Source organism: Rutidosis leptorrhynchoides, chromosome 10 (assembly GCF_046630445.1).
Source record: "Rutidosis leptorrhynchoides isolate AG116_Rl617_1_P2 chromosome 10, CSIRO_AGI_Rlap_v1, whole genome shotgun sequence".
NCBI lineage: Eukaryota > Viridiplantae > Streptophyta > Magnoliopsida > Asterales > Asteraceae > Rutidosis > Rutidosis leptorrhynchoides.
Window position 1 is genome coordinate 245,681,986 of NC_092342.1, and position 72,089 is coordinate 245,754,074.

Below are 72,089 nucleotides of genomic sequence, written 5' to 3' on the forward strand. Positions count from 1 at the left end.
CAGCAGAAGAAACAAGATACTTCTGGTTCAAATAACCGTAATCAGCATCTCTGTCCGTGATGTTATAAGGCTCATGATGGTTATTGCACGGTTACTTGTAAGAGGTGTTCCAAGCAGGGACACATTGCTAAAGATTGTACGGTGGTTATGCCGAGTACTGCTACTCCTGCTGCAAGTGGTGGTAATAAAGCTGGTAATAATGGTGGTAATGGTAATGGGAAGCCAAGAAATGGTGGAAATCCGAGAGTTTGTTATGAATGTGGTAAGCCGGGGCATTTCCGTGATGCCTTCCCTAACAAGAAGACTACTGAGAATGCACGTGGAAGAGCATTCAATATTAATGCCAGTGATGCTGAGGAAGATCTAAAACTTGTTACGGGTACGTTCTCGGTCAACGATTTATCAATTTATGTACTATTTGATTCAGGGGCTGATTTGAGTTTTGTGTCGAGTAAATTGAGTCCAAAAATAAAAACACCGGTAACTCCTCTAGACAGAACTTATGTTGTAGAGATAGCTAATGGTAAAGTGCTTACTGCTAAGACTGTGTATCGTAAATGTACCAATAATCTGGCCGGTAGAGATTTTGAGATAGATTTGATACCGATTGACCTAGGCAGTTTTGACGTTGTTATTGGTATGAATTGGTTGTCTGCGAATCGTACTGAGATCGTGTGTTATGAGAAAGCTGTTCATATTACTAATGTGGTTGGAGAGCCGCTGATGGTTTTTGGGGGAAAAAAAATGCAGACAGTGAAATCTTATTAGCTGTCTGAAAGTTTATAAACATCTTCGCAAAGGCTGTCATGCTATTCTAGTCCATGTTGTTGATTCTGATAGAGAAGAGAAGAGCATTGGTGATGTGCATATTGTTAGAGAATTTCCTGAGGTATTTCCCAAAGAATTACCTGGCCTTCCGCCGCAACGCGCGGTAGCATTTCAAATCGATCTTGTTCCCGGTGCTGCTCCTGTAGCACGTGCTCCTTACCGACTTGCGCCTTCCGAACTTCAAGAATTGTCGAGTCAACTCCGTGAGTTGTTAGACAAGGGTTTTATTCCTCCTAGTTCGTCCCCTTGGGGAGCTCCTGTTCTGTTTGTTAAGAAGAAAGATGGTTCGTTTCATTTGTGTATTGATTATCGTGAATTGAACAAGCTTACAGTTAAAAACCATTACCCTCTTCCTAGAATTGATGATCTGTTCGATCAGCTTCAAGGTTCGTCTGTTTACTCTAAGATCGATCTTCGTTCCGGTTATCATCAACTGCGTGTTAAAGAATCTGATTTTCCGAAAACCGCTTTTCGCACCCGTTATGGTCACTACGAATTCCTTGTTATGCCGTTCGGATTGACAAATTCACCTGCTGTGTTCATGGACCTCATGAACCGTGTGTGTAGACCCTATCTGGACAAATTCGTCATTGTTTTCATCGACGACATCCTTATTTATTCCAAGAGTGATGAAGAACACGAAGAACATTTGAAGTTGGTGCTTGATTTGTTGAGGAAAGAAGAACTGTACGCTAAGTTCTCTAAGTGCGCTTTCTGGTTGAGAGAAGTTCAAATCCTTGGACATATTGTTAGTAAACAGAGAATACAGGTTGATCCTGCCAAGATTGAGGCAATCAAGAAGTGGAAATTCCGATGACTCCTACTCAGATCCGTCAGTTTCTAGGGTTGGCAGGTTACTATAGAAGGTTCATTCAAGATTTCTCTCGTATAGCGAAACCTCTGACTACTTTAACGCACAAGGGGAAGAAGTATGAGTGGAAGGATGAACAAGAACTGCTTTTCAAACCCTGAAGAAGAAGTTGACTACCGCTCCGATATTGTCACTACCTGAGGGTAATGCTAATTTTGTTGTTTATTGTGATGCTTCGCGTCAGGGTTTTGGCTGTATTTTGATGCAGCGGAAGAAAGTTATTGTGTACGCATCACGTCAGTTGAAGATTTATGAGCAGAATTATACAACCCATGATTTAGAGTCGGGAGTTGTTGTGTTTGCGCTTAAGATTTGGAGACATTATCTTTACGGGGTCAAAAGTACAGTGTACACTGATCACAAAAGTCTTCAATATATCCTTATCAAAAACAGCTGAATATGAGGCAACGAAGATGGGTTGAGACGTTGAACGATTATGATTGTGAACTTTTATATCATCCGGGAAAGGCCAATGTTATGGCCGATGCGTTAAGTCGTAAAGAGAGGGCTGAACCTCACATGTTTAGAGTCTTGAATATGACGATTGGAACAAACCTCGCAAGGCAGATTCTTGAGGCACAACAAGAAGCCTTGAAGGAGGAGAATTTTGTGAACGAGAAAGTCAGAGGCATGGCTAGGAAGTTTGAGGTACGAATCGATAGTACTAGGTACTTTGCGGGACGTTTTGGGTTTCGAAATTTGGTGATCTGCGACAACTTGTTTTGGATGAGACTCATAAGTCTAGGTACTCTATTCATCCTGGTTCAAGAAAGATGTATCATGATCTTAAGGAGCTGTATTGGTGGCCCAATTTGAAAACTGATGTGGCTACTTATGTGGCTAAGTGTTTGACATGTGCTAAGGTTAAAGCTGAGTATCAGAAACCGTCTAGACTTTTGGTGCAACCTGAGATTCCCGAGTGGAAGTGGGAAGGTATTACAATGGATTTTATTACGAAGTTACCGAGAGTTGTGGGTGGTTATGATACCATTTGGGTGATTGTTGACCGACTCACAAAGTCAGCTCACTTTTTGCCGATTAAGGAAATAGATTTGATGAAGAAGCTTACTCGTTTGTACTTGAAGGAAATTATTTCAAGACATGGTGTTCCTGTATCTATTATTTCAGACCGAGACAGTAGATTTATATCGAGGTTTTGGCAATCCTTACAGGAAGCTTTGGGAACTAAGTTAGATATGAGCACCGCTTATCATCCGCAGATGGATGGTCAGAGTGAAAGGACCATTCAAATGTTGGAAGACATGTTACGAGCGTGCGTCATTGATTTTGGTAATGGGTGGGATAGATATTTGCCACTAGCTGAATTTTCTTATAATAACAGTTATCACGCAAGTATTAAAGCCGCACCGTTTGAAGCTCTGTATGGTAGAAAGTGTAGGTCTCCTATCTGTTGGAATGAGGTTGGTGATGCTCAACTCACAGGCCCAGAAATTATTCATGAGTCTACCGAGAAGATCGTACAGATTAAAGAAAGGTTGAGAACCGCCAGAAGTTGGCAAAAGAGTTATGCCGATAAGAGAAGGAAAGATATAGAATTTTAGGTCGGTAACCGTGTTATGTTGAAAGTATCACCTTGGAAGGGTGTAGTACGATTTGGAAAAAGGGGAAAGTTGAATCCTCATTTTGTTGGACCTTTTTAGATTACAGAAAGAGTTGGACCCGTGGCTTATCGTTTGAAATTGCCACAAGAACTCAGTGTTGTTCATGACGTTTTTCATTTGTCGAATTTGAAGAAGTGTTTGGCCGAGGTCGATGAAACCATTCCTCTGGAGGAGCTTCATGTTGATAAACAACTTCATTTTATTGAGGAACCTGCTGAAATTATGGATCGAGAGGTTAAGACTCTCAAGCAGAGTAGAATTCCTATCGTTCGAGTTAGATGGAACGCCAGACGCAGTCCCGAGTTCACTTGGAAGCATGAAGATCAGATGAAGCAGAAGTACCCGCATTTGTTCCCAGATGTCGAGTCAACCCCTGCACCTGCTTATATTTCGGGACGAAATTTCCGTAACGGGAAAGTACTGTCACGACCCTACTTTTTTCGTTATCTTTTACCGTTTATTATTTAACGTCCGTTAATTGTTTTTCGTGCCACGTCATTACTGTGACCTATATTATTATCTTAGTAATAGTATATTAATTATTATGTGTTATGTGAATATTTGTATTCATATTTTAAGATATACGTTTCTACGTGTCGTGGATTTCCATCCGGCGAATCTATTCGGTTTTCAAACCAACGGTCAAACTTTTGGGATTTTTAAATCCAAATTATTTTAAATATGATATTTTAATGTCATATGATTATATATATTGTTTATATATATTTTTCGTCGCGTTTTTGTTATCTCTCCGAATATTTAATCGCGTAGTCGCGTTTTTGCGTTTCAGGCTTCGATCGAGCGTTCGGGCCACAAGGATTTTATAAAATTACAAAATTGGGCCATGGGGCCCACCCCCATGCACCCATTCGGCCAAATCTCTTTGTAGGGGGGTGCTTGTGCAATTTTTGCAAAACTAGTTACCATACTCCTAAATCCCATTTCACTTCTCATTTAACATAATTATTTTTGGCTCTCTTCACCCTTTCTCTCTTTTTCGGCCAACCACCACAACAATCATCATCATCATCATCATTTGTTCATCATCAACTGCTTGGATCCTCTAATCGTTTACACAACCGGATTGCTCTCTTCATCCTCTACGCGCACATATCTTTTATTTCTCGAGTAGGGTATAAACTCTAACCCTAAATTTTTGATTTTTCTTTTATTTTTATGTATTTATATGTTATTTTGATAGTATGATGATTGTATGTTATTGTATTGTTGATTGTATGCGTAGATTCACTCGATAATTCATGTTTTTGGTTTGATTGTTTTGGGACAGCAGATTGTTTGATCATTTCTGTAAATATAACAGATGTAAATGTTAAATTAAAGTGTCTAGATGTGTTCCTCTCATCAAGATATTAATTTTAGACTCCAGATTCATGTTATTTCGATTCCCGGAGCTCTAGATATGATTAAAATGGTGTTTTATTGAAATCAAATTGTAAAAATGAATTGTTCCAGGTTTGGTCCGACTTTGTGACAATTTTTAGAGTCTCTAGGGTGTACTAGTGTGTTAGGATTGATTATTGGATGAACATTCATGTTCGGGTCATCGAAATCCGAGCCACGGATCACCCGTTATGACTAAAACATGTTTTTGAACGAATTAAAGCTCCAAGTTGAGTAATGGCTGATGGTCACGACTTGGTGGCTGTTCTTGGGGTGTTCTTAAGTACACTAATGTGTTGAGTGGGTTGGTTAGGCGAAGATATATATAAGACTCGCCGAAAACTGATTCCCGGAGCTCAAGTTATGACCCGATGAACTTTTAATTAAAACTTATGGTTATAAAATGAAACTTATGATATGAATAATGATTTTCATTATTAATAAATTACTTATGATATAAAAAATAATTATTCTAATTTAATACTTATGATATACATATTTATTATATCATTTATTAATTAATTATGACTTAATTAAACATTTAATTAAACTTATGATTTATAATACTTTTATTATTAATGAAAAATACTTACGGTAAGTATTAAACTTATGTTATGAGATTATTTTAATAAGACTTATAGTAAAGATTAATTAATTATTTAATTATTATAAGGCTTAGTTATTATTTAATTATAATTTAATTATTAAATACTTTTAATTTAATGATTATAATTAGAAACTTATGATATGATTAATAATTCATTATTAATTAATAATACTTATGATATGGTTAAAATTTATTATTAATTAATAATACTTATATTATGATTAATATTTATTAATTAATTAAATACTTATAATATATTAATTATACCATTTAAACTTATGTTAACCTTAATAATTCATTTTAATTTAATTAAACTTATGATATGGCCTAATTATACATATTTGACTTTAATTAACATTATAACTTATATTATTAATATAACTTATACTTTAAAATTCAATTTTGACTATGTTTGACCAAGGTTGACTTTTGAGTTGACTTTTGTTGACTTTGTAATTAAGAAAACTTTCCTAACTTATAAACTTTCCAAAAATAGAAACTTTCTAAATATGGAAACTTTCCAAAAATAGAAACTTTCCAAAAATAGAAACTTTCCAAAAATGAAAACCTGCTAAAAATAGAAACTTTCTAAAAATAGAAAGTACGTGTCCTTACGCTGTCCTGATCAAACCGAAGCATACTGAGTGTTGTTCTATGTTTACTTGCAACATGTACGATAGCTATCATACTAAGACTTGACCTAAGTTAGTTATTTATATCGACCTGCTTTATTTATAGGTCAGCGTTGTGGTCATTCTTGATCACTTTACTTTGTTTGATGTTCGCATTTTGTGTGGTTACTTCATTTTCTTTAAGGTGAGTTATAGTCTCGTTTTTCATACTTTTTAAATTATTTTTGGGATGTGATTACATGCATTTTGTTTTACGTTTAGACACAAGTGGCAATTAAAGTTAAATTATTCATTATGAGTTGAACAAAAATATTCCATAGTCTGGTAACTGTAATCACTGGTTTCTACTGGTGAACGCGAATCCTTTGGATAGATCTATCGGGTTTGACAACCCCATTTCGAGCTAGTCGGGCTAGCAATTTATAATTGGAATGTGTTAGTACTTCGTATTTATTTGAAGATACACTTGTTCGGTGTATATATTGTGTTTAGCAAGGGTAAATAAAGGGTTAAGTGGTTACCAGGTGGCTCATTGATAATGGAATAATGTTTTATGTTTTCTAACATTTTAAATCTTGTGGTCTAAAGTTTATACGTTTATTTAAACCTATAATTCACTCAACATTTTTGTTGACAGTTTTCTCGCATGTTTTCACAGGTACTTGATTTGTTTGATGCTTCCGCTGTGTTAGAAGAGTTTGCATGCATTTGGGCAGATTTTGTTAACGATTTATGAAACATTAAACTTGCATTCTCTTTTTGAATTATTAAACTTGTGGGTGTTTGCTTGACAACGTTTTATATCAACTTTGGATATTAATATGTTGGGTTTGTTAAACTACATATTTTAGTAAATTTTCTTTTTGGGAAACTTTTGAAATAAAAGAATGCAATGTTGTTTATTAAATTCATTTAAAGTTCGATCAAGCTGTGGGACCAAGTGACAGAGCCGTTAAGTGTATTGACGGGGCCATCACAGATAGGGACGAGCGACGTAATTTACAATAAACTACAGGGACCAGCGCCGTTGATATTTAAAACGACAGGGACGAACCATGTAATTTTTAAGAGATAGGAACGAGCGACGTAATTTACAATAAACCACAGAACCATTAGTGTAATTTACTCTATAATTTTTATCATATAATGTATAACACAAATAAATATATTTATGGTTAAAGTTGACTAAGAAAGACTTTGAAAGTCAAATGTGAACACTTATAGTGAAACGGAGAGAGTAGCATTTAATGCTTAATGAGTGTAATTGGGACACAAACATGAATTTAGTGACTAATAATGCAAGTAATAATTAGGATGAACTATTTAAGTAATAAAGATATAAAAATACACCTCTCTTTTTCTTTTTTGCTTTTCACCGATTGTCCTTTCCGGCTACTTTTTCATTTCAACTTTTCTTCAAGCTACGAACTTGTTCTTCTTTAATTGTAAGTTTTTTAATTTATTCACTAATATCCATCATCAACGCCTTCTGTGAACCTCAATAACAACCTCCGTTCTCTCTCTTTGCTTTCTCTCACTGAGACCCTAGCTTCATCCTGATTTTTCGGCGCCGCTCTAGTTCCGGCAACCCTTCGTTTGTTTTCCACTCCAGGTTTGTAGCCTCCTGGTGCGGGCGCCTGTGACCTCCAGCATCTCGCCGGAAGTCCGGCGATTTCTTTTTTCGTCGGTTTACTGCTTTTCTCTTCGTTTTCTCTTCGATCCATATATTAGCTCCTCCGTTCGGGTCCCCCAAGTTTTCCGGTGAATTTTCTCCTGTCTCATTCGTGTCACAGGCGACGAGTGCTTTGCACTCTGTATAGCGGTGGATGGTAGGAGTGGGTTTCCGGTTGGATTGGGTGGTTTATCTAGTGTGGTGGTGCAGCCGATTTTGTATGTTCCCGACGAGCTTTTCCGGCGTGGGCTATGGCTGATTTCAGGCGGCGAACGCCTTGTGCGTTCTGGGGTCCTCCGTTGTCTTCGCTGGTACTCTTTTTTTGATATGGTTCTCGGGGTTTTTGCTGCTGCTTGTATATGGTGGTCTTTTTCTGTTTAATCCTAATTTATTTCTCAAAAATGGCATTTTTTTTCTTCATGTTTCCTCACCACCTTGAGTTTGTGTCGTTGGTGGACTCGCCGGAGCTCCGGTGACATGGCCGATTTTTAGCCTGTGGTTCTTTTTGGTCTTTGGCTGGTTCTTTGCTTAGGCTGATTGAATGTTTGGGCTTGGTTTTTTTGGTGGGCTTTGGGGGTTTATTTGGTGTATGGACTCTTGGTCCGTGTCTCCTTTGCAGCGAAGTTTGTTCCGTTCTCGCTCGTTCCATCTTCCTCGTCACCGGATTCGGTTCGGAACGGTTCAGTGTAGTTGCCGCCTTAGCGACTTTAGGGTTGTTAAGCGCCAAACGATTGGAGATTTGGAGTAGTATTCTCGGTTCTTTCCCTGCCGTCCGTTAGGTAGGGTTTTGATAGGTTAGGATCTCTGGGTTGACTTCTTTTCGGGTTTGCTTGGATGTGCTGACCATCGGGGTTATGATCTAGGTTTGTAGTTGATGCGGTCTCGAGGCGGGTGTTCTTGGGTTGCCCGATGAGCGATTTGGTTGCAGATTTTTGTGTGGGGGTTGATGCAGTTTGGTGTGGGACTTGTGGATTGAGGTTCGCAGTTGCAGACTTCGGTACAGGTGAGGACTTTTTTTAGCATTCGGTGGTCTAGGTGGCGGTTACTTCACGGAAGCAGTAGCTTCCTATTATTGGTTGTTTCGGATTTTCCCGCGTTTTCGTTGTATCATTGTAATAGGGTTAGTTCATTCAAGGTCATGTGAACATTTGTTGTTCACTTAAACAGATGTATATATGTCAATGTAATACATATGTAACGTCCTAGATCATTGGATCTATCTTTTTATTTATAATATTATTATGTTATTTTGCCAAAAAAAAAAAAAAAAAAAAAAAAAAAAAAAAAAAAAAAACCTACCCAATCACCACACATGTGTGCGTCTCTCTCCAACTAAACCCTCCTACAACCCCTCACGAACAAGTCACTATACATCAATTCATAACAAAAGCCCTTTTAAATAAATTAGTATATATTACAGAAGAATTCATTGAATCCAAATAAAAGAACATATGTTTGCTATCAATCAATGAAATCAAATATTACTATGTTGTTGCCGTAGAAGTTTGTGAGTTGCAATCTGTATTTGCCTGAGAAGAAGAGGTCGAAGAGATTGCGAGTTCTGATTTGAGGTCTAACTCCCTACACCATTAAAATTAGGTTAAAGTTTTGAAGGTCAGATTCTGAAGTTTACGATTGATTAATCGTGTGTTTGGATTACTATGTGGTATCTGAGAATGTTAAAACTCTCATTACTTAATTTATTTATTAACTGCTGCTACAGTATATACTATTTAAAATTAATCATAAATAGTTAATAAATTCAAACACTTGCAATCCTTTTTGTTACTCTATTTCATTTGGTGAACTGACACATAACAGAAAAATGGAATCTACAATCTCTAATTTTAGTCACTTTAAAATCCCACTTGAAGAAGTTTTAAAAGCCACCAATAACTTTGATGAGATAAATTGCATCGGCAAGGGTGAGTTGGGGAAGGTGTATAAAGGGAAGCTATGGCGGTTAGGGAAATGGGTGAAGATTGCCGCACGAAGATTAGACGACACTAAACATAATCACGGCAAGCGTAATCACCATATCGGGTTATTAAGAGAGATTTCTGCGCTTTCTAGTCTCAAGCATGAAAATATAGTCTCTATTATCGGGTTTTGTGATGAAAATGGTGAGAAGGTGATCATAAACAAGCTCGAGGCCAAGAGAAGCCTCGAGATGTATCTAAGCAAGCCAACCCTGACATGGGTTCAACGAGTGAAGATATGTGTTGGTGTTGCGCGTGCGTTAAGTTATATCCATTTTGAGGAAGGGCGCAATTACTCTGTGATACATTGTAACATCAACAGTTCTACAATATTATTAGATGATAAGTTTGAGCCCAAATTATCTGGCTTTGAATTTTCCGTCAATCATACAGTACATCGGATGGATCAGGTTTACCTTAGGGAAGCTATTGGAACAGAAGGGTATATAGACCCGGCAATATTAAAGACGGGAGGTGTGACCCACAAGTCAGATATTTACTCGTTTGGTGTTGTTTTATGGGAAATACTATTCATGAGGAAAGCATATATTCCGAATGTATTTGATAGGTTTCTAGCTCCACTAGCCCGATTTCATTATGAAACCGGAACATTAATGGATGCGATGGAACCTAGCTTTTATAATCAAATAGGCATAATGTCAATGAGAACTTTAATAGCGTATTCTTGCTCAAATGACGATCGAGCACAACGCCCTGATATGAACTCTATTGTCATTGAACTTGAGAAAGCGTTGGAGCTTCAACAGCAGTACGAAAGTCTTTATGTAAGACCCTCCTCTTCTTTCATTTCTTTTACTATCATCATTTTTCCTGTTAATCGACATTTTGCCATTATTTTAGTTGATTCATGTTAAGGAATGGTCAAAATTTGAGGTTGGAATTGAAGTGTTCAAAAGCGGTGGGTCGGCTAATCAGATCACGGGGTGGGTTAGGTTTCATACTTGTAAAATTTAGGAGATTATTTTGAACAACTTTAACCAACTTTATCATTTTGTTTTTATATGCCATCCATATTTGAAGATAATTTTGTAGACCTCTTAAATTCGTAAATTGTTTGTTTTGAAGGGTACTTTAGTGGTTGTTTAACTCTATAACACCATAAATCATAAAAATATACAGGGTTTTCTATAGTTAAATTCAGTAGTGTCTTGTACTATTAGAAAGGTATTGTGTAAAGAAAGAAATTCAAACTAGTTTTGTGCAAAGAAAGAAATTCAAACTAGTTTTGTTACGGACAACACCCTCCCTATGTGGATTCCCCTACGAACAATCGGCAGTGGTGTGGACTTACACCAATAGATAAAGTGGTACTCGAAGCACAATAGTAGAGCTTTGTCATCCATTTCAAACAACTTTTAGTTTAATATGGGCTGTTTCAAAAATGGTCATAAACTTTCAGATATTTGTTTATTAAATTACTCTGTATTATACATATTATATATATATAGAATAGAGAAGTGATATGTACACAACCATTTTTTACACATACAGAATATAGAATATAATTATAATATAGAAATATACCGTTTGTTAAAAAAATACGAAGTCCAATCAAGGTTGTGGTTCAAAAATGGATCATTCGACGAAACAAGCGATTGAAGAGACTAATTTGGTCTCATATATATTTCATGAAATGGTTTGTGGGCACACGAAAACCATGATCAAAATGTGTCATCCCAAAAGGACATGGTATTTTAGGACTTGTTTCTGTAATTATTTTGATTTTGATTCTAGATTATGAGTTATGAGATAATTTCTTTTCTAAGTAGTGGCCTTTTCTTTTTCTCGCCTTGTTGCAGAGACCCAACTTGGAACAGTTGACTTGTCAACACAGTCACTTGAAGATTAGACTCGAGGATATAAGTTTGGCCACTGATAAATTTTCTGAAACATACCTCTATCAAGAAACTATGTTCTATAAGGTATATAGAGCAGAACTTGAACTTGAACACCGGGATAAAAAGAATAAAACTGAAGGTCACAAGATACGCACCATTGTCTTTATAAAACGGCTTAAGCTTAGAGAAGACAAAAGGGGAGAAGAAGTATTCTCAACAGAAATTGAAATACTTACAACTTGTAAGCATCAGAACATAGTCACTCTACTTGGATATTGTGACGAATATCCCGAAAAGATCATTGTCTTTGAGGCTGCGGCCCACGGATATCTTGTACAATATTTGGGAAACTACAAAGACAAATCTATTCTTACGTGGGAAAAACGTCTGAAAATATGCCTTGAGGTTGCATATGGATTAAAGTATTTACACCATGAGATGGATGAACAAAAGACGGTGATAAGCGGTTATTTCTCTACATTCTCAATTTTTTTATATGAAAATTTGAGGGCAAAGATTGGAGACTTTGGGCACTTGATGTTCCTTCATCCGAACCAAGATTCTCATAATTATGATTTACTTCACGGCATTCGATTATACGTTGATCCAGAATATCTTGAGAGTGGTAAGTTAACAAGAGAATCGGATGTATATACTTTTGGAATAATTTTGTTTGAAATTTTATGTGGAAGAATGGCCTACGATGAAATGTACATGAAAGAGAGTGAAGATGGGCTAGTATATGTGGCACGCAAGTGCTTTCGTAACGGAACACTAATGGAAATTATAGATCCTATAATTAAAGAATCGAGTGAGGACAACAATTTAGTTATAAATAATGGACCCAACAAAGATTCCTTAGACACATTTACAGCAATTGCATATCGGTGTCTTGCTGCAACTCAAGGTCGACGTCCAATATGGGAAGATGCTGAAATTCAAGACCGACGTCCAACAATGATGGTTGTTGTCGAAGAGCTTGAGAAAGCATTATCTTTTCAAGTAATGATAAAAACTTATAATTTGATAACTAACTATGCATTCAGAAAAACAACCTTGAACATTATCATTTAGTTTAGTTCTGTAATACTCCCATAAAAATGCATGACTGAAATCCAATATATAAGGACATTCACAGGTGACTCATATGAGTTTTACAAACGTTTTGAAAAAATGTTTAATTAGTGTTCATATTTGATACTCAACAAGGGAAAATTTAATTGTAAGACGCGGTGGAAATATCATTGTCCAATATATACGTTATCATTGTAGGTATGTTAAACCGATATTTCCCTATAAATTTTCATAAGTACAAGTATTTGTGCATGTAATACAACTACTTAGATGCATGTACAAGGTGGAAGTATCATTGGCTGCGAATATAAAATCTTGTTAAAGAAAGACAACCCGTTTCAAATATTGAAGCAAACAAGCTTGCAAAATGAAAAGATTTTTTGTCATTAATTTTTAATTTTTTAGTGTTGTTGCTTAATGAAGGAGCAGGTACAACTCCAAGAATATTCCGACCAAGTTGTTGATGGATTAGAATTGACAAATGATAATTCGGTAACACTCTTTTTCTACTTTTTTTCCGCTTTCTATTTAGTACTCCGTATATGCCAATTAATACAGTAACTTTTTTCCTCCTTTTATAAATGTTGTTAAAGGAAAATAATGCACTTGAAAGTCCTACCTGGAACTACATGAAGGTAATATCTTTGTTACTTTTTCTGTGACAGATGAAAGATCATTTAATTTTGTTAGGTCTAGAATTTATTTATGTAATTTGTAAATGTAAAATTACTAGTATTTTACCCCTTCTTAGGAAATTACTATTTAACCCTTTATACCCTTAAATGTAAAAGGGTGTGTATATGACTATAAATACACACCCTTCACCACTTTTAGAAGATTACACATTCTAACAAACTTATAACCTCTTTCAACACCCTCACCTTGAAAGACACACAATCTAATTCCTCTCAACACTCATTTGTAACCAATTCCTAATTCCATGAATGAAAGTTTGACAAGATGAATTGTTCATATCTACTTGTTATTGCTTATCATCATCATCATTACACACACAAATTATACACATAAATATGGTACATACATACACGTATCATATATCATTCATATAACAAGTATTGTTATATCGATTTCACTTGCAATTAAAACAAATTCTTCGAAATCCTTTACACTATAGATTAGCTTAGTTAATTGGCTTCTAATTGTTTGCACTGGGGGTATAATAGCTCAATAGAAATCAACAAAGTAGTATACAGTTTCTTTTTTCATTTTATGGTTGTCCTACGAAATAGCAAATTGTAAGCTCAACAAAATAGTATACTGTTTTTTTTTTTTTTTTTTTTTTTTTCAATTTTATTATTGTCCTTATCCTTTTAGCTAGCAAATTCTAAGCTAAGTTTATTTACCCCCTTATCACAATGTTGCAGGGAAATCTCTTAGAGCATCTTCACATTCGACTCAGTGATATAAGGTTGGCCACTAATAACTTTTCTAAGCCATGTGGCGATATATATGACGGAACCTGTTTATTTTACAAAGCAAAACTCGAGCATTTTGATCAAGAAAAGTTTGCCTCCATAAAAGAGAAGAATAGAAGTGAACTACCCAAGAAACGCTCTAGTGTACTTATAAAACGCCTCCGTGAAGAAAACAAAGAAAGAAAAGAATTATTATTAAATGAAATGGAGAAGCTTACAACTTGCACGCATCCCAACATAGTCACTCTACTTGGATTTTGTCTTGAAGATTTCGAGGTGATCCTCGTTTTCGAGGAACCTTATGAATTCCTTGGTTACTCTTTGTACAACAAAGACAATTCTATTCGTACATGGTCAAAACGTTTGAGAATATGCCTAGATGTTGCAAATGCATTGAAGTACCTACATCACGAGAAGATGATATTACTTGGTAATATTTTGAGTGTTGACATTTTTTTAGATGAGAATTTTAGGGCAAAGATTTCTAATTTCGGTTACTCTTTATTCCTTGGACGGACTCCAAAATTCTATTTCAATAAACAGCTATTATTATCGGTGCACTATTATTACCTGGATCCAATATTTTGCGTGGTGGGCGAGTTTAAAAGGGAAACAGATGTGTATAGTTTAGGGGTACTTTTGTTTGTGATTGCATGCGGGAGGTTCGCCACCGATGAAATTTACAAGAGTTACAACGGATTGGTATATGCGGCCCGAAGATGCTTCCAAAACGGAACACTAATGGAAATGATAGATCCTAGGATAATGGAAGAAACTTGTGAAAACAACTTTACCCTATATGGGGGACCCAACGCTAAATCTCTTGATGCATTTTTGAAAATTGCATTTGCGTGTGTTGAAATTCCTCAAGACAAACGTCCAACAATCAAAGTTGTTGTAGAGGAGCTAGAGAAAGCCTTATCATATCAAGTAAGATAAAGTTTTAAAAGTTCCTTTTCACTTCATAAAAGATCCTTATAAAGTATAATAAATGCATGATTTTAATATTATTCGGTGTGTCATGTTTGACAGGAAAACCATAAAGACCCTATGGGGATTTCACTTGGAGACATAAAATTAGCCACTGAAAATTTCCATACGAAACATTGTGTCGGCCAAGGGGGTTTTGGGAAAGTTTATAAAGGAAAACTTTTGCAAAGTGATCATACAATTGTTGCAAAACTATTGGATGTAAGAGGTGGTCAGGGGAAAAACAATTTCAGAATGAGCTTCAAATTCTTTCCAACTATAAGCACAATAACATCATCGGTTTTGTAGGCTACTGTGCCGACAACGATGCAAAAATAATTGTTTATGAGTATGCGTCAAGAGGAAGTCTTGATAGGTACTTAAATGACAGTTGTCTTACTTGGACGACGCGACTTAACATATGCATTGATGTTGCAACAGCATTGGATTTCCTTCATCGGGGAGTCGGAAAACAAGCAACGGTGATACATAGGGACATCAAAACCGCCAACATTTTACTAGACGATGACTGGCATGCAAAACTTGCTGATTTTGGGCTTTCTTTGATAAGTGCAATAGATAAGGAAACTGATTATGCCATTGATAATGTGTGCGGCACAAAAGGCTACGTGGATCCGGTTTACTTGAAATCGGGTTTCTTAACCAAAGAGTCTGATATCTATTCGTTTGGTGTTGTTTTATTTGAGATCTTAGGTGGAAGATCAGAATTTTTGATTTACAAACAAGAAGGTGTGTCTCTACCAAGTTTCGTCAAACAAGGCTTCGATAAAGGAAAACTCGATGAAATGGTGTTTGAGAAAATAAAAACACTAGTCGTGCCGGAAGCATTGATTGTATTTTACACGATTGCCTACAGTTGTTTACATGAAAATAGAGAAGCACGACCAACAGCAGAAGTAGTCGTAGAACAACTTAAGAAGGCAATGGAATTACAAGTAAGTTATTATATGTGTATACGTAACCATAAAATAAGAGCTCTGATTTTTCTTTTAATTTTTTACTTGAAAATTATGTTCTTTAACTTTATAAGATATTAAGTTGATGATAAGCTATGATTTATAATATCAGTTTACATTAATTTTTATCGTTTATCAAATTACAAAAGATACATCAATAGGTTTTATACGTTCCACCTCTTGAACCATTAATCAAGTGATATATTTGATTTACATGCAGATGTCGAGAGGTGATGAAACTTTTATCAAAACAACATATACTTCTGGTTAGCATCACGCTTTTGATGAAATAACTAAAGTAATTAGGTATTGGTAGTTGAGAGTAAGACCTCAACATATACAGATAAACAATGACTTGTTCATCCAATATCATCTTCGGAAGAAATACGCCGTGAAAATTGATGCCTCAAAAAATTATGTGATGCCCCGTACAAAACCATCGTGTACGAATCATCAACAACAGGATCATTACAAGGTTAAGTACTATATGCTGTAATTAAAGAAGTTGCATTCACGATAAAAAGGTGATGTCATAACCGACATCAAATGTTTTACATTTCAAAAGCATGCTTCACTAAGTAGAAGCGAATAATAAGTGTATGTGACCACAATGGTCGTTACAAGTCATAGTTCAAAAGTACTAAAGTTTGAATGCAAGGTAAAGTAGTTCATGCGATGACAACTCTAAGCAGCGGGTGTCTACAGCACGACTAATACACAGCGGAAGCTAACCTCAAGCACCTGAGAAAAACATGCTTAAAAACGTCAACACAAAGGTTGGTGAGCTATAGTTTAAGTATAACAATATGTAAGGTAGGCCACGAGATTTCAGTGCTACAACGAGCGTTTCAAAATAGTATGATAAAGTATATGTTAACCGTGGGCACTTGGTAACTAACTTAACGTTTATACCCCCTGAAAGTACACTTGGCAAGTGCGTATGTCTACGAAGTATTAAACACTCGTTAAATGCTAGCGCTACTAGCCCGAGTGGGGATGTCAAACCCTATGGATCCATATCTAAGATTCGCGTTCACGGTTCAAAAACCGATGATTAAACGTTACCGAGCTAAAGGGAATGTTTATGCCGTTGTATAACCCACACATATATAAGTTTAAGTACTCGTGCCTAGTATGTAAAACATAAAATCCGCATGTATTCTCAGTTCCCAAAATAACTTAAAGTAAAAAGGGAATGCTATAACTCACAATGATATGTAGCGGTAAAGTCGGTTCGGAAAAGGTGTGCAAGTAATCGGTCCGAAGGTCCTCAACCTAAGGCAAATAATACTAAGTCAGTAAATTGTCTTAATAGGTTTAAAAGTATGTATTTAAGGTCTTAAGGGTCATCATCATTCATCATTAAACAAAAGGCGTAAGGTAGGTTTCGTTTATGAAAGTAGTTTAAAACAAAGTCTGACTTCAGTCAGTCACCACGGCCTCTACCCTTACTGAATTAAGGTGAGACCAATGGCCATGGCTCTGTCTATGAGTCCCTTAAGTGTGGTAAAAATTCCAGAAGCAAACTCGTCTTCGTTTGACCGTGGCGACGGTCTAAGTGCGAGTAGGTCAGAAATTTCTGCACAACGTTAAAGGACATAGTGACGATCGGAGGGCCATAAATCCTAAACCGTAACTCGGATTAAGACGAGTCCTATATGAAAAGTTATCTACTCGAAAAGTTCTATCTAAAAATCAAGGTTAGAACAGCCCAGGTCTACTGGTCTGTTACAGAAACATCAGATCAGTAGCTTTTGGACAGAAACAGTAAGTTTAAAAGGGTTCCGGTGGTCTTGGTGCTTGATGTTCATCATGGTTCTCATCCTTGATGCATATAGCTTCAAGTGTACAACTCATTGATGTATCTACATCATCTTAACCAAGTATTGACCATCATAACCCTAGTGCAAGTCTAAGACATGAAGCACAACTCACTTAAGAGTTGCATGCAGTTTGATGAACCAAAGTTACATCAAAGTCTTAGGTTTGACACTTACATGGACTTTAAAGCTAATAACAAGTTACATACTTGAAAGTAAACTAACTAATCAAGATCATAAGTAGTAGAACATAGTTCTTAGTTTGATCTTGAAGATTCAAGACTCAAAAGTCTAGATCCAAAGTTATATTTAAAGAAAACTTATTTGTGTGTTCTTGAACATTCAAGGTTAACTTAATTTGTTCAAGAGATATGAGATCAAGACTAACTTGTAGTACTTGACCATATAAACTAACTACATGAAATTAAAGTGCATAAAATGAAGAAGTAACTAAGTAAACATGTAATTTGTTCATGGTTGTTCATACTTTAAAGATTCAAACCAAAGTTTGATCTTTAGAAAGTAAACTTTAAAGTTTACTTCATGAACTTCAAGTATGAATTTAATCAACACATGAACTTGCAATCTTTTAAGAAAGTATATGTAGAATCATAACTAGTAAGTTATGTTCTTGAGTGTTCTTGAGTGTTCTTGATAAATACAAGAAATAAGAAGAATCAAACTAGAAAGTTTATTCTTGGAAACTAGTAAAGAATAACTAACAATTACATGTAACAAACTAACAACAAGTAATCAAACTACAAATTACAAAAGATGATGATGATTTGTGAATATGAAATTCGGTTTTAGCCAAAAGAAAAGGGGAGAAAAAGATGTTCTTGGTACTTACAAGTAAAGGAAATATGAGAGAAAAATATGAGAGGAAAGTAAGATGTAAGTTTGAAATGAAATATGTGTGTGAGATTACAAGTAAGTGATGTAGTAAAAAAAATAAAACTCTCCTCTACACCCCCATATGGCCGACGGCCTGCTGCAGAATAAAGGGGGAGAGATGAGTTGCCTACAAGTTCCTTGAGTGCAAAGTCTTAAAAGTTGGATAAAGAGGTTGCATGCATGGGGATTATGTGTAAACTAGATTCCAAATGAACAAAACTAGCTAGTTACCATTACAAGTAATACTTACAAGGAAGAGTGGGCTAACTAAGTCCACTAATAATGTAGGGTGGGCTTGGAAGTCCAATAACATGAGTCCATTACACTAACAAAGCCCAAGTTCAAATAAATCACAAGTTAAACCAATTAAAGCCCAAGTAACTAACTAATAGCCTTAGTTAATTAAAATGATTAATAAATTTAATCATGAATGTAAATAATATCTAAAAATATTATTCGTGAAAGTTCCGGGTGTCACAAAGACGTTTCGGGCACTTAAAAGTCAAGTACGGGCAATCATAGCAACATGTAAATGTAATAACATACATTCGTTTAATCACACGTATTAATAATAGTAATTATTAATAAATAAATGTTGGAAATTCCAGGGTTGTTACATTACCCACCTGTTAAAGAAAATTTCGTCCCGAAATTTAAGCTGAGGTAGATGGAGGAGTCGGGAAAAGGTGAGGATACTTCCGCATCATTTGATCCTCTCGTTCCCAAGTAAACTCAGGTCCTCGTTTGGCATTCCATCATACTCGGACGATCGGAATCTTATTGCGTTTCAAAGTTTTGATCTCACGATCCATAATTTCAACAGGTTCCTCCACAAAGTGGAGTTTGTCATCAATTGTAAGTTCTTCCAGTGGTATGATAAGTTCAGGTGCAGCAAGACACTTCTTCAAGTTTGACACGTGGAAGGTAGGATGAACTGAGCTCAATTGTGCTGGTAAATCCAAACGATATGCAACGGGTCCAACACGTTCCAGGATTTCAAAAAGACCAATGTATCGTGGGTTTAACTTTCCATGTTTTCCAAAACGAATCACACCCTTCCAAGGTGCAACCTTCAACATTACACGATCACCAACGTTGAATTCAAAGTCTTTACGTTTAAGATCGGCATAACTCTTTTGGCGATCACGGGCGGTCTTAAGTCTAGCTTGAATCTGAGTAATCTTTTCCGTCGTTTCGTGGACTACCTCGGGTCCGGTGATTTGCTTTTCGCCTACTTCGGCCCAACAAATAGGAGATCGGCACTTACGGCCATACAATGCTTCAAAAGGTGCAGCATTAATGCTCGAGTGATAACTGTTGTTGTACGAGAATTCGGCGAGTGGCAAATGCCTTTCCCAGGCCTTTCCAAAATCAATGACACATGCACGCATCATGTCCTCCAAGGTCTGAATCGTGCGTTCACTTTGCCCGTCAGTCTGAGGGTGATAAGCAGTACTCATGTCGAGACGAGTTCCCATGGCTTCTTGCAAAGAACGCCAAAATCTAGAAGCAAAACGGGGATCGCGATCTGAGATGATCGATAAAGGTACACCATGATGAGATACAACCTCTTTGATGTATAACTGAGCAAGTCTCTCCATTGTATCAGTTTCCTTCATCGCTAGAAAGTGTGCAGATTTGGTAAGGCGGTCAACAATAACCCAAATAGTATCGTATCCGCCCACCGTCTTTGGTAGCTTGGTGATGAAATCCATTGTTATCCGTTCCTACTTCCATTGTGGGATTTCTGGTTGTTGAAGTAAACCAGAAGGTCTCTGATGCTCGGCTTTAACCTTCGAGCAAGTCAAACACTTACCAACATAAGTCGCAACGTCCTTCTTAAGATTCGGCCACCAATACTGTTCTTTAAGGTCGTGGTACGTTTTGCCTGCTCCAGGGTGAATCGAATATCTCGATTTGTGTGCTTCATCAAGTATGAGGTTCCGTAGATCTCCATAGAGTGGTACCCAAATTCTACCGGCATAACATCGGAGTCCAGACTCCCTAACCTCGAATCGAGAGACAAGTATGTTCAAATGTTCTTGAGATATATTCTCCTCCTTGAGAGCCTCAACTTGGGCTACTCTGATCTGGCTGTTGAGGTTCGAATGGATGGTGATGTTCAGAGCCCTAACACGAAGAGGTGCCGTCCTCTCCTTTCGGCTTAAAGCGTCAGCTACAACATTGGCCTTGCCAGGGTGATAACGGAGTTCACAATCGTAGTCGTTGAGCGTCTCGATCCATCGACGCTGTCTCATATTCAGTTGCTTCTGATCAAAGATGTGCTGGAGACTCGTGTGATCGGTGAAGATAGTGCTCTTAGTTCCATACAAATAATGTCTCCATAATTTAAGCGCAAAGACAACGGCTCCAAGTTCAAGATCATGTGTAGTGTAGTTCCGCTCGTGAATCTTCAATTGGCGGGAGGCATAGGCAATAACCTTTGATCGTTGCATCAGTACACAACCAAAACCACTCTTCGATGCATCACAATAAACAACAAAGTCGTCACTGCCTTCAGGAAGTGATAGGATAGGTGCGGTGGTTAACTTCTTCTTCAAAGTTTGAAATGCTGATTCGTGTGCGGGTCCCCAAATGAACTTCTTGCCCTTGTGAGTCAGTGCGGTCAAAGGACGCGCAATCAGAGAAAATCCTTCGATGAATCTTCGGTAATAACCGGCGAGACCTAGGAATTGGCGAATATGCGTCGGAGTAGTGGGGGTCTCCCACTTGCTGATGGCTTCAATCTTGGCGGGATCAACTTTGATACCCTGGTCGCTTACAACATGACCCAAAAATTGTACTTCCTTCAACCAAAATTCACACTTGGAGAATTTGGCGTAAAGTTGCTCTTGTCTTAAGAGTTCAAGCACTAATCGGAGGTGTTGCTCATGTTCTTCTTCGCTCTTAGAGTAGATGAGGATATCATCTATGAAGACGATAACAAACTTGTCCAAGTAAGGCTTGCAGACACGATTCATGAGGTCCATGAACACGGCAGGTGCATTTGTCAAACCGAATGGCATCACGAGAAACTCATAATGACCATAACGGGTCCTGAATGCAGTTTTCATCACGTCACTTTCCTTCACCCTCAGCTGGTGATATCCGGATCGCAAATCGATCTTTGAATAAAAGCTCGATCCTTGTAGTTGATCAAAAAGATCGTCAATTCGTGAAAGAGGATACCGATTCTTGATAGTCAATTTGTTGAGTTCACGGTAGTCGATACACATACGGAAGGATCCATCCTTCTTCTTCACAAACAACACAGGTGTGCCCCAAGGCGAGAAACTTGGTTGGATAAACCCACGGTCTAACAATTCTTGTAGTTGACTCTGTAATTCTTGCATCTCGGAAGGTGCGAGTCTATAAGGTGCGCGAACTACAGGTGCAACTCCTGGCACTAAATCAATCTGAAACTCTACTTCTCTCTGCGGTGGCAATCCAGGAAATTCCTCTGGGAAGACATCGGAAAATTCGTTCACAATTCGAACGTCGTTCACGCTCTTCACCTCAGTTTCTACCGCTTTCACATGTGCTAGGACAGCAAAACGTCCCTTCTTCATAATCTTTTGCGCTTTCACGCAACTAATGAGGTTCAACTTCGAGGTACATCTCTCTTCATAGATAACCAGTGGTTCGCCATCTCCTTGTGGTATGCGAAGTGCTTTATCTCCACAGATAATATCGGCCTTTATCTTGCTCAACCAATCCATACCGACGATCACGTCAAAACTTCCCAGTTTGATAGATATCAAATCAATTTCGAAATCTGCACCAGCTATGTTGATAATAGCTCCTCGACTAATGTGGTCAACCTTTTCAAGTTTACCGTTGGCGACCTCGACAAGCATACTTTCTTTTAACGGAACTAATGACCAATTAATCTTATCGCAAAAGTGTCTACATACATAACTTCTATCCGCACCAGTATCAAACAAGACAGAAGCTAAAAGATTGTTAATTTTGAATATACCTGTCACCAAGTCGGGGTTATCGCGTGCATCCCTTGCATTAACATTAAAAGCTCTACCACGGGGTGGCCCGCCATCTTTTTGCTTGTTGGGGCATGCGTTTCTGAAATGGCCCGTCTGTCCACATTCGTAGCACTTCTTAGGTCCATTGGTGTTCGGATTCCCATTCAAAGTGGTGACCTTGCAGTCTTTCCCGATATACCCAGCCCGTTGGCACCTCTCGCAGACAACATTGCAATACCCAGTGTGGTGTTTGTAACACCTCTTGCATTGTGGTAAGGTTCCTTTGTAGTTTTGGTTGGAGTTGGTGTTATTGTTGGGGTTGGGGTTTCCACCGTTGTTGTGCCTCTTGGCGGGGGTTTGATCGTAGTTTCTCCCCCTGTTGTTGTTGTTGTTGTTGTTGTTGTTGTGGTTGTTGTGGTTGTTGTCCCATTTCCTCTTTTCGCTACTACCAGCCTCAAACTTAGCCTTCTCCGGCTCATCAATAAGAATCTGATTCATGAGAGTATGCGCCATGCGCATTGCTTCGGGAACATTTGGTGGTTTGGATGAGGTGACATTTCCTTTGATGGAATTAGGGAGTCCCGAGAAGTATTTCTCCATGCGCTTGAATTCGGGGGTGACCATGGTCGGACACATTAATGCTAACTCCAAAAACCTACGATTGTAACTGTTAAGATCGTTTCCCACGGCTTTCAACTGCATAAATTCGATCTCCATCTTTTGTATTTCGGTCCTTGGACAGTATTCCTCAATCATAGCACACTTAAACTCTTCCCAAGGCGTAGCATACGCCTCATCAATCCCTTTTGCTTGAGCTAACGTGTTCCACCACGTTAGCGCGCCGTCAGATAGCGTGCAAGATGCAAACTTGGTATTATTGTCCTCCGAACAGTTGCTAACTCGGAATACTGATTCAAGTTTCTCGAACCATCTGGTGAGACCAACTGGTCCCTCGGTGCCGCTGAAGTTATGCGGTTTGCAGCTCTGGAATTCCTTGTATGTACACCCATTTTAACGGGTGGAATAACCGGTGGTGGTGGCGGTGGAGCTTCGAGATTTCTTTCTGCTAGGGCTGCAGCGACCCGTTCGTTGATCATGTCCTCAATCTGGGCAGCGGTAGGTGTGGATCTTCCATTAGCCATGATATTCTAAACAAAAATTTTGACCCAAGTCAAAATCCAGCATGCAAGTAGTAATAATACAGTATATAGTGACCAACATGGAATCAAAACATCACATGTTATTAAATAATGCATCTAGGTACAAATACCACAGAATTATCGTACAGCAATGTAGATAGAACATCGTGCAAGAATTAAATAACGCAAAGTTCCATTCATTAATAATAATAAGTTTCATACATCTGAATAAGTTCGTACAATACATATGAAATACATGAAACTATATCTAGATTACATCATGAAATCTAAATACAAGATCCTACGGTGAAGGCGGGTGAACTGCTCCTCGAGCCAACTGCTCCTCAAGCTCAGTGACTCGAGCTCGGAGAGTCTCAATCTCCCTCATCAGTTCCTCGTTAGAGGGAGCTGGTGGGGCAGGCGGTGCAGGTGGGGCGGGTGGTGCGGGTGGTGCTGATGTAGACGGTACGTCCCTAGATGTAAGTGGTCCGTATCTAAATCTAGGTGGTACGGTTCCAGGAATAGTCAATACGTAACGGGGAACCTTACGTATCTGTGGGTCGGCAGGGTATGGCACAACTCGTTTACGAGCAGTAACCCTACGACGATGGCCAAAAGCGTCAGTAAAAGCACGACCTCCATTCACCCCTGGAATGACGGTGCCGTCGAAACGGTACCGCTTCCTCGGCGGGGTGGAGGGTGCCTGAATAGGTCTATCAGCAGGATCCTCATCATCGCTGGAATCGTCTGATGATGAAGAATCGGTGGATGATGAGTCATCCGAATCGTGTGGTGGTGACACTGGTGGCTGAGCTGGTAATCCGAAGCGTCCGAAGGCGGCCAACATCTGTCTGTGTCTGCCTGGCGGAATCACGACTAAACATCCATCGGGAGTGCATCGGCAAGGCGTGCGCATGTGGTTACGAAACGGCCCTTCCCCGAACTCCGCGGGGATCTCAATACCACCAATGCGGGGCTGTGACCTCGAGGGTCCGGGAGCAAACACTGGGGCAGGTGCACTAGTACCAGTTCCGGAAGTAGAAACGCCGGGATCACTAGTGGGTGTCGGGACCGGTGTATCGGCAGTAGCAGCAGCAGGTGTAGCAGTAGGTAGGGCGACGGGGTCTGAGTCTGTACTGCCCGAAATGCCAGCAGGTGGAACATCCGACATCTGAACAAGGAAAAATAAATTTTCCATGTCAGTATGTCATAAAGCAAGCAAATAATAGGCCAACAGTTTAAATCATGTATAACGGTAACTAGCATGGCAATAACAGTAATTCGTATGAAAGTAGCATGCAATCGAAAGCAAGTAGCATCATGCAGTAGTGAAATCATGTAGTAGCATACGGCATATAGCGGAAAAAGTAAGCAGTAACATGCAGTAAATTCAGCGGAAACAAGTAAACTAGCAAGTTGTAGATTAGTCCTATTAGTGAATCCTACTCGGGTCGGTCTTAGACTCACTAATGCAACCTAATTCCCTACAACCATTGCTCTGATACCAAATGTGATGCCCCGTACAAAACCATCGTGTACGAATCATCAACAACAGGATCATTACAAGGTTAAGTACTATATGCTGTAATTAAAGAAGTTGCATTCACGATAAAAAGGTGATGTCATAACCGACATCAAATGTTTTACATTTCAAAAGCATGCTTCACTAAGTAGAAGCGAATAATAAGTGTATGTGACCACAATGGTCGTTACAAGTCATAGTTCAAAAGTACTAAAGTTTGAATGCAAGGTAAAGTAGTTCATGCGATGAAAACTCTAAGCAGCGGGTGTCTACAGCACGACTAGTACACAGCGGAAGCTAACCTCAAGCACCTGAGAAAAACATGCTTAAAAATGTCAAAACAAAGGTTGGTGAGCTATAGTTTAAGTATAACAGTATGTAAGGTAGGCCACGAGATTTCAGTGCTACAACGAGCGTTTCAAAATAGTATGATAAAGTATATGTTAACCGTGGGCACTTGGTAACTAACTTAACGTTTATACCCCCTGAAAGTACACTTGGCAAGTGCGTATGTCTATGAAGTATTAAACACTCGTTAAATGCTAGCGCTACTAGCCCGAGTGGGGATGTCAAATCCTATGGATCCATATCTAAGATTCGCGTTCACGGTTCAAAAACCGATGATTAAACGTTACCGAGCTAAAGGGAATGTTTATGCCGTTGTATAACCACACATATATAAGTTTAAGTACTCGTGCCTAGTATGTAAAACATAAAATCCGCATGTATTCTCAGTTCCCAAAATAAGTTAAAGTAAAAAGGGAATGCTATAACTCACAATGATATGTAGCGGTAAAGTCGGTTCGGAAAAGGTGTGCAAGTAATCGGTCCGAAGGTCCTCAACCTAAGGCAAATAATACTAAGTCAGTAAATCGTCTTAATAGGTTTAAAAGTATGTATTTAAGGTCTTAAGGGTCATCATCATTCATCATTAAACAAAAGGCGTAAGGTAGGTTTCGTTTATGAAAGTAGTTTAAAACAAAGTCTGACTTCAGTCAGTCACCACGGCCTCTACCCTTACTGAATTAAGGTGAGAACAGTGGACATGGCTCCGTATATGAGTCCCTTAAGTGTGGTAAAAATTCCAGAAGCAAACTCGTCTTCCTTTGACCGTGGCGACGGTCTAAGTGCGAGTAGGTCAGAAATTTCTGCACAACGTTAAAGGACATAGTGACGATCGGAGGGCCATAAATCCTAAACCGTAACTCGGATTAAGACGAGTCCTATATGAAAAGTTATCTACTAGAAAAGTTCTATCTAAAAATCAAGGTTAGAACAGCCCAGGTCTACTGGTCTGTTACAGAAACATCAGATCAGTAGCTTTTGGACAGAAACAGTAAGTTTAAAAGGGTTCCGGTGGTCTTGGTGCTTGATGTTCATCATGGTTCTCATCCTTGATGCATATAGCTTCAAGTGTACAACTCATTGATGTATCTATATCATCTTAACCAAGTCTTGACCATCATAACCCTAGTGCAAGTCTAAGACATGAAGCACAACTCACTTAAGAGTTGCATGTAGTTTGATGAACCAAAGTTACATCAAAGTCTTAGGTTTGACACTTACATGGACTTTAAAGCTAATAACAAGTTACAAACTTGAAAGTAAACTAACTAATCAAGATCATAAGTAGTAGAACATAGTTCTTAGTTTGATCTTGAAGATCCAAGACTCAAAAGTCTAGATCCAAAGTTATATTTAAAGAAAACTTATTTGTGTGTTCTTGAACTTTCAAGGTTAACTTAATTTGTTCAAGAGATATGAGATCAAGACTAACTTGTAGTACTTGACCATATAAACTAACTACATGAAATTAAAGTGCATAAAATGAAGAAGTAACTAAGTAAACATGTAATTTGTTCATGGTTGTTCATACTTTAAAGATTCAAACCAAAGTTTGATCTTTAGAAAGTAAACTTTAAAGTTTACTTCATGAACTTCAAGTATGAATTTAATCAACACATGAACTTGCAATCTTTTAAGAAAGTATATGTAGAATCATAACTAGTAAGTTATGTTCTTGAGTGTTCTTGAGTGTTCTTGATAAATACAAGAAATAAGAAGAATCAAACTAGAAAGTTTATTCTTGGAAACTAGTAAAGAATAACTAACAATTACATGTAACAAACTAACAACAAGTAATCAAACTACAAATTACAAAAGATGATGATGATTTGTGAATATGAAATTCGGTTTTAGCCAAAAGAAAAGGGGAGAAAAAGATGTTCTTGGTACTTACAAGTAAAGGAAAGATGAGAGAAAAATATGAGAGGAAAGTAAGATGTAAGTTTGAAATGAAGTATGTGTGTGAGATCACAAGTAAGTGATGTAGTAAAAAAAAAAAAACTCTCCTCTACACCCCCATATGGCCGACGGCCTGCTGCAGAATAAAGGGGGAGAGATGAGTTGCCTACAAGTTCCTTGAGTGCAAAGTCTTAAAAGTTGGATAAAGAGGTTGCATGCATGGGGATTATGTGTAAACTAGATTCCAAATGAACAAAACTAGCTAGTTACCATTACAAGTAATACTTACAAGGAAGAGTGGGCTAACTAAGTCCACTAATAATGTAGGGTGGACTTGGAAGCCCAATAACATGAGTCCATTACACTAACAAAGCCCAAGTTCAAATAAATCACAAGTTAAACCAATTAAAGCTCAAGTAACTAACTAATAGCCTTAGTTAATTAAAATGATTAATAAATTTAATCATGAATGTAAATAATATCTAAAAATATTATTCGTGAAAGTTCCGGGTGTCACAAAGACGTTTCGGGCACTTAAAAGTCAAGTACGGGCAATCATAGCAACATGTAAATGTAATAACATACATTCGTTTAATCACACGTATTAATAATAGTAATTATTAATAAATAAATGTTGGAAATTCCAGGGTCGTTACAAATTAAGCATCCCACAAACATTTGGCAGCGGCTTCCTGATCTCTTGGTATGAATCTTGTTCATGAACATAATTACCGAATAGCGAATTATATCTTGTGTTTTGCAACATGTACTTGATTGATATTGTGTTAATAGTTATACTATGAATATGCACTATTGTATGTATAGACAGCTAAGTGTAGCGGTACTTACTGATTGTTGTTGTGTGATCTGTCATTAAACCTCAAGATATTCATACGGATGTTGATAATGCTAAAAACGAACATATATTTCATAGCATTATTCCTCAAGAAAGACAAGCTTTTAGTTGCAATTGTTCTATTTACAAGTGATATTCGTTTAAATAATAAAAGGTGAAGACAAAAGACAGATTCGACGAATTGAAGACGCAAACGACCAAAAAGCTCAAAAGTATAAAATACAATCAAAGAGGTTCCAATTATTGATGAGAAACGTCTCAAAATTACAAGAGTACAAGATTCAAAACGCAAAGTACACTATATAAAATAGTACGCAAGGACGTTCGAAAATCCGGAACCAGGACATGAGTCAACTCTCAACGCGCGACGTAACGGACTAAAAATTACAAGTTAACTATGTATATAAATATAATATAATATATAATTAATTATATAAATTATATATATATTATATTTATATATTAAAACCGTCGGCAGACTAGGATCCAAACTTGTGTGAGCTGGATTTACGAACTCCGCGACTCGCGGAGTTTGTAGTGCAAAAATGCCGCAACTCGCGGAGCTGTCCTGGACAAAAATGCCTATAAAAGCTCGCGCATTCTGAACGTTTTAAATATCATATATCAATCTCTCTATCATCAACGTATATATATATATATATATTTATATTATAATTTTAATTTTAATTTTAATTTCCAATAATAAGGGTATGTTAGCGAATGTTGTAAGGGTGTAAGTCGAAATTCTGTCCATGTAACGCTACGCTATTTTTAATCATTGTAAGTTATGTTCAACCTTTTTACATTAATGTCTCGTAGCTAAGTTATTATTATGCTTATTTAAAACGAAGTAATCATGATGTTGGGCTAAAAATATTAAAATTGAGTAATTGGGTTTTGTACCATAATTGAGGTTTGGACAAAAGAACGACACTTGTGGAAATTAGACTATGGGCTATTAATGGGCTTTATATTTGTTTAACTAAATGATAGTTTGTTAATTTTAATATAAAGATTTACAATTGGACGTCCCTATAAATAACCATATACACTCAATCAGACACGATGGGCGGGATATTTATATGTACGAATAATCGTTCATTTAATCGGACACGGGAATGGATTAATAGCCACTAGAATTATTAAAACAGTGGTGAAATTATGTACAAGGACACTTGGCATAATTGATAACAAAGTATTAAAACCTTGGGTTACACGGAGTCGATAACCTGGTGTAATTATTAAACAAAGTATTAAAACCTCGTTACAATTTAAGTCCCCAATTAGTTGGAATATTTGACTTCGGATATAAGGATAATTTGACGAGGATACTCGCACTTTATATTTATGACTGATGGACTGTTATGGACAAAATCCAGATGGACATATTAAATAATCCAGGACAAAGGACAATTAACCCATGGGCATAAAACTAAAATCAACACGTCAAACATAATGATTACGGAAGTTTAAATAAGCATAATTCTTTTATTTCATATTTAATTTCCTTTATTTTATATTTAATTGCACTTCTAATTATCGCACTTTTATTTATTGTTATTTAATTGCACTTTTAATTATCGTACTTTTTAATTATCGCAATTTTATTTTATCGCACTTTTATTTATCGCAATTTCATTATCGTTATTTACTTTACGCTTTAAATTAAGTCTTGTATTTATTTTTAATATTTTACATTAGGTTTTAACTGCGACTAAAGTTTTAAAAATCGACAAACCGGTCATTAAACGGTAAAAACTCCCCTTTATAATAATAATATTACTTATATATATATTTGTATTTTTATAAAGTAAAACTAATATAGCGTTAAGCTTTGTTTAAAAGATTCCCTGTGGACGAACCGGACTTACTAAAAACTACACTACTGTACGATTAGGTACACTGCCTATAAGTGTTGTAGCAAGGTTTAAGTATATCCATTCTATAAATAAATAAATATCTTGTGTAAAATTGTATCGTATTTAATAGTTTTTCCTAGTAAAATATAAGCTATTTCATATACGCCTCGCATAACATCAAGTATTTTTGGCGCCGCTGCCGGGGAACGCCGAAGCGAAACGCCACACACATAAAAAAAAATTCTTATTAAGTTTTAATTAGTTTTTGTAAAATATATACTTTTTAAATATAAAAAAAATATATATAAAAAATCAAAAACCGAAAAAAAAAATATTTATACATTTATTTTTAAGATTTTTATTTATAAAATTATAAGTATCTTTATTTTTATTTTAGTTTTTAAAATATAAGTTTTATTAAATTTATATAAATATATTAATTAAATAAAAAAAAATATAATTACGTTGAACCTGTCGAAACTTGACCTGTTTATTTTGAACTTGCAATCTCCGCGACTTGCGGAGATATTGAACCGGGCCAACCGCGACTCGCGGAGCCGCCCTGGCAGGCCAAACCAGAAACCTAATTTCGCATTTAATACGGAGTAATTAATTATTATTATTATTTAAACCCTAATTAGTTTTATTATTATTATAATTTAGTTTAAGTTTTTAATATTAATTAGTTTAAGTTATAATTTAATTAGTATAATTAATTATAATTAGTTTTAATATATATAAAAATTAAGGCTTTTATAAAATAAATATAAAAATAATATTTTTATAAAAATTGTAATTTTTACAACTTTTAGTTTATTTTTATATTTTGTTCCTTTTAATTGTTTTAGCGTAATATTTGTATTTTTTGCTCTTTTTTTTTAGTTCTAAGTCATAGTTTTTGCCTTAGTTATTTTTATTTATAGATTTTTAGGCTTTGCCGTAAAATCCCTTAAGTGCTTTCTCTTTAGACTAAGATTTAGGTGCTTTAGAATTTTGCGACGTCATTTTTATATTGTAGTGCCTTTTTAAGATATTGCCATTTAGGATATAGTTTTTCTTGTAAGCTTTAATATTTTTAGACGCAACTTTTAATTCTTAGTTTTTAGTTCTTTTTTAAGTTTCAACGCGCTACTTTCTTATTTTTATTTTTCGACGCCTTTTACCTATGTATCAATTATCACTCCAATTAGTAATCTCAATTTGCAATTTTAATTTTAAGTTAGTAATAATAATAAGGTTGGGTTAGTCGAGTGTTTTAAAGTTTTATAGTCACTCTTTTTCTTTCTTATTTTTCGACGCCTTTTATTTTTCAACCCTTTTCTTTTTCGACCTTTTTCGACGCGCTCTTTCTTTTTCTTTCTTATTTCTCGCCATTCTAGTTTTTAGGACATAGAATTTTTTTCTACTTCTTATCTAAATTTCTTAAAATTACGAAAATTTATTTTAAGTGGTTAAATTGATAGACATCAAAATTTTCTGGTTCGTAGTAATAGTTGGATTTGTACGTGGACCGGGATATTGGAGCCAAACAGTACTCAATTATATTGAGACCAAACGAATCCTGCCCCTCTGCTGCATCTTTTGGCTATTCAAAACGTGGGCAAAATCAGAAAAGTCTATTAATTGGATAACTTATATAATTTTTCTTTTCTTTTAAAAACTAATAGGATATTCAGTGAATGCACCGAGCAAGACGTTCACCACCTTTTGTACGTTCACCACCTGTAACCAGATCAAGACATCTAGCTAATATTGTCGCCGTTGATTTTTCTTTAGAATCGTCATCCAGTCGACCAAGTACTCCAATTCAAATTTCCGATAATCCATTTTTTGAACTCGATCTCACAATTGAGAATCCGGAGAATATTCAGGGACGATTCATAGATCCTGAACCACTAATTTTTCCTCCGGAACCACCAATCATTCAAACAGAGATTGTTGAGGAACGAACCATTAAATCAGAATCCTCTAGTGATTTCGATTCAACAAATTCAATTATGGAAAATCTGAAACCTTTAAGTATGGAAGACCGAATGAGAGCTAAACGCACTGGCCAAGGTCACGCAATTACTCATCCTGACATTAATACGCCAGATTATGAAATCAAAGGACAAATTCTACACATGGTGACTAATCAATGCCAATTTAGTGGTGCGCCGAAGGAAGATCCAAATAAACATCTTCGTACCTTTAATAGGATCTGCACTTTATTTAAAATAAGAGAAGTTGAGGATGAACAGATATATCTCATGTTATTTCCCTGAACTTTAAAGGGAGAAGCCAAAGATTGGTTGGAATCGTTACCTGAAGGGGCGATCGATACATGGGACGTTTTAGTTGAAAAATTTCTTAAACAATTCTTTTCGGCATCTAAAGCCGTAAGACTTCAAGGAGAAATTGTTACATTCACACAGAAACCAAATGAAACTCTATATGAGGCATGGACAAGATTTGGAAAGTTATTAAGAGGATGTCCGCAACATGGTTTAGACACCTGTCAAATAGTACAAATATTCTACCAAGGATGCGACATCACTACAAGGAAAGACATCGATATAGCAGCTGGTGGTTCTATTATGAAGAAAACCGAAACTGATGCTTACAAAATTATTGATAACACTGCTTCCCACTCACATGAGTGGCACCAAGAAAAATATATCGTTAGATCATCTAAAGCAGCTAGAGCCGATTCTAGCCATGACTTAGATTCCATTTCCGTAAAGATAGATGATGTCGAGAGACGAATGGAAAAAATGACTAAGGATATACACTCAATACGAATTAGTTGTGAGCAGTGTGGAGGACCACATTTAACAAAAGATTGTCTTAGTATTGAATTAACAATGGAACAAAGAGAGAATGTTTCATACATAAACCAAAGGCCTGGAAATAATTATCAAAATAATTATCAACCGCCAAGACCAATTTACAATCAAAACCAGAATTATAACCGAAATGTTCCATACAACAATCAACAAGGTCCTAGCAATCAACAAGTATCCAATAATACTTACAATCAGCAAAGACCTAATTTTCAAAACAAACCACCACAACCCGATGATAAAAAGCCGAATTTAGAAGATATGATGACGAAGCTAGTTGAAACTCAAACGCAGTTTTTCACATCTCAGAAACAAACCAATGAACAAAATGCTCAAGCATTTAGAAATCAACAAGCTTCTATTCAAAATTTGGAACAAGAAGTAAGTAACCTAGCAAGGTTAATAGGTGAAAGAAAACCGGGAAGTTTACCTAGTGATACAAATGCTAACCTCCGGAATGAAACAGCTAAAGCCATTACCACAAGAAGTGGTACAACACTTAAACCACCTGAAATACCTGTAATTTCTGATGAAGCTATTCCTACTCCACAAGAACCACAATCTGAACAAGATAAGGAAACAGAACCGGTAGTTGAAAAGGTTAATGAAGATAACACAGTTAAGGCTAAACCTTATGTTAAACCATACCAACCACCACTTCCTTACCCGAGTAAGATGAAAAAAGAGAAACTTGAAGCCGAGCAATCCAAATTTTTGGATATGTTTAAACAAATAAATGTCAATCTTCCTTTCATTGATGTAATTTCAGAAATGCCTAGATATGCTAAATTTCTGAAAGATCTAATCTCAAATAGAAAGAAAATGGAAGAACTCTCTGCTGTTACTATGAATGCTAATTGTTCAGCAGTGCTGTTGAATAAGATACCAGAAAAATTATCTGATCCAGGAAGTTTCACAATTCCATGTTTTCTGGGTAGTCTTAGTTCAATAGAAGCATTGACAAACTTAGGTGCTAGTATAAATCTAATGCCGTATTCACTATACACTAAGCTAGACCTTGGAGAATTGAAACCAACAAGAATAAGCATACAACTAGCCGATCGATCAATAAAATATCCTAGAGGGATAATGGAGAACATGCTAGTTAAAGGTGGTACTTTAGTATTTCCAGTAGATTTTGTTGTTCTGGACATGGAAGAAGATTCTCAAGTTCCTCTCATATTATGAAGACCATTCTTAAACACGGCTAAAGCAATGATAGACCTGTTCGGTAAGAAACTGACCCTAAGTATAGAGGACGAGAGTGTTACCTTTGCAGTTGATAGAGCAATGCAACAACCGCAATCTGCAGATGATACATGCTATTATATTCAAACTGTAGAATCACATGCAGAATTGTTAGAAGAATTTCCAGAATTACAAGGAACAGGAGAATGTTCTTTAGGAGAAGGAACTGAACCAATTGATGAAACTGAAATGTTAGCTACACTAATAGCTAATGGATATGAACCAACAACAGAAGAAATTCAAATGCTAAAAGAAGAAGACAGATATCGATATAAATCATCGATAGAAGAACTTCCGACATTAGAGTTAAAGCCACTTCCAAATCATTTGGAATACGCTTATTTACATGGGGAATCTGAATTACCTGTAATAATATCGTCTTCTTTTACTGAAAATGAGAAATCACAACTCATTTCTGTGTTAAAAGCTCATAAACCAGCTATTGCATGGAAAATTCATGATATTAAAGGAATAAGTCCTTCGTATTGCACACATAAAATCCTTACGGAAGAAGGTCATAAAACGTATGTGCAACGCCAACGAAGACTAAATCCTAATATGCAAGATGTTGTTAAGAAAGAAATTATTAAACTGCTAGATGCAGGTTTAATTTATCCAATTTCTGATAGTCCATGGGTAAATCCAGTTCAATGCGTGCCTAAGAAGGGTGTCATGACTGTCATCACAAATGAGAAAAATGAGCTTATTCCTACTAGGACTGTAACAGGATGGCGTGTATGTATTGATTATAGAAAATTAAATGACGCCACCAGAAAAGATCACTTTCCCTTACCTTTCATTGATCAAATGTTGGAAAGATTAGCCGGAAATAGTTACTATTGTTTTCTTGATGGTTTTTCCGGATATTTTCAAATTCCAATAGCACCCGAAGACCAAGAGAAAACCACGTTCACGTTCCCTTATGGTACTTTTGCTTACAAACGCATGCCATTTGGACTTTGCAACGCCCTTGCAACCTTTCAAAGGTGCATGATGGCAATTTTTCACGACATGATAGAAGAATGCATGGAAGTTTTCATGGATGACTTTTCAGTCTTCGGTGATACATTTGAATCATGTTTAGTTAATCTGGAACGAATGCTTATTAGATGCGAACAATCAAATCTATTACTTAATTGGGAGAAATGTCATTTCATGGTTAAAGAAGGCATCGTTCTTGGACATAAAATTTCAAAGGAATGAATTGAAGTGGATAGAGCTAAAGTAGATGTAATTGCTAAACTTCCACATTCCACCAATGTTAGAGGAGTTAGGAGTTTTCTAGGGCATGCCAGTTTTTACCGACGTTTTATAAAAGATTTTTCTAAAATTGCCACTCCTATGAATAAACTCCTAGAAAAGGATGCTCCATTCATCTTTTCAGATGAATGCATCAAATCTTTTAATATTCTTAAAGAAAAACTCACTAATGCGCCGATCATGATAACATCAAATTGGAATCTACCGTTTGAACTAATGTGCGATGCAAGTGAATTTGCAATGGGAGCCGTTTTAGGACAAATGATTGAAAAACGATTTCAACCTATATATTATGCTAGTAAGACATTACAAGGAGCACAAACAAATTACACAACTACTAAAAAAGAACTCCTTGCTATTGTCTTTGCTTTTGACAAATTTCGTTCATATCTCGTCCTAGCTAAAACGGTGGTCTATACCGACCATTCTGCTCTTAGATACCTACTTTCGAAACAAGATGCCAAACCAAGATTAATCCGTTGGATCTTACTCTTACAAGAATGTGATATTGAAATCCGAGATAAAAAAGGAGCAGAAAATCTCGCCGCTGATCATCTTTCTCGTCTTGAAAATCCTGAATTAGAAGTTCTAAATGAATCGGCCATACAAGACAACTTTCCTGATGAATATCTATTGAAGATAGATTATTATGAAATACCATGGTTTGCAGACTATGCAAACTACTTAGTATGTGGATTCCTTGAAAAAGGATTATCGTACCAAAAACGAAAGAAATTCTTTAGTGATATAAAACACTATTTCTGGGAAGATCCACATTTGTTTAAAAGTTGTCCCGATGGAATAATACGCCGATGTGTATTCGGAGATGAAGCTAGTAAAATCTTAAACCATTGTCACACAGGACCAACAGGAGGGCATTATGGGCCTCAACTAACAGCAAGAAAAGTTTATGATGCTGGATTCTATTGGCCTACAATTTACAAAGACGCACACCTTCTTTGCAAATCCTGTTATGCATGTCAAAGGGCCGGAAAAATAAGTCAACGTGATGAAATGCCACAAAAATGTCATTCAAGTATGTGAAGTATTTGACATTTGGGGTATTGACTTTATGGGTCCATTTCCAAAATCTCATAATAATCTCTACATTCTCGTAGCCATTGATTATGTATCAAAATGGGCGGAAGCACAAGCTCTCCCAACTAACGATGCACGAGTTGTAGTCAACTTTTTAAAACGTCTTTTTGCAAGGTTTGGAACACCGAAAGCTTTAATAAGTGATCGGGGTACTCATTTCTGTAATAATCAACTTGAGAAAGTTCTCAAAAGATATGGAGTAACTCATAAAATCTCCACCGCTTATCATCCACAAACAAGTGGACAAGTTGAAAATACCAACCGAGCTTTAAAACGTATTCTAGAAAAAACCGTAGGATCAAATCCGAAGGAATGGTCCATTAAATTGGAGGATGCACTCTGGGCTTTTAGAACAGCCTACAAAACTCCAATTGGAACCACACCTTTTAGACTCGTTTACGAAAAAGCATGTCATCTTCCAGTAGAAATTGAACACAAAGCATTTTGGGCTTTGAAGACATGTAATCTTGATTTACATGAAGCTGGACGTCTACGATTAAGTCAATTAAACGAATTAGAAGAATTAAGACATGAAGCATACGAAAATTCGTTAATCTATAAGGAAAGAACGAAGAAATGGCATGATAAAAGAATCAGAAGTTCAAAAGAATTTTAAGAAGGAGATATAGTTCTTCTTTTTAATTCACGATTCAAGCTATTTCCTGAAAAATTGAAATCAAGATGGTCTGGACCATTCATAGTCAAAAGAGTTTTCCCATACGGAACAGTAGAATTAATAAATTCAAATGAGATTGAATTTAAAGTTAATGGTCACAGAGTTAAACATTACATAGATAGTCCAATAGAAGTTGACAACGAAGTTAATCACAATTTCGATACCACAGCTAACTAAGTGTGGGGAGAATCAAGTCTTTAAAGGATAATATGTATTTCTGTTAGAGTTAGATTTTCTGTTTTCGTGTAGTTCTCGAAAATGGAACCCGAATGGTCTTTCCCTAGCAGACCCTAAAGAACTAGTCTTCTCCCCCCATTTTGAATTTTTATTTTTTTTAAGTTTTACGAAATGAAGACTTCCTGTGAACTGAACCATGGTCTAATGCTACACGCTTTGATCACTAAACGAAATAATGACACACTTTCGAGTGAACTAGTATCATTAATCAAAAGTAAATTGGACGGAGTAAGAAAAGAATCCAGATGCGAAGATAATAAGTTACAATTTGGTAAAGGAAAATAAAAATCCGCAGCGAAAAGAAGAGCACGACACCTTGAAAGATGTCACAAATGCGGAAAATGGTCACACGAAGGTAAATGTTCAAATAATCAAACCTATTCAAACACCGAATTTGTTACTTTATGCAGAGATGGACAGTTCATATGTTTAGAAGAAAAAACATTAAATGCTTTAGGTTACGCCTATGTAGCCATGGAAAATCAATTAGTCCGACTATCTTATGAGTGGGCTAGAGCATATCACTAAGAATACTATCTCACAGGTAAGTTTGTACAGTTTTTATTTTTATTTTTATTTTTAACCTTTTGATAATAAACGCTAATTTGTTCGCTATAAACTATTAAATTGGTATTCAATAAAATTAGGTCTTGCGACCGAAATTATTGATATCATATAAAAATTTATTACATCACTGCGAAATTTAACGTTTATTCTTAAGGTATAAATATCTTTAATCAATCAACCCAAAATATTTCAAAAATTCGTCATGAGTTAAATTAGGTCATGGAACCGAAATTACTTTACCGAAAAGAGGGGCGTATATTTTTGATAATATTTGATTGATTAAAGTGGGATAAAAGACCAAAAAGATTTTTAATTTTATTTTTACTTTGTTTTTAAAATTAAAATTAAAATAATATTGTAAACTTGTTAAAATTAATATATATTTAAAATTGTAAATATTTAAAAAATTAATATTTTTAATATAAGTTTGTATGTATAAAAACAAAAATATAATATATGTTTAGTGTGATTTTTTTAATTTTTAAAATATGAATTTTTAATTTTATGCATTTTAAATTTAAGTTTGGTGTGAATTTAAAAACAAAAATTTACTTTATCTCATTAAGTTAAAAATACGATTTTTAAAATTCGTCGTAAGTTGAAGACTAGGTCGTTGAACCGAAATTGCTTTACCCGAGGGCGGGACGAGAATTTTTATTATCATTATTTTTAATCTTATTGATTTAAAGTATGCCAAAAAAATTAAAAAAAAAACCCAACAATCTTTGCTTTTAAAACCACGCTTCAAAAAGACAAATTTTAAAATTTTGTCGAGGGATGGACTAGGACATCATTCCGAAACGCCCTCAGCCTAAAAAGAAACAAAATTTTTAAAATTTAATTAATTATAGATTTTAATTAGTATAAGATTTTTATAATTTTGACGACAAGATGCAAAATATATGTGAAATAACAACAAGACGGAATGAACAAATGATGTGCACCATTTATCATTCAACACAAATAACAATATGTTTGGAAACTTTGGTAAAATTTAATCATTTTTCTACGCTAATCACCCTCAATAATTTAAATTGTTACTGATTTCTTGCAAATGAGGGCATTGCAAGATCTTAAGTGTGGGAAGGGGTTAAATTCTTTCGGATTTAAAAAAAAAATTTATTTAAACACTTGGTTACCATTAAAAATACTAGTAACGCAGTAGTTGTATTAGAATCTAGTGCTCTCTGATAATAAAGAACAGCCCTAGTCTTATATACTGACTACCCAATTCTAGTAAAATTTTTCAAAATTTTCAATTAAATAAACTCAAAATCATGTTTATACATATTTATGAACTATAAAACTAGGTGTTAACACCGAAATTATTGTTACCTTGGAAAGGACATAAATTGAGAAATAAACCAAAATGTTAGAATTCATTTAAAATGGAATAGAGGAGAACAAAAAGGAAAAATAAAAGCCAAGTGTGGGAAAATTCACCAAGTTATCTTAAACATATGTCACATATTTCTGTAACAAATAATTGAAGATACTTTTGTTTTGGACTAATCTAATCAGTTTTACCCGATTTACTGTAATATATTTGAAAGAAAGATGGATCTACACGATGAATCAATTCCATCATTAAAAGGAAGTAAAGTCTTCCGAAAAAGAAACGCGCTTCTTGATTTAGGTCATGAAGTTGTCGTCCAGACCAGCTGTAGGTTGACGAAAAATCTAGAAAAGTCATCACTAAAATCAGCAGGAAATCCACGGACCTCAGCATCAAACAGGGTCGCCAAGTGGTCAGACTTATCCTAACCATGAGAGGACCTGTCTCGTAAAATGGGGAGGGCGCCGTGCAAATTAGCTTGATAAGACTAATAAATCAGACCCCCAGAAAGGATAATCTCCTTAAAGATTAAAAATCAGCTTTTAAGCCTGATATTACTCAATCCTTGAGATTGACCTTAAAGATTGAGAATTACAAACTCATGGAATTCGATGATATCTAAACTCGAGCTTGAACGAGAAAATATTTTGATTAAAATTACAAACCGATTTGTTTTCTGAAAACCTATTTTCAATGCGTTCATTACCATTGAACGTAAAAACCTAAGAATTCACCTGGAATTCATTAGGTCACCTGAACCAATTCGGGTGTCAACCGTAAGAACGGTGGTTGCATAGCATGGTCAAAGACAGGACCTTGTGCCAGACCAAAAAATTATAAGGGTGAGATTTACTATTGCTCCTACAAAGGATAGTAATTGCGTCCGACATGTTATAGACCATAATTAAAAGAATGTCAGGGGACATTGCCTTAACAGTTGCTTGTTCAACGCTTTCCTTTACAACCGGACGGTAGTTTACCGAAAGGTAATATACGGAGCAAGTATACTGGACGTGTTGCTTTCCCAATACAATGTTAGCAAGTGGGTGACACAAAACCACAAGTTTTGAGCTAAAAATTTCAAATATGAAACACACCAAACCCACAAAAAGAATTTGCAAACACCAGTGAAGGGTTATTCCGGAAAACTTATCTAGGGTAAAAGCAAGATTTAATTTTCAAAAGATCAAATGTTTTCATAAAGATCCAATTTCCTTAATGGATCTAAATTTTCATAAGTCATGTGAGACTGTAAACCACATCATTACTACCATTGTTCATACCGCCGTATTGAAATTACTAATATACAAAGTGTGAAGAATAAAGAAGTGATTCAAGTATTTTTATTTCAAGACTATATTGCTTGAGGACAAGCAACGCTCAAGTGTGGGAATATTTGATAATGCTAAAAACGAACATATATTTCATAGCATTATTCCTCAAGAAAGACAAGCTTTTAGTTGCAATTGTTCTATTTACAAGTGATATTCGTTTAAATAATAAAAGGTGAAGACAAAAGACAGATTCGACGAATTGAAGACGCAAACGACCAAAAAGCTCAAAAGTACAAAATACAATCAAAGAGGTTCCAATTATTGATGAGAAACGTCTCAAAATTACAAGAGTACAAGATTCAAAATGCAAAGTACACGATATAAAATAGTACTCAAGGACGTTCGAAAATCCGGAACCAGGACATGAGTCAACTCTCAACGCGCGACGTAACAGACTAAAAATTACAAGTTAACTATGTATATAAATATAATATAATATATAATTAATTATATAAATTATATATATATTATATTTATATATTAAAACCGTCGGCAGACTAGGATCCAAACTTGTGTGAGCTGGATTTACGAACTCCGCGACTCGCGGAGTTTGTAGTGCAAAAATGCCGCAACTCACGGAGCTGTCCTGGACAAAAATGCCTATAAAAGCTCGCGCATTCTGAACGTTTTAAATATCATATATTAATCTCTCTATCATCAACGTATATATATATATATATATATATATATATATATATATATATATATATATATATATATATATATATATATATATTTATATTATAATTTTAATTTTAATTTCCAATAATAAGGGTATGTTAGCGAATGTTGTAAGGGTGTAAGTCGAAAGTCTGTCCGTGTAACGCTACGCTATTTTTAATCATTGTAAGTTATGTTCAACCTTTTTACATTAATGTCTCGTAGCTAAGTTATTATTATGCTTATTTAAAACGAAGTAATCATGATGTTGGGCTAAAAATATTAAAATTGGGTAATTGGGTTTTGTACCATAATTGGGATTTGGACAAAAGAACGACACTTGTAGAAATTAGACTATGGGCTATTAATGGGCTTTATATTTGTTTAACTAAATGATAGTTTGTTAATTTTAATATAAAGATTTACAATTGGACGTCCCTATAAATAACATATACACTCAATTGGACACGATGGGCGGGATATTTATATGTACGAATAATCGTTCATTTAACCGGACACGGGAATGGATTAATAGCCACTAGAATTATTAAAACAGGGGTGAAATTATGTACAAGGACACTTGGCATAATTGATAACAAAGTATTAAAACCTTGGGTTACACGCAGTCGATAACCTGGTGTAATTATTAAACAAAGTATTAAAACCTCGTTACAGTTTAAGTCCCCAATTAGTTGGAATATTTGACTTCGGATATAAGGATAATTTGACGAGGATACTCGCACTTTATATTTATGACTGATGGACTGTTATGGACAAAAACCAGACGGACATATTAAATAATCCAGGATAAAGGACAATTAACCCATGGGCATAAAACTAAAATCAACACGTCAAACATCATGATTACGGAAGTTTAAATAAACATAATTCTTTTATTTCATATTTAATTTCCTTTATTTTATATTTAATTGCACTTCTAATTATCGCACTTTTATTTATTGTTATTTAATTGCACTTTTAATTATCGTACTTTTTAATTATCGCAATTTTATTTTATCGCACTTTTATTTATCGCAATTTCATTATCGTTATTTACTTTACGCTTTAAATTAAGTCTTGTATTTATTTTTAATATTTTACATTAGGTTTTAACTGCGACTAAAGTTTTAAAAATCGACAAACCGGTCATTAAATGGTAAAAACCCTCCTTTATAATAATAATATTACTTATATATATATATTTGTATTTTTATAAAGTAAAACTAATATAGCGTTAAGCTTTGTTTAAAAGATTCCCTGTGGACGAACCGGACTTACTAAAAATTACACTACTGTACGATTAGGTACACTGCCTATAAGTGTTGTAGCAAGGTTTAAGTATATCCATTCTATAAATAAATAAATATCTTGTGTAAAATTGTATCGTATTTAATAGTTTTTCCTAGTAAAATATAAGCTATTTCATATACGCCTCGCATAACATCAGATGTATAGACAGCTAAGTTAGTTGCTCCAGTTATGGTGATCATTGTATTGACATAAACTTTAAAGTATGTACTAGTGGACAAAGCTACATATTGAGTTACATACCTCTTCATCTCTGTGCATGAAATCCATGAATCCTTTATGGTGATTATTATTGTGAGCACTCTTAAGAGCATTGGCACGAAGCCACGAGTAGTTTGGACTAAGATGGTTCCTTTGAGTGTCAGTAATGATACGCGTACTTTCACATTAAACGCGCGTGCGTATCACATAGTGGCGTACGCTTATTTATTAAGTTTCATGCTAATTACCATTAGCATTCAGTCATGCGCACAATGCAACTTTTCTTTGCACACACATTACAATCTTTTAATAATTTAGTCATAATCCTTTCCCTATTTAAACTTCGTTTATTATGAAAAGTGCTTAAGGAGAACCCGAGCTTTATTGGGATATCTAGGGGTTTTCACAATATATACAAACCCTAATCTCATTCATTAACACAACACGTTTTGGATACTCGACTACCGACTAATCTAAAATCACAATTTACGATAAACCACAATTTATGGTAAACCACAATTTACGGTAACAGATATGTTCCATGAACATAAATCCTACGGGATAAATCTCGGGTATTGTTACGGTTAGTCCAACAATGGTGGAATAATTTTAACCACCCTATTTAGATCATCATCTAGACTCGGGTTATTCATGGTAAGCCGGACCAGAGAGTTAAAACTATTAAGTCCTTAAACACTCATCCATTGCAATCAACGTGTATACAGTTCCCATGACGAATACATGTTCGATAAAATGATGCCATATGTGGGACCATAATAAAACTACATCGAGTTTTATAAGTTATTATGTTTAACAAATAAATCTCGATTATTTTCCTTCTATGATTTGTTGTGTAACATGTTTCACAACTGGGAGCACGATACGATGGCAGGAGGTCATAAGTTTGGAAACAATCAACCATCTCGTCCCCAACAAACATGATCGACATGATCAAAATCAAAGAATCTGGAAAAGACCCCCGCTAAGAACAAATAACGAGAAAGGAGAGCTAGAAATATACAAGAAAGGGCGCCTCCATTGTTTTTTTCAGAAACGACGTCGACCGTAACTTCTGTTACCCCGGCAATACAGGGAGAACGACATGAATCACCACCTCATACAATGCCTCCATACCATAGCACAGAGCATATCCCGATCACATATGTACGCTATATGCCTAAATATTCAACTCCTTATCAAACAACGTTTACTAAAATGACAAGTCTCACTGAAAGGCGCACCCTTACTCCTTTGAGTGCATGTGAATACCTAGACAAATTCGGCATTGATGTTGGGGAGCCTACCAGTGTCGAGACGCCTTTGCAAAAGGGGCGCGCATTTCATGCATCATCTCCTTAGGAGATCTATGACTCCCAATCCCACTTCAGGACCGGACTAGGAATCTTCAAGTGGAAGCAAGGTAAAAATGATGAAGTGTTCAATAATAACTTAATCCGCACTGAAAGAGTATGTTCCGACATTCAAGATACCAAGTAAAAGTGAGGAAGTGCTCAAAAACTTGTATGCAGGTATAATGGGGGACAAGGTGAAACCTTTCATGGAAACTGCACCAACAAACGAGAAGCTTGTGCCTCATATCACTAACTATATGCTAATCACTTCCCCGAACATTCCGTTAACAATGGGGTGGTACGATGGTACAACTGATCCTCCTGATGATTTCTTACAAAGGTATGAGAGGACAACGCACGTTCAAGCTTGAAATGATGAAACTAAGTGCCTCGAGTTCTCTACTTTGCTGCAAGGAATTGTCAAGGAGTGGTTCAGTAACCTACCACCCTCAACAATCAATTTTATAGCGAGTTGCGTGCACGATTTCAGTTGAATTTTCATTACATAGGCATAAAGAAAAGGACGCACGTCGAGTGCCATGATATCAAGCAAGAGTTAAGAGAGTCTTTGGGGCAATAAATTTATCGGTATACTAAGGAAGTGGCAAAGATTCATGGGTTACTCGAAATTCAGAAAGTATGAGGTTTCATACATGGACTTTGCAGAGATCGACACCTCACTTTATGGTAGTGTCTGCGCATGAAGGTTCTAGATCCCTTTCAAAAGCAATTAAAGACGCGTACGAACATATGCGCACCCGTGAAGATAACACACATGGGCAAGGGAACATATCATCAAAGAAACAATGATGATGATTCACACCAGGGTAGGCTGGTGGATCAAAGCACATGAGTGGCAATGGTAATCAAGGATCAGGGTCGTCTAGGCATGGCAATAAGTTCCGCAAAAGTAATGATGGTAACAATCAAGGGAAGAGACGCTTCTCAAATCAAACTTCGCTCTTATACGCGATTTAACGAAACTCCGAAAGAAACCTTTGCTACGTAACCAAACTTCCAAAAATTTAATGCACCAACCAAAATGTCAGAATACGCCATGCGGGATAAAGCAAAGTTTTGTGAGTTTCACGACAATTATGGAAACGATGTGAAAAGATGCAATGCATTTATCGAGCGGATGGTTTAGTGCCTCAAAAGTGAGGATCTTGATTATCCAAAACCCTCGAAGAAGCAAGGGTCCACGTCGCATAGTCATGCATCGGGGAAAAAAATTCCATGGCAAAAGAAGGGTGCAAACAAAGTAATACGTGTAGATAAACCATTAATATGGTATACACATGGCAAGCTGGTCAAAGGCGCAAGGCGCAACAATTAGAAGAATGGGAGGTCATCCCTATATCTTTTCCTCCAGTGCAGTATGTTAACCGATCCCATGAGCCCATAATCATTCGAGTTCGTATTACGGACTGTGGTATAAGATAAAGAGATTACACGACAATATAGGAAGCAGTGTGGATGTAATGTATGAGCATTGCTTCAAGCAGCTCCCGTATAACATGAATCTTCGCGCTCCTACAACGACATTATCAGGATTCTCTAGAGAATCTGATGGCCGTTGTGGCGCATAGACCTAGAATTAGAGTTGATAGATGAAGACAATCCTGCCTTTTCGAGGGCAGTACAAATTGAATTATGTGCGGTGCGATCTTATTCGCGCTACGATGCGCTACTAGGGCGAATAAAGCTGCTAACGTTTGGCGTTTTACCCTCAATGGTTCATGGCATGGTGAAGTTTCCAATAAAACAAGGAATTGCTACTATCCATTCTGTAACAGAGGATGCTCTATGTGCGTCAATTACCGCACCCGAGTCGCAGCTAACAATAGATGAACATGTGCGCAGTGGTTCAATTCTCGCGAACCCTAAATATCTGAGTCTGAGGATCTAGATTGGGGACAACTTATCAAACGAAACTAAAATAAAGTTACGTGATATTCTGGTTTCAAACATCGATGTATTTGCTTGGTGTAAGGCTGACATGACATCGGTTCCGCGCAAAATTTCTGAGCATAAGTTAAATGTGAACCTAAGCCTCACACCCCTACCGTAAAAGAAGCATGGCATGGCGTTGGATAGGAGCAAATGGTTACACATGTAAGTTGATAAGTTGGTGTGTGCAAACATTTTGCGAGAGGTACAGAACCAAGGGTTGCTAACCCTGCGATTGTGAAAAAAGTGACGGATCTTGGCCACATGCGTCGATTTCAAGGACATCAATAAAGCTTGCCCAAAAGAAAATTACCTTTTGCCTAGATCGAGATCGATTGGATTGTGGAGTCCGTATCAAGATTTTGGTTCAAATGTTTCCTTGATGCATGTGAGGGGTGCCACCAAATTCATATGGCAATAGAGCACGAGAATAAAACTACATTTCATGTGAATCAATGTATTTACTATTATATAAAGATGCCTTTTGGATTGAAAAATGTAGGTGAGACTTATCAACGGGAAATTGATGCGGCTTTCAAAGAGCAAATTGGAAGAAACCTTGAAGCGTATGTGGATGACTTGGTCATCAAAAGCAATACCGAGGCGCATTTATTATCAGATATCCTAAAGACATTTGATTCTTTACGAAGGATAAATATGAGGCTCAATCCTTCCAAGTGCAGTTTTAGTGGGCTATATTATTTAAAAGAGTGCGTTAATATAAACCAACGTAACTTGTTAACTTGTTTCGAAAAATCTTCGTTGCCACGTTAGTTTTTCGGTCATCTTCTACGATCAAATTCCAGGAAATTTTTTTTCAGGTATTAATAAGATCAACCCATTTGTTTCAGATCCAAAGTAATTCTTACTCTATATTTGATTTTTATTTTCTTACTCCGTATTTGATTCTTACTCCGTCAATTTTTATTTTTTCCAGTTTAGCACGAATATGAAAAAAGTAAAAATAAGGAAAGATTGGTAGTCTAGTGAATGTTTCCTCAAAATCTCATAAGGTAACTCAAAGTTTTCATCAGGTTATGAGCATTTTTTGTTTCGAAAAATTGTTACTGAAATCGACTGATTTCAGTAATTTGGTTATGTGTTTGTGAAATCCATCAATGGGTTTATGTTTAGAATGATCTACCGCAACTAACTGCAAATTTTGATGAGTTTTGGTCAAGCTTTGAAGTGTTTTCGATTTGCACCACCATAAGCCGTCATGGATGGAGATGAAGATGACCTGATTTTTCTGTAGAAGATGAAGATGACCAGTTTAGCAGGTAGCAGGTTACTTTTTGTAAACATTGATATACTTTTTGAAAGTATGTGACATAAATTGCTATTTTTGGGGTATACAACTTACATTGGAACAAATGAAAAAGCATATAACTATTGAGTAGCATAAACCGCTATTTTTTTAATCATTTTTTTTTCATCTTCTTTTTTCATTCTTTATTTTTAAACGTTTAACTAACAAACCGTTAACTTTTTTTTAACGTTTATTTAATAATTTTAACCGTTTTTTAACCAAACGTTTTATTAACCAAATGTTTTTTTAACGTTCATTTAACCAACTGTCAACCGTTTTATTAAGCCGTTCAATTAATTGATTGTTAACTGATCAAACTTTTTTCACTTCCATTTTTCACCTTCCTTTTTCATTCCTTTATTTTTTAAATGTTCAATTACCTAACCGTTAACCATTTCCTTAAACGTTCAATTAACCGACCGTTAACCGACCAAAACCATCCCCCAGCGAAACGCGAGTTTCTTATCCACGTTACGAACTTTTTTTTGTTCTTTTCTTTACAACTTTTTTCCTTCTTTTTTCATTCCTTTATTTTTTTTACGTTCAATTAACCGATTATTAACCGACAAAAACCACCTACTCGATAATCGACTAAGTCCATCTCGCAGCAAAGCAAAGATCTTTTTCATCGTTATTCAGTCATAATTGAATAAATACTAATCTAGTATGGAAATATACAAAACAAATTTCGACATAGGATACTAGTACTAGTAGTAAAAAGCCACAATCGGTGGTCACGTTGTCGGAAATTAATTGAATTGAATATTAAATATATTTTTGCATACAATACAAAACAAATTTATATCTAAGTTACGTAATATTTAATGCCATCATCAGACCCGTTAGTCTCGTTCTGTTGAAACGACGCCGTTTATCTCCTTAAAACGTGTACCATAAATATCAGACTAGCCGTTAGACTCATAAATTCCAAAATACCCTTTTTCTTAACCTCCCAAAAATATCACACACAACCGCACTCACACAAATTCGAAATTCTCTCTACCTGATTATCCTCTAATTACTGAAATTGAAGATCTGATTGAGGTAATTGGTCAGTACTTTCCATTTTAGAGTTAACTTTTGTCTTACTAGCTACCTATTGCTGTAATTTTGTTATGATTCGTTAAATCTAGGGTTTCAGATAAAAATGGAATCATCAAGTTTACTTAATCCTTGGTTGTAGATCATTCTCTCTTTAGAATTTAATTTGTAATTAGTTAACTTCTCTTGTATATAGAAGTTGATTTTGGAGATATCTGGCTTAATCTCTCATTTTGATTATAAAATCTGCAAAATCAGTTTGAAAATTGTGCAATCAGACTGCGAGGATTTATTTATATATTAATTATATAATACAGGAAACAACTCATTTTGAACTTTTTAGAGATTATATATTATATATGTATATTAATATTATGTGAATTATGTAATGAGCTGAATGCAGAGACAAAAGGGAAGGGTTGATACATATAAGAATCTTAGTAGTAAAATACTGTAAACAGTTGTGACCTAAAATTGGTTTAGGTTTAACTAATTTATGATATGATGTATCAACAGGACTAGCTTAAATAGGTATAGGTATTACTATAAAATTGACTTCTGCTGATGTATATCAGGAAATACACAAGATGACAATAAAGAATGCTCCTGGTACCCCGGCTGCGAAAATCGAACGGACACCAATATCAACACCAGGGGGATCAAGAGTACGAGAAGAGAAAATTGTTGTAACTGTAAGATTAAGACCACTAAATAAAAGGGAACAACTTGCTAAAGACAGTGTATCCTGGGAGTGCATTGATGATCATTCAATTGTATATAAACCACTTGCTAGCGAGCGTGTGATTCAACCAACTTCTTTTACATTTGGTATGCTTCTCATGAACTATTTTGGTTTTATGATTTTCTAATTGTGCATTAGGTTCTGTGTGAGCTAATGAGAACGGTTCATGTTCTTTCAGATAAAGTTTTTGGCCCTGCAACAATCACAGACGCTGTATATGAGGAGGGAGTAAAGACTGTTGCTTTGTCTGCTTTAGTGGGCATTAATGGTAACATCAGAATATTTTTAATTTTTCATTAACTCTTCTTGTATACTTGTCCATTAGATCATTATGTATGCTCAATGGATGATACCTGCGTTGGTTTTCAGCAACCATATTTGCATATGGACAAACAAGCAGTGGTAAAACTTTTACTATGCGAGGAATTACAGAAAAAGCTGTTAATGATATTTACCAGCACATATTGCAGGTAACCTCTAACATACATCTTAACTTATTCTTTCTCTCTTTCCCATACCATAAGCTATGTGACTGATATATGGAATAACAGACTCCAGAAAGGGATTTCAGAATCAAGATTTCAGGATTAGAAATTTATAACGAGAATGTACGGGACTTGCTAAATGCAGAGTCTGGACGAAATCTTAGGCTTCGAGATGATCCAGAGGTAGTATATAAAATTTGTACTCTTTGTCGATAAGATCCAATATCCTAATTCGGTATATTTTGATATTTCTTACCCAAACCCTGTAACCCATTTTGGCCTGTTCTAAATGCAGAAAGGAACAGTGGTTGAAAAATTAGTGGAGGAAACAGCGACAGATGATCAACATTTAAGAAATTTAATCAGTGTTTGTGAAGGTAAGCGTTCAAAGACATTGTATCTATAAGCCTTGGATTTTCAAGTCCATACAGTACAAAAAATTCTTGTTTGGTAGCTGAATCTTGCTTCTTTTGTATGCTTGGCAGCTCAAAGACAAGTTGGTGAAACTGCTTTAAATGATACTAGTTCCCGATCACACCAAATAATTAGACTGGTAAGTATATGAGGTTATTAAGAAACTTAGTGTACTGTCATCTAATTACCGGTGTCTGTCACCTGTAAATGGGTTAATTTTTCATTTATATAAAGGGGTCAAAGGAATAAGATTTAACTATAAAGTGAACTAGCAAGTGGGTCAAATATGTTGCAAGTCACCCAAAGTTTTTTTAGTGTATACAGTCACCTTTATAATGTATGAAGAACGCATGAAAACTAGTAATAAATTTTGTATGTGACAATGCAGACAATAGAAAGCACACTCCGGGAGACTTCAGACTGCGTGAGGTCTTTCGTTTCAAGCCTGGTATACTTCAACACTCAACTGGACTCTTTTTTCTTATACTTGCATTTTTATTTTGTCTGTATATGTATATATAAGTGAAAGATGAGAGACTGGAATCTAACCATTAACTGCAATATTGTGCAGAACTTTGTAGATTTAGCAGGCAGTGAAAGGGCATCGCAGACACATGCTGACGGTGCCAGGCTCAGGGAAGGTTGCCATATCAACCTTAGCTTGATGACCCTGACAAATGTGATTAGAAAGCTGAGGTCAGTAGATGTGTAATTAATATTGAATAAGTAAATCATTTATATGTTAATTGTCAGCTTCTATTACCTAGTTCCCAAAGTAATATCCAACTGTCCGAATTTGTAAGTAAGGCTGTCTCTAGCCATCATTGTTTTATTTATACGTTCCCTTTCTTTGTAATGGGATGAGTGTCACGTTATTTCACTAGAACCAGTCTAAAAAAAGAAAAATCTACATGGCTCATATCTAAGGGGCCATGTATATATGCATTAGGTATTCAGTTTGGGTATATTTCTGACGGGTAGGATATTATTACACTAATTAAGCAATTATTAAGCAACTAATTTATAGTTTCATTAACCTTCTAGAGTTCAGTTATCAGTTGCTCAAATGTTTACCTTTAAACTATTGGTTTCTCAAATGATGTGATAATACGATATTTAGCATTTAGATTACCATTAATAAGTCATGATTTTCTTTAATCTAATAGTGTTTAGTTGTATATTTTCTGATTAAACATTATTTTGCAGTGTTGGAAAGAAAAGCGGTCATATACCATACAGGGATTCTAAGTTAACTCGCATACTACAACACTCTTTAGGTGGAAATGCGCGTACGGCTATTATATGCACTTTAAGTCCTGCTTCTAGCCATGTGGAACAGTCTCGAAATACCCTCTTCTTTGCTACCCGAGCAAAGGAAGTGACAAATAATGCTCAAATCAACATGGTAAGTATAATATTTCCCACAATTCTTACTTTCGGTTGGGTAACAAAGTCAAAATAGTTAATGTTTTAGTATTAGTATTGGGTGAATGAGCATGGTGGGTTGACCTTAACTTGAATTATTGAACTTGTTAGATAGTTATAGTGTCAAATATTATTACTTTTACTACTTCCTCCATCTCATGACCTCTTAAATGCTCTTTTCTGGTACGTTTAGGTTGACCCACAACACTTTAACCGTTTCGGTAAAGAATCAATGTGTCATGTATGATTAACATTATAATGTATCAATAATTAGATATTTTTCTTAAATACAATGACCACAACACTTCAACCTGTAATGTAAAGCATCAAAATATGTCATGTATGATTAACATTATATTGCATCAAAATGACTCTTACATTGATATGCAAAACTACAGTATAGGTGACTTGCAAGTTACAGCCCACTTCTTTCAGGCTGTGTTTAATTTTTTCTTTTCTTATCTTACCTGTTTGAACCATGGGCTAAAATGGCAACCTATTCTTTTGAATAGAATCTAAAGACTAAAAGGGTCCTTGTTTTGTTGTTAAAAACCTTGATCAGGTTGTTTCAGACAAACAATTGGTTAAGCATTTACAAAAGGAAGTTTCCAGACTCGAAGCTGAGTTGCGTACTCCTGATCCATCCAATGAGAGAGATTCGAAAATTCGTCAAGTATGTAATACCAATTTTAGTCTAACCAATACTTTTATTATATCATTTTAATTGATCTTCTAATATTACTTTTCTTTTAATATCGTTTTAAAGATGGAAATGGAAATCGAGGATCTGAGAAGACAGAGAGACCTTGCAAAGTCAGAAGCCGAAGAGCTTCGTCGTAAACTTCAACAAGAACCAAAGGTTTTTTTTTTTTAAATTATTATTAATGATTAATGATGATTTTCTTTTTGTTGGCACATTATACTCTGCAACAGTTTTGTAACTGAATTAACAATAATCACAGGTATTAAAGCCACAATTTTCTGGAAAATTACCATCTGTCGTTGAAGGAAACGAAGCAACACGTATCGAGAAAACAAGAAACGCATCAATTAGACAAAGTATGAGGCAATCATCAACGGCTCCATTTACGCTAATGCACGAAATCAGGAAACTCGAACACCTTCAAGAACAGTTAGGTGAAGAAGCAAATCGAGCCCTAGAAGTTTTGCAAAAGGAAGTTGCTTGCCATAGACAAGGTAATCAAGATGCAGCTGAAACAATTGCTAAATTACAAGCAGAAATACGTGATATGTGTGCAGTCAGACCAGCCCAAAAAGAAGTCAACGTTGACCAAATGGTCTCGGTCAACAAAAGTGTCAGTGCGAATCTCAAAGATGAAATTACCCGACTCCATTCACAAGGAAGTAACATAGCTAACCTTGAAGAACAGCTCGAAAACGTTCAGAAGTCAATTGATAAACTCATCATGTCTCTTCCTAACAATGAACAAGCTAAAAGTCAAACAAAGAAGAAGAATAAGTCAACCAGTCCTTTGACTTCAAGTAATGCGGTTAATAAGGCTAGTTTAATAAGGTCTCCGTGCTCGCTGATGTCATCAACTCGGGATGTGTTGGAAGGTGATACTGAAAATAGAGCTCCTGAAGAAGGTGAGAAAGAGAATGTAAAGGGTGAGGAAACGGGAGATGTTTCGTCGAAGGAGAATACGCCGTATAGACGTTCGAGTTCGGTTAATATGAGGAAAATGCAGAAGATGTTTCAAAATGCAGCTGAAGAGAATGTGAGAAGCATCCGAACGTATGTTACAGAGCTTAAAGAACGTGTTGCTAAACTGCAATACCAAAAGCAGCTACTTGTATGCCAGGTAACAATACATTGACTATCATGTATTCCCTTCACTTTTAGAGGTGGCAATTTGGGCAGGTTAGGTCGGGTCGGGTCAAAACACTGTTTTTCCAAGAGATTTTAACTTAACCATGAATAATCAGTGTGTCAACTGCGACCTGCAAAAATAGATCTAATTTCTTGTAAAATATAATTTACAAGGCTGTAAAAAATTACTTTTTAAAGAGATTGCAAGTTTTTTTTACTGGACCAGGTCGGCTCGGGTCTGCTTTGGCCCAAAACGCAACCTTTTTTCCCGCCCAGGTCGGTTTGGGTCTGCTCGGCTCTGCTTTGACCCAAAACACTTTTCCAGTCCAAATTACTGCATCAAATACGAGAACTTAAGTGACGTTGATGATAATCAAAATTATAATAACATGCTTTAAGATGACGTTTCGTGAATTAAAATAGGACTTTTTGTTTTGACCCATTCTACCAGTTTCCTTTCAAGCTATTTTTTTGTTCACCCATTTGACACAACCCGAATTTGACCCATTTTGTGAATTGATTCATTTTTGCCTCATCTATCATTTTCAATCCAGTTTCTAACGTTAATTAAATTTTGTATTATCTGCTTCTACACAGGTGCTTGAGCTCGAAGCTAATGAAGCAGCAGGATATGACCTGGATAACGATGAGAATACTGCAGATATACAACCCGACGTCTCCCCAGTTCCATGGCATATAACATTTAGGGAACAAAGACAAAACATAATAGAACTTTGGGATGTTTGCTTTGTATCGATTATCCACCGAACCCAGTTTTATATGCTATTTAAAGGTGACCCTGCTGATGAAATATACATGGAAGTTGAACTTAGGCGACTTAATTGGCTACAACAACATTTAGCCCAACAAGGAAACGCGACCCCAGCCCGTGGTGCAGACGAACCCACAATCTCCATATCATCAAGGTTATCTCCTTTTTTTTTTTTTTTTTAATCTTTTTTTTTAGTTTGACAAGCCAATTTGCTAGTAGAGTCTAAATCGTTATATCTATTGTTTAGTCTTAGATCATTGAAGCGTGAAAGGGACTTCCTAGCGAAGAGATTAACGACACGTTTGACAACAGAAGAGAGAGAATTGTTGTACATGAAATGGGACGTTCCTCTTGAGGGTAAGCAGCGTAAGATTCAGTTCATAAGTAAGCTATGGACTAATCCCCACGATAGCGAACATGTTCAAGAAAGTGCAGAGATTGTTGCAAAGCTCGTTGGTTTCCGTGAAGGTGGAAACTTATCTAAAGAAATGTTTGAGCTCAATTTTGTGGTCCCGTCTAATAATAGACCTTGGATTATGGGGTGGAACCCGATCTCAAACCTTCTCAATTTGTGAGAGATTAAGTAGATCAATTCGGTTTTGCAAGTAAGAATGGGCAGTCATTCTTTATTTATTAAGTTATGTATATGGAATTTTTCAATTTCAATATACAAGTTATTATTTCATTTTGACTTGTTACTTTTGATCTATAAATTTCAAATTTATACAAGTGTTTATGTTTTTTAGACTTGTTACTCTTGATCTTGATTCGATACATGTTTTGGAAGTTCATGAGCAAGCTCAGTATGCGCTTGGAGTTATTTGAAAATTTGACACTCACCACACCACATGATCAGAAATGGGACGTCCCTGTGTTGGTGCTTTTTAGTCGTTTACATCCCTCCCAAGTAAAAACTGCATAAAGAGTCCTTAAAATGAGTTTTTTTCCCAAGAGAAAATTGTCCATTTGTTTTCTCCTTTTTGCCCGTTTCATCCCTGTATTTTATTTTCTGCATTTTTCATCTTTAAAAGCATTTTAAAGTCCCAATTTCATCCCTCACCCTAACGAAGGTTAACTGAATCCGTTAAAACTATTTATAGGGACTGTCCATGTAATCTTTAACTAATTAAATTACAAAAATCAATTCCTCATTCTTATAAAATTGGGAGAGAATTAATAACACTATGTGGCTTCTCCCATGTCGTCTTCAGTCTACTTCATCTACCAGAACCTAGTTTATGAAGCCTGCAATTATTCGTTACAGGTCTACATGCGTTCATACATTTAGTGTTCTTTGCAATTGTGTATGAAATCATAATCAATCGTGATTTTGCAATTGGTTATGTTGTCTGATAATTTACTTGTGCAATCAGCACAGATTTGTAGAAAGTTCAAGAAATCTGTTAAAGATACTTGTATTATTTTTAAACTTAAAGTATCGTGCGCAGTGACGAATCTAGGATGAAATCTCAATGGGGTCATAATTTTTTCTTTTACAAAGTACTCATCCTAATTAGTATGTTTACCTTCAAAAAATCATAAATTCTACAAATATATGGGGTCCCATAGTTAAATTTAGTGGTGTCCTACACGATTTTAAGAATATATTACAAAAATAATTATAAAGATAGTGGGGTCATGGGACCCCATGACCCCTAGTGTAAACTCGCCTCGTGCGGAGAGTTATTATATATACGATATACTTAGTTTGTGAATGAATTAACAGTATGAGTATATGCAAGATGATGGTGTGAAGCATACTACAAATATAGACAGTAAATAGAGCTGCTCATATTCAAAGAAACATTCATTTATATACAATATTAAGATTCAGAGAGATTTATAGATGATAGAAAGAAAATTTTATCAGACTTGTAAACATAGGATTTCGTGATACAAGTGAGCTTAATAATATTATTAGCTATGTACTTGATCTGGAATATGAGTTGCTATTATTTTTGAACAAATTGGTTCATTACATATCCATTTCAACTCATCATTCATTTCTAGCATGTCAAATGGATACACATAAAAAAATAAAGATTAACAAAAGGGTCAAACGGATTGAACAAATGAAACGGGTGAAAGGTACGGTGTATTTTTAATACACGGAAGTAAAAACCTTCTAAATTGTTTTACACTGACCATAAAATATATATACATATTTTATGGGCTGATTGAGAAATTGAGGATGAATATCGATTGTGTATATAGAAAATAATATAGATCGAATTAAATCTTTCATTAACAAAAGTTGTGTATTTATACACAATACATAAAGATCCTAAACTTGAGCAACAAGTTTAGGAGATAAACATGGAAACAATATTTTAATGGAAAACTAATACTAATTCATAATTTCAATACTCCCCCTCAAGTTGGAGCATGGAGATTTCGAGTGCCCAACTTGTCAAGTAGAAATCGAAGCTGTTTAGCACCCAACCCTTTTGTAAGAAGATCAGCAACTTGCATCTTCGTGTCGATATGTAAAGGAGAAATTTCCTTTGATTCAACTCGTTCTCGTACAAAATAGCAATCCATTTCAACATGTTTTGTGCGCTCATGAAAAACTGGATTGTTAGCAATATGACGCGCTGCTTGGTTATCACAAAATAACGGAGTTGGCTTAACAGAATTAATATTGAAATCCTTGAGAAGCCAACGCACCCATAAAACCTCACTAACTGTGGAAGCCATGGAGCGGTATTCTGCTTCTGCTGAAGAGCGAGACACAACTGATTGTTTCTTGGATTTCCAAGAGATCGGAGCACCACCAAGAAGTAGTATATACCCGGTTCGCGACCTACGAGTGGAAGGGCAACCAAGCCAATCTGAATCACAATAGGCAGATAGATTAAAACCACCATTTCGAGGTAGTAGAACGCCTTGTCCCACGGTAGTTTTTATATAACGAAGGACCTGATTTACAGCATCCATATGAGGTTGCCTTGGATCAGCCACAAATTGTTAGAGAATGTTAACCGAATACGCAATGTCAGGTCGTGTAGCTTGCAAATAAAGCAGTCGACCAACCAAACGACGATAACATGTAGCATCAATTTTAGGTGCATCCTCACACTGATCTAACTTATGATTTTGTTCAATAGGAAAAGCACTAGGTCTGCAAGCATTAAAATTGAAATCAGCAAAGATGTCCAAAGTGTATTTCCGTTGACTCAAAACAAATCCTTCGGACGTCTTAGCTACTTCAATCCCAAGGAAGTATTTAAGGTTTCCAAGATCTTTGATACTGAACTTTGTATCCAAATGAACTTTTGTTTGTTCAATTTTGTCAGTATTATTGTGACGATCGCTCCAAATCCATATGGACGAACACGTCATTCATCGATTTCATTGCGAGGTATTTGACCTCTATATGACACGTTTTGTAAACATTGCATTCTTTTGAAAAGGCACACCATAAATGAATATTTAAATCAAAGGTTTTCGACATCTGATGATTTCTACATATAGACAATCACCATAAATAATAGTTTACAACAGTACTTCCGTTGACAATGCAGTCAAAATAAGATACATGGTGATGATTTGGTGAATGCAACGTTTCCTTGAAAAATATGCCATGTAAGACTCCATGCACATAGCTTGTCTAACATATAAGCAAATAACCGTAGATCTCAACCTAGAGAACATATGTTGGTCAATAAATGTCTATCAAGCTAGGTCAGGTCATAGTGTATCACAATCCTAATGCTCGAGATCGACATACAAAAGTTATCCAAAGTCGTTTTAAAAAGTCAATCTGATTCAATACTATAGTTTTTATAAGGCTTTAAAATATGATAAAATAATCAATTTTGACAATTGTTCAACAAAACAAGACATGCCTTATATAAGGATTCATTTACTCGGCTAATAATATTCAAAAATCCAATTTGTCAATCTTATAAATAAGTTGTTTATGTATCAATTGCGGATTCAAAAGCAATTCCAATTAACGTCAATCATAATTCAGTTGACCATATCTTTTAATTCGTTCATCAAAATTACGCGATTTCTAAATGAAAAGTTATTGATTTTTCGCCAGCTTTCCAAAAACATGCATATCATATACCTTTTATCAGTAATATATGTATTTAATTCGTGATTCATCATAAACTGTCTAACGATAAAAATTAGCATACAAGCATGCATAAATATATATACTCGAGCACTAGACATGGATACACAATTAATATATAAAAGATAAGATATGAATGCTCACGTATCAATATTGTGATTCAATATTGCAGGAAAGTACATAGACGCAACATAGATGATAAACACTAGGTTTGATTTGCCAATAATACCCACGTACATTACCCATAACCTCCATAGCTATAACTCATAATTTCCTTAGCTCTATCCCGCTTGAAAATCCATTTTGAAAGTGACACGCTCATGACTTCGTAGTAGTATTTTATGTATAATAATACTACTAATAATAATAATAATAATAATAATAATAATAATAATAATAATAATAATAATAATAATAATAATAATAATAATAATAATAATAATAATAATATATAATTGAGAGATGAGATCGAGAGAGATTAGCAAATGAAACTGGTAGCAGACTTCACGTTTTATAGCATCTGAATTGTCCAGCCTTCCCATGCGATCGCATGGGACTCAAGGCATATAGCCATGCGATAGCATGGCTCTGTTTGCCAGCCCACATTCTTTTGTTTTGTAGTTCGTCGACGTATTAAATAAATATATAATATATATATATATATATATATATATATATATATATATATATAATTTATATTAATTAATTATATATTATATTATATTCTCATGCCTAGTTAACTTGTAATTTTTGTTCCGATAAGTCGTACGTTGTCACTCGACTTATGTCCCGGTTTCGGTTTCTCGAACGCATTTTCGTACGGTTAGAAAACTTGCATTTTACGTTTCGTGACACGTACCATTGTCAAAATATAGCCTTAAATTATCCATAAACTACACCACTCAAAGTATATCTTAAACTTTCGAGTGTTTTGGTCATTTACTTCTATAAATCATCGTCTCGTAGTATATACATATACATATATAATAATAATAATAATAATAATAATAATAATATATAAACGTAGCTTTTTTTACTGTAGCAAATAGTGATTTTTGAAAACACTGTAGCTTTTCGGGTACTGTAGTAATTCGAAAATACTGTAGCAAATAGTGATTTTACTGGTTCATCTTAAACGTTTTAGTTAACTTATCTAAATATCAATCGAATCAATAATCGAATGTTACTATCGTTTACTAAATAACTTGAAATCATATATATTCAAATAGATATATAAACCAATAAATTTAATGTACGGTATCATGCAATTAAAACTTTGTTACGTTTTCAAGTTATAGTGTATATATGTATCTATTTACATATAATGGTTCGCGAATCGTTGAGAACAACCGAAGGGTACTTGAATAGTTCAAAAATTTTGAGATTCGGTTTTACAGACTTTGCTTATCATGTCGGAAACGTTATAGATTAAGTTTAAATTTGGTCAGAAATTTCCGGGTCATCACAGTACCTACTCGTTAAAGAAATTTCGTCCCGAAATTTGAGTGAGGTCGTCATGTCTAACAATAAAAATGTTTTTATTACGAATATGAGTTGATAAATAGAATTTTATCACCGTTGAATAATATGGACAAAACAATCCGATTACTCGAAGCGTATGAGGGAAGTTATCGTAATAGAGTGAAATGGAGAATATAGATTCGTTTTAACTCTTGACGTAGTAACGATTGATTTCCGGAATTTAAGGAATAGAAAATCTTCATAATCTAAATAAGATTTGATTCTTCGGTAATTGCGAAAATTAGGATTTCCTTTGATTAAATGCGTAATCTGCCTCGATTTCTATGTCTGATATTTCGCTATAAATTAACCACTTCCGTTTCATTATTTTCACCACTCCTACATCTTCTTCCTTATTTCATACTTCCAAAAGATTGTGAAATGCTTCATCTAGTTCTGATTCTTGATATACTCCTAACTTTTATATCTGTCATTCTTCTTTTTCATCTACCACCAGAGGAATTTATTTTCTTCTACCATTACCTTGGGGTTATATTGTTTTTCATTCTCCCGTGTCTTTATATTGCTATACGCATTGATATACACGGTTTGTAATTTCGGGATTGTTATCGGGCTTTATATTCTCCATTATATTTTGGAGCTTCATGCTTTCGTTTTCTTTTCCCGACCTTAAGTCAAGCGAATAATGGTCCAGAATTCGTAGGTATGAATTTCGGAATGAACATAATTAATGTTCTAAGAAAGAAACGGTAATGGCACAATCTGACTTGTCAAATTACCAGAATACCTCGAAAAAGACCGAATCATCAAGAAAAATATTTTCTTGATATGTTTAGAGGTTAAATAGAATGAAGGAGTTATGTAACATGGTTCATGATGAGGGTATGATCTGTGAACCTTTATCATGTTCCATTAGAAACTCAGTATGACTTACTGTAATATAATCACGTTGATCAAGTGTCATTATATTATACTAACTCATGCTTCAATTCCCAACATTACTTCAAACATCCATTTTTCGAATTTTTCAGATTTTTGAAACTAAAATAGTTTCTTTTATGATGTAACACAGATAGCGCGAAGAGAAGAATGATTTCCGATAAGAATAGTCATGAAGATATCTCCAGAAGTATCGAGGATATTTATAATGAAAGATACGAGGATATCTTAGAATTTCTAATATCGAAGGATGATGAAGAAGATTTGTTCGTAATGGATTTTGAGTCAGGAGCAAGGTATTCGTTAATGACTTCAGCAGATACTGAATCATTTGAATTCTTTGAAGGTAGATTTCATCTTTGTGATTTGTCCACAGCTTCCTTCATGGTTTGCTCAATCCATTTTCTAACACAAAACTTTCTCTTTTTCTGTGCTTTTCTAACACACTACTCTTTATCATTAAACTTTCGACTATTAAAGTCGTTCACAGTTTTTGCTGCTTCATCAGCATTTTTCCAAAGTTCGGAGAACTAGTTTCGCAGTTTGGGGTGTTTTTCAGAAACTTCACATTCGAAGTAAGTAAGTCTAGGAGATAGACATTATATGTGTATATATATAACTGTTGGCGTAGAATTGCTGCGAAATTCGAAATACTGATTGCTAATTCCTGGTAGTTGGAATGGCAACTATTGTTACAAGATGTGGATGAGTACATGATAGGGTTTCAATGAATAATTATAGTGACTTTTTGAAGAAACTTAAGTCACAGATTAATGAAGTTGCTGGTAAATTTACTGCTAATGTGGTGGGACATGAAAGGTTCCCCTGTAACAAGAATGTATATGTCCATATTACAATAAGGCTAATCTGAAAAGTCGAAGTTGACTGGTTGGAAGTGTGGTAAAACTGGATACTTTGAAAGGGATTGCAAGATTATTTTCGGTAAAAACAACGCTAAAGGATCTTGCACAGTTTTGAAGTCAAAGTATAGCTTTGAAAGATGTAGAGATCTAAGAGTGATGTTGTAGTGACCCGAACTTTTCCATGTTTATATATATTAATTGAGATTGATATTTACATGACTAAATGTTTCCAACATGTTAAGAAATCAAACTTGTTAAGACTTGATTAAATGAAATAAGTTTCATATAGACAACTGATCACCCAAGTTGACCGGCGATTCACGAACGTTACAAATTTGTAAAAACTACATGTTGTGGTATATATAGACATATATATATGGTTGACATGAGATTATGATGAGTAAGTATCTCACTAATTATATTAACAATGTGTGATATACATAAGAAATGAGATTACTAAGTTAAGAAACTCGAAATGATATATATAACGATTATCGTTATGATAACTAAATACATATGTATCATATTAAGATATTGATACACTATATTTAACATGATAAAATGATATTTAAATATATCATTAAGTGTGTTAACAATGAACTACATATGTAAAAACAAGACTACTAACTCAAGAATTACGAAACGAGACTTATATGTAACGATTATCGTTGTAAAGATATTTTAATGTATATATATCATATTAAGAGATATTCATACATCATAATATTATGATAACATAATAATTTAACATCTCATTTGATATAATAAACATTGGGTTAACAACATTAATTGAGATCGTTAACTTAAAGGTTTCAAAACAACACTTACATGTAACGACTAACGAAGACTTAACGACTCCATTAGAATGTATATACATGTTGTGTTTTGATATGTATTCTTACAATTTTGAAAGAATTCAAGACACATATCAAAGTACTTCTACTTAACAAAAATGCTTACAATTACATCCTCGTTCAGTTTCATCAACAATTCTACTCATATGCACCCGTATTCGTACTCGTACAATACATAGCTTTTAGATGTATGTACTATTGGTATATACACTCCAATGATCAGCTCTTAGCAGCCCATGTGAGTCACCTAACACATGTGGGAACCATCATTTGGCAACTAGCATGAAATATCTCATAAAATTACAAAAATATTAGTAATCATTCATGACTTATTTACATGAAAACAAAATTACATATCCTTTATATCTAATCCATATACCAACGACCAAAAACACCTACAAACACTTTCATTCTTTAATTTTCTTCATCTAATTGATCTCTCTCAAGTTCCATCTTCAAGTTCTAAGTGTTCTTCATAAATTCTATAAGTATAGTTTCATAAAAATCAAGAATACTTCCAAGTTTGCAAGTCTACTTCCAAGCTTTCTAATCCATTCCAAGTAATCATCTAAGATCAAGGAACCTTTGTTATTTATAGTAGGTTATCTTTCTAATTCAAGTTAATATTCATATTCAAACTTTGATTCAATTTCTACAACTATAACAATCTTATTTCGAGTGAAAATCTTACTTGAACTGTTTTCGTGTCATGATTCTGCTTCAAGAACTTTCAAGCCATCCAAGGATCCTTTGAAGCTAGATCCATTTTTCTCACTTATAGTAGTTTTATCCAGAAAACTTGAGGTAGTAATGATGTTCATAACATCATTCGATTCATAGATATAAAGCTATCTTATTTGAAGGTTTAAACTTGTAATCACTAGAACATAGTTTAGTTAATTCTAAACTTGTTCGCAAACAAAAGTTAATCCTTCTAACTTGACTTTTAAAATCAAATAAACACATATTCTATATCTATATGATATGCTAACTTAATGATTTAAAACCTGGAAACACGATGAACACCATAAAATCGGATATACGCCGTCGTAGTGAAACCGGGGGCTGTTTTGGTTTGGATAATTAAAAACTATAATAAACTTTGATTTAAAAGTTGTGCTTATGGGAAAATGATTTTTCATATGAACGTGAAACTATATCCAAAAATCTTGGTTAAACTCAAAGTGAAAGTATGTTTTTCAAAATGGTCATCAAGATGTCGTTCTTTCGACGGAAATGACTACCTCTTTAGTAATTGACATGTAACTTAAATTTCCGACTATAAACCTATACTTTTTCTATTTGGATTCTTAAATTAGACTTCAATATGAAACCATAGCAATTTGATTCACTCAAAACGGATTTAAAATGAAGAAGTTATGGGTAAAACAAGATTGGATATTTTTGATCTTTTTAGCTACGGGAAATGTTTAACAAATCTATACAAATCATATCCTAGCTAACTTATATTGTATTATACATGTATTCTAATATATTATGTAATCTTGGGATACCATAGACACATATGCAAATGTTTTGACATATCATATCGACCCATGTATATATATTATTTGGAACAACCATAGACACTCTATATGCAGTAATGTTGGAGTTAGCTATACAGGGTTGAGGTTGATTCCAAAAATATATATACTTTGAGTTGTGATCTAGCCTGAGACGTGTATACACTGGGTCGTGGATTGATTCAAGATAATATATATCGATTTATTTCTGTACATCTAACTGTGGACAACTAGTTGTAGGTTATTAACGAGGACAGCTGACTTAATACACTCAAATCTTTAAAACATAATAAAAATGGTTGTAATTATATTTTGATCATACTTTGATATATATGTACATATTTGTATAGGTTCGTGAATCGATCCGTGGCCAAGTCTTATTTCCGAGGAAGGAAATATCTGTGAAAGTGAGTTATAGTCCCACTTTTAAAATCTAATATTTTTGGGATGAGAATACATGCAGATTTTATAAATGATTTACAAAATAGACACAAGTACGTGAAACTACATTCTATGGTTGAATTATCGAAATCGAATATGCCCCTTTTTATTAAGTCTGGTAATCTAAGAATTAGGGAACAGACACCCTAATTGACGCGAATCCTAAAGATAGATCTATTGGGCCTAACAAACCCCATCCAAAGTACCGGATGCTTTAGTACTTCGAAATTTATATCATATCCGAAGGGTGTCCCGGAATGATGGGGATATTCTTATAAATGCATCTTGTTAATGTCGGTTACCAGGTGTTCACCATATGAATGATTTTTATCTCTATGTATGGGATGTGTATAGAAATATGAAATCTTGTGGTCTATTGTTACGATTTGATATATATAGGTTAAACCTATAACTCACCAACATTTTTGTTGACGTTTAAAGCATGTTTATTCTCAGGTGAATACTAAGAGCTTCCGCTGTTGCATACTAAAATAAGGACAAGATTTAGAGTCCATGTTTGTATGATATTGTGTAAAAACTGCATTCAAGAAACATATGTCGATGTAATATATTTCTATTGTAAACCATTATGTAATGGTCATGTGTAAACAGTATATTTTAGATTATCATTATTTGATAATCTACGTAATGCTTTTAAAACCTTTATTGATAAAATAAAGGTTATGGTTGTTTTAAAAATGAATGCTGTCTTTGAAAAACGTCTCATATAGAGGTCAAAACCTCACAACGAAATCAATTAATATGGAAAGTTTATAATCAATATGAACGGGACATTTCAGTTGGTATCAGAGTGTTGGTCTTAGAGAACCAGAAAATTTGCATTAGTGTGTCTTATCGAGTTTGTTAGGATGCATTAGTGAGTCTGGACTTCGACCGTGTTTTCATTAAAAATGATTGCTTAACATTTTTGTTGGAAACTATATATTATTAACATGTAAATATATGTGATATATTAATCTCTTAACATGTTTGATATTGTGTGATAGATGTCTACCTCTAGCACAAATCCCATTGACTCACCTAATAATAACGAATAGTCGAATATATATTGGCAAGATTCACAAGTTCCCGAAGAACCGAAAGAAGAGGAAACGGAACCGGAAGAAGAGGAACCGGAAGAAGAGGAACCAGAAGAAGAGGAACCGGAAGAAGAAGAGGTTCCGGAGGGAGGAATAGTAGGAACCACAGAAAACCGGTCAAATAAAAGAAAATCCTCAACCAATGGACCAAAGTTAATAATGGTCAATGGTATTTCCGCTAAGGAAGCAAAATATTGGGAAAATTACTAATTTTCCGATGAATCGAATCCTGATGAAGATTCCGATGATGTTATAGAAATTACCCCGACCCAATTCATTGAGGCAAAAGAAAATAATAAGGGAAAAGGCATCAAAATAGAGAAATCTGATTCCGACCCCGATGAACTTTATATGTACCGTCAACACCCGTATTTTCAATATCGTGACAATAACTCGGGAACCTCTAAACCACCAGGTTTTTCTAAACCAATGTGGAAAATGACGGCTCGTGTTAGAGGAACATCATATATCCCTAGAAAATTAGGAAAAAGAACCAAGTCCGAAGAAGAAGAAACCAGTGATTCAGATTAGAGGGGTGTGAGCATGTTGTGTAATAAATGTATTGTAGTGTGCTTGTACTTTTATGTTCTATGTAAAAATTGCTTGTATTATTTGTTATTACGAATCTAATCCTTGTCTATTTTACAGTATAAAAACAAAATGGACGTTAAGGGTAGACAGCCGAATATTTTAGAAGACTTACCAGAGGATATGATTGAGGAAATCTTGTCTAGAGTCGGTCAGAATTCATCAGCACATTTAGTTATGGCGAAATTAACTTGTCAAACATTTGAAAGACTTTCCAGAAGTGCCTTAGTTTATAAAAGGCTTTCCTTTGATAGGTGGGGTATATCACATTGGGGAGACTTTAAGTTACGCCGTGTTTTCTTTAAAGCGTTAAATGCGGGGAACCCAAATGCAATTTTACGCTACGGGTTAAGAACCTATTTTGACTCAACATATCCCAACATAGGATTTCGTGAATTAGAAAGAGCTTCTAACATGCAACATAAAGAAGCATGTTATGCTTACGGGTTAGTGATGTTCGCTTCTTACCAAAGTGAGAAAAAGAACATCGGATTGCAGCTTTTAAATAAAACTTTCCCACAAGTGACGGATTCAGTAGTTGGGGTGAGAAACAAGGTTTTTAGATTATTACGGGGCTGTTGGACATTACAAAACCCTCGTCCTTTTGACAACATTACAACATGCTGCCTAGCCAATGGTCATAACGGTTATTTTCCACAAGACCAAGGATGGGAAGTCATCTTAGTAAAACCAGAATGCATGACTTGTTTCTGAACTTATGAATTACGTGTCTTTATTTCCTTTGCTGAACAACTTGCATATTAACTAGATTTATCTTCAAAACTGTCCTGTATCATAGTGTACTATATTTCATGTTATATGTAATATAGCGAAGTTGTAAGTTTGAAGAATATTTGTATGTGATATATTATTATAATCAGTTTTTCATATGGAATTGTAGTAGTTGAATTGTATATTAGCTACTAAGTATGAACTTAACGGGTAGGTAGTACCCGAATTTAAACTTATAAAACGCTAATATGAAGAAAAAGCTTTTATAAATGAGTTCATATTATGCTATGAGATACTATTGACTACTCTTAATATTCTGTATGATTAACTTGTTTCATTTGACTATTTTGAAGGAAATGGCACCGACTACTCGACACACCTTGAATATGAGCGAAGAGGAATTTTGTGCCTTTCTTGCTTCAAACATAGCCGCAGTACAGGCCGCACTACATACCAACAATAAATCTGAATCTAGCAATACAGCTGACGGCGCAAGAAATCGTGTAGGATGCTCCTACAAGGAATTCACTGCCTGCAAACCTTCAGAATTTGATGGGACCGAAGGACCAATCGGATTGAAATGGTAGACCGAGAAAGTTGAATCGGTGTTTGCTATAAGTAAGTGTGCTGAAGGAGACAAAGTGAAGTACGCTACGTATACCTTCACAGGTATTGCGTTAACATGGTGGAATACCTATCTAGAGCAAGTGGGACAAGATGCTGCTTACGCGCTACCGTGATCAGCATTCAAGCACTTGATGAACGAGAAGTATCATCCCAGAACCGAGGTCAATAAGCTCAAGTCAGAACTTAGAGGGTTACGAACACAGGGATTCGATATTACTTCGTACGAAAGACGATTCACAGAATTGTGCCTATTGTGTCCGAGAGCGTTCGAAGATGAGGAAGAGAAGATCGACGCATTTGTGAAAGGGTTACCGGAGAGAATCCATGAAGATATAAGTTCACACGAGCCTGCCCCCATACAAAAGGCATGTAGAATGGCTCACAAACTAGTGAACCAGATTGAGGGAAGAATTAAAGAACAGGCGGCCGAAAAGGCCAATGTGAAGCTAGTCAAAAGAAAGTGGGAGGAAAACGGTGATAAGAGTCACCAATACAACAACAACTATCCCAACAATCGCACCATCAATCGCAACTACAACAAACGGCACAACAACAACTACAACAATCATCCCAACAACAATAACAACCGCAACAACAACAACAACAACAATCAGAAGCAGTTATGCCAAAGGTGTGAAAAGTATCACTCGGGGTTATGCACCAAATTTTGCAACAAGTGTAAAAGAAATGGTCATAGCGCGATGAAGTGTGAGGTCTACGGACCATGGGTTAACAGAACGAAAGGAACAAATGGTATCGGAACGAGTAATGGCGGATCAAGTAGTGTCGGAGCAAGTTATGCCAATGTAGTTTGTTATAAATGTGGAAAACTGGGCCACATTATTAGAAATTGCCTGAACCAGGAGAACACGAATGGACAAGGCCGCGGAAAAGTTTTCAATATTAATGTGGCAGAGGCACAGGAAGACCCGGAACTTGTTACGGGTACGTTTCTTATTGACAATAAATCTGCTTACGTTTTATTTGATTCGGGTGCGGATAGAAGCTATATGAGTAGAGATTTTTGTGCTAAATTAAGTTGTCCATTGACGCCGTTGGATAGTAAATTTTTACTCGAATTAGCAAACGGTAAATTAATTTCAGCAGATTATATATGCCGGAATCGAGAAATTAAACTGGGTAGCGAAATTGATAATGCTAAAAACGAACATATATTTCATAGCATTATCCCTCAAGAAAGACAAGCTTTTAGTTGCAATTGTTCTATTTACAAGTGATATTCGTTTAAATAATAAAAGGTGAAGACAAAAGACAGATTCGACAAATTGAAGACGCAAACGACCAAAAAGCTCAAAAGTACAAAATACAATCAAAGAGGTTCCAATTATTGATGAGAAACGTCTCAAAATTACAAAAGTACAAGATTTAAAACGCAAAGTACACGATATAAAATAGTACGCAAGGACGTTCGAAAATCCGGAACCGGGACCAGAGTCAACTCTCAACGCTCGACGCAACGGACTAAAAATTACAAGTTAACTATGTATATAAATATAATATAATATATAATTAATTATATAAATTATATATATATATATTATATTTATATATTAAAACCATCGGCAGACTAGGATCCAAACTTGTGTGAGCTGGATTTACGAACTCTGCGACTCGCGGAGTTTGTAGTGCAAAAATGCCGCAACTCGCGGAGCTGTCCTGGACAAAAATGCCTATAAAAGCTCGCGCATTCTGAACGTTTTAAAATATCCATATATCATCTATCTCTATATACGTAAATATATATATATAATTTATATTTTAATTTTAATTTTAATTTTAATTAATAATAATAAGGTTATGTTAGCGAATGTTGTAAGGGTGTAAGTCGAAATTCTGTCCGTGTAACGCTACGCTATTTTTAATCATTGTAAGTTATGTTCAACCTTTTTAATTTAATGTCTAGTAGCTAAGTTATTATTATGCTTATTTAAAACGAAGTAATCAAGATGTTGGGCTAATTACTAAAATTGGGTAATTGGGCTTTGTACCATAATTGGGGTTTGGACAAAAGAACGATACTTGTGGAAATTAGACTATGGGCTATTAATGGGCTTTATATTTGTTTAACTAAATGATAGTTTGTTAATTTTAATATAAAGATTTACAATTGGACGTCCCTATAAATAACCATATACACTCAATCAGACACGATGGGCGGGATATTTATATGTACGAATAATCGTTCATTTAACCGGACACGGGAATGGATTAATAGCCACCAGAATTATTAAAACAGGGGTGAAATTATGTACAAGGACACTTGGCATAATTGATAACAAAGTATTAAAACTTTGGGTTACACGCAGTCGATAACCTGGTGTAATTATTAAACAAAGTATTAAAACCTCGTTACAGTTTAAGTCCCCAATTAGTTAGAATATTTGACTTCGGATATAAGGATAATTTGACGAGGATACTCGCACTTTATATTTATGACTGATGGACTGTTATGGACAAAAACCAGACGGACATATTAAATAATCCAGGATAAAGGACAATTAACCCATGGGCATAAAACTAAAATCAACAAGTCAAACATCATGATTACGGAAGTTTAAATAAGCATAATTATTTTATTTCATATTTAATTTCCTTTATTTTATATTTAATTGTACTTCTAATTATCGCACTTTTATTTATTGTCAATGTATTTAATTGCACTTTTAATTATCGTATTTTTAATTATCGCAATTTTATTTTATCGCACTTTTATTTATCGTAATTTCATTATCGTTATTTACTTTACGCTTTAAATTAAGTCTTTTATTTATTTAATATTTTACATTAGGTTTTAACTGCTACTAAAGTTTTAAAAATCGACAAACCGGTCATTAAACGGTAAAAACCCCCTTTATAATAATAATATTACTTATATATATATTTGTATTTTTATAAATTAAAACTAATATAGCGTTAAGCTTTGTTTAAAAGATTCCCTGTGGACGAACCGGACTTACTAAAAATTACACTACTGTACGATTAGGTACACTGCCTATAAGTGTTGTAGCAAGGTTTAAGTATATCCATTCTATAAATAAATAAATATCTTGTGTAAAATTGTATCGTATTTAATAGTTTTTCCTAGTAAAATATAAGCTATTTCATATACGCCTCTGCGCACATCAAGTATTTTTGGCGCCGCTGCCGGGGAACGCCGAAGCGAAACACCACACACATAAAAAAAAAATTTATTAAGTTTTAATTAGTTTTTGTAAAATATATACTTTTTAAATATTAAAAAATATAAAAAATTAAAAACCGAATAAAAAAAAATATATATATAAATATATTTTTAAGATTTTTATAAAATTATAAAATTTTTCTATTTTTATTTTAGTTTTTCAAATATAAGTTTTATTTAATTTATATAAATATTTTATATAAATATTAAAACAGAAAAATATATAAAATATAAAAATAATAATAATAATAAAACTGAAACTATCAAATTTATACCTGCACCTCATTTGAATTTTCAAACCCCGCAACTCGCGGAGTTTTTCTGGTACGTGGCACCGCGACTCGCGGAGCCACCCTGACACGAAGAGAAACCCTATTCTACATTAATTACGGTGTAATAATAATTATTATTATTATTTAATTAAAACCCTAATTAGGGTTAGTATTTTAAATAATTAATTAATTTAGTTTTATTTATTTAATTTGTATTTTAAGTTTAATTAGTTTAATTAGTTTATAAAATTAATAGTTTTATAAAATAAATAATATAAAAATAATATTTTTATAAAAATTGTACTTTTTACAACTTTTAGTATATTTTTATATTTTGTCTCTTTTCATTTGTTTTTAGCGTAATTTTTGTATTTTTTGCTCATTTTTACTTTTAAGATATAGTTTTTACCATAGTTATTTTTATTTCTAGATTTTTAGGCTTTGCCGTAAAATCCCTTAAGTGCTTTTTCTTTAGACTAAGATTTAGGTGCTTTAGAATTTTGCGACGCCTTTTTAAGTTTTAGTACCTTTTTAAGATATTGCCAGTTGGGATATAGTTTTTCTTGTAAGCTTTAATATTTTTAGACGCAACTTTTAATTCTTAGTTTTTAGTTCCTTCTTAAGTTTCGACGCACTACTTTCTTATTTTTATTTTTCGACGCCTTTTACCTATGTATCAATTATCACTCCAATTAGTAATCTCAATTTGCAATTTTAATTTTAAGTTAGTGATAGTAATAAGGTTGGGTTAGTCGAGTGTTTTAAAGTTTTATAGTCATTTTTTTTCTTTTTCGACGCCTTTTATTTTTCAACCCTTTTCTTTTTCGACCTATTTCGACGCGCTCTTTCTTTTTCTTTCTTATTTCTCGTCATTCTAGTTTTTAGGACTTAGAATTTTCTCAACTTCTTCTCTAAATTTCTTTAAATTACGAAAATTTATTTTAAGTGGTTAAATTGATAGACATCAAAATTTTCTGGTTCGTAGTAATAGTTGGATTTGTACGTGGACCGGGTTATTGGAGCCAAACGGTACTCAATTATATTGAGACCAAACGAATCCTGCCCCTCTGCTGCAT

General features: G+C 35.0%; 2 protein-coding genes and 1 non-coding gene across 3 annotated transcripts; 2 read left to right on the forward strand and 1 right to left on the reverse strand.

Moving 5' to 3' along the window:
• Nucleotides 1-9,458: 9,458 nt before the first annotated feature.
• On the forward strand, nt 9,459-44,347 carry LOC139870926 (uncharacterized). The gene is made up of 9 exons (XM_071858686.1): nt 9,459-10,397; nt 10,474-10,560; nt 11,433-12,473; nt 12,969-13,037; nt 13,139-13,180; nt 13,931-14,911; nt 15,014-15,179; nt 15,260-15,906; nt 44,081-44,347. The coding sequence occupies exons 1-9, from the start codon at nt 9,459-9,461 to the stop codon at nt 44,345-44,347; spliced, it is 4,239 nt and encodes a 1,412-aa protein (XP_071714787.1).
• Nucleotides 32,623-32,729, reverse strand: LOC139873727 (small nucleolar RNA R71). Its single transcript, XR_011767453.1, has one exon. It is a non-coding gene; the product is annotated as a small nucleolar RNA R71 (small nucleolar RNA).
• A 4,880-nt stretch (nt 44,348-49,227) lies between the features above and the next one.
• On the forward strand, nt 49,228-54,925 carry LOC139871549 (kinesin-like protein NACK1). Its single transcript, XM_071859256.1, has 14 exons — nt 49,228-49,468; nt 49,561-49,650; nt 49,752-49,852; nt 49,934-50,050; nt 50,163-50,244; nt 50,353-50,420; nt 50,670-50,729; nt 50,853-50,977; nt 51,488-51,686; nt 52,269-52,379; nt 52,473-52,565; nt 52,669-53,529; nt 54,135-54,463; nt 54,557-54,925. Exons 1-14 carry the CDS (start codon nt 49,228-49,230, stop codon nt 54,882-54,884), a joined length of 2,805 nt encoding a protein of 934 aa, XP_071715357.1. The 3' UTR covers nt 54,885-54,925.
• The last annotated feature ends 17,164 nt before the right edge of the window (nt 54,926-72,089 follow it).

Excerpts from the sequence above, each read along its gene's own strand:
- LOC139871549 (XM_071859256.1), top strand. The coding sequence starts at position 49,228 with ATGACAATAAAGAATGCTCCTGGTACCCCGGCTGCGAAAATCGAACGG. Across the intron at positions 49,469-49,560 it reads ACCAACTTCTTTTACATTTG|ATAAAGTTTTTGGCCCTGCA; the intron begins GTATGCTTCTCA and ends ATGTTCTTTCAG. Across the intron at positions 50,421-50,669 it reads CACACCAAATAATTAGACTG|ACAATAGAAAGCACACTCCG; the intron begins GTAAGTATATGA and ends GTGACAATGCAG.
- LOC139870926 (XM_071858686.1), top strand. The coding sequence starts at position 9,459 with ATGGAATCTACAATCTCTAATTTTAGTCACTTTAAAATCCCACTTGAA. Across the intron at positions 10,561-11,432 it reads CTAATCAGATCACGGGGTGG|AGACCCAACTTGGAACAGTT; the intron begins GTTAGGTTTCAT and ends GCCTTGTTGCAG. Across the intron at positions 15,180-15,259 it reads AAAACTATTGGATGTAAGAG|GCTACTGTGCCGACAACGAT; the intron begins GTGGTCAGGGGA and ends TCGGTTTTGTAG.